This window comes from Sus scrofa, chromosome 2, assembly GCF_000003025.6.
Source record: "Sus scrofa isolate TJ Tabasco breed Duroc chromosome 2, Sscrofa11.1, whole genome shotgun sequence".
NCBI lineage: Eukaryota > Metazoa > Chordata > Mammalia > Artiodactyla > Suidae > Sus > Sus scrofa.
In genome coordinates, this window is record NC_010444.4 from 60,251,504 (window position 1) to 60,303,213 (window position 51,710).

Below are 51,710 nucleotides of genomic sequence, written 5' to 3' on the forward strand. Positions count from 1 at the left end.
GATCTGGCGTAGCTGTGGATGTGGTGTAGGCCGGCAGCTACAGCTCTGATTCCACCCCTAGCCTGGGAACCTCCATATGCCGCAGAAGCGGCCCAAGAAATGGCAAAAAGACAAAAAAAATAATAATAATTCCAAAATCTAAAGAGAGTGCTATAATGAGCACTGTAGTGGCATGGAATTCTCCCTTTATTTGGCTGGTTTAGCCTGTGTTTCCACCTCTACCCCAGAAGGGCTGCCTTTGTCACCACTGGGTCCCCAGAGTCAGGTGTATGTCCCCATCAACGTTTGTGGAATGAATAGATGCCAGTATCTTCAATCTGTATATCCCCAGCACCCAGACAAGAATGGACACTCTGTTCCAAATGAGCTCCAGTTATCCCAATTTGAGACTCTTTCTTACTTGTAAAACATGGAAAAATTCACTCAACTCTTGGTGATGATGAAAAAGTCTGGGTATATTGGACCAAAGCCTGGTGAGTAAATAAGTCAATACACTGGAGTTCCTGCTGAGGCACAGTGGGTTAAGTATCCCACTGCAGTGGTTTGGGTTGCTGTGGAGGCACGGGTTCTATCCCCAGACGTACCTGGCCTGGGAACGTCCTTATGCCACAGGTGAGGCCATTAAAATAATTAATTAAATACATACATACATACATACATAATAAACCCCGTTATAGCTGAGGAAGCCCAGAGAAGTTAAGGGACTTACCCAAAGCCACACAGCAAAGGAGGAAGCCACCAGATGCTGACAGATCACCCCATACTCTCCCCCAGGACCATTTTCCCATTAGGCACTGAGCTGAGGGCTCAGGGCCCAAAAACTCTTTCCAGAAGACCCCAAAATTTTAAGGCCTGAAAGTAAAAATGACTTCCAAAATCAGAAAAAATAGTAAAAACAAAATAAATGGGACCTAATCAAACTTAAAATTTTCTGCACAGCAAAGGAAACCCTACATAAAATGAAAAGACAACTCACAGAATGGAAGAAAAGATTTGCAAATGAACCAACTGACAAGGGATTAATCTCCAAAACTTATAACTACCTTCTGCAGCTCCATACCAAAAAAACAAACAACCCCATCAAAAAATGGGCAGAAGATCTAAACAGACAAATCTCCAGAGAAGACACATGCATGGCCAAAAAACACATGAAAAAGAGCTTCAACATCACTCATTACTAGAGAAATGCAAATCAAAACCACTCTGAGGTACCACCTTACACCAGCCAGAATGGCCATCTTCAAAAAGTCTGCAAACAATAAGTGCTGGAGAGGCTGTGGAGAAAAAGGAACCCTAGTACACTGTTGGTGGGACTGTAAATTGGTGCAACCACTGTGGAAAACAGTATAGAGAGTCCTCAGAAGACTCAAAATTGAACTACCATTTGATCCAGCCGTCCCACTCCTGGGCATCTATCCAGAGAAAACCATGACTCGAAAAGACACCTGTACTCCAGTGTTCATTGCAGCACTATTTGCAATAGCCAAGACATGGAAACAACCTAAATGTCCATCGACAGAGGAGTGGATCCAGAAGATGTGGTACATATACACAATGGAATATTACTCAGCCATTAAAAGGAACGGAATAACAGCATTTTTAGCAACATGGATGGACCTAGAAATTATCATGCTAAGTGAAGTCAGTCAGACAATGAGACACCAACATCAAATGCTATCACTTACATGTGGAATCTGAAAAAAGGACACAATGAACTTCTTTGCAGGACAGATACTGACTCACAGACTTTGAAAAACTTATGGTTTCCAAAGGAGAGCGGTTGGGGGGTGGGAGAATGCTGGGGGTTTGGGACGGAAATGCTATATCATTGTACAACTATAAATGTCATAAATTCACTGAGTCATTTTTAAAAAATCAGAAAAAATATCTGGAAATTCAAAACCAGTGGAATCTATAACGTTTTTGTGAGGACGTATAAAGCAGTAGATGGGAGCGGGCTTCCTCTGCCTGCCCAGGGAGTTACCGGGGAACTTCTGAGCCTCAGTTTCCTCACCTGTAAAGCCTAGGTGATGACTGTGTTGTTTTTGAGACAGGGCGCTGCTTACAGGAGGCCACATCAACCTCATTCACTCTTTTTTTTTTTTTTTTTCTGTTTTTTCTTCTTTCTTTCTGGCTGCACTTGTGGCATATGGAAGTTCCCAGGCAGGGACTGAATCTGAGCCACAGCTATAATCCTTAGCCTTCATTCCTTTTTATGACTGAATAACATTCCACTGTACGGATGGAACCACATTTTGTTTCTCTCTCTGTCTATTGATGGGCATTTTGGTTGTTTCCTCCTTTCGATGATGGTAACCAGTGCTGCTCTGAACACACACATATAAGGATTTGTTTGAGTCCCTGTTTGCATGTCTTTTGGGTCTATACCTAGGAGTAGAAAGAAGGCTAGGGTTGAATCGGAGCCACAGCTTCTGGCCTACACCACAGCCACAGCAGCACCAGATCCAAGCCACAGCTGCAACCTACGCTGCAGTTCTCAGCAACACTGGATCCTTAACCCACTGAGCAAGGCCAGGGGTCAAACCCCCATTCTCATGGACACAGGCAGGTTTTTAACCCACTGAGCCACAATGGAAACATCCCTTGTTCACTGTTATATTCTGGATCTATCAGGAATGTGTTACCTTTGAAACCATTTACAGATTTGTTTCTTCACATAGTATAAGAATTCCAGAGCAGGAGTACAAGCCAATGTGCTCATTCATGTGAACAGCAAGCATTTACTGAGGGCCTACTGTGTGCTGGGTGCACACCCAGACAAAAGGGGACACAGCAGTGGACACTTGAAGACGATGACCTGCAGTCCTGGAGCAGCCCCCTACCTTCACGCGGTGCACAGACCTGGGGAAAGTACATGTGCTGTACTACTGGAGATGCAAAAGGCTACAGGTAAGCAAGAAGACAAACAACCCATTGGAAAATAAGCAAAGGAGGTGAACATACATTTTTCCAAAAAAGGTACACAAATGGCCAACAAATACATGAAAAGACTCTCAACATCTGTGGTTATTATGCAAATGCAAATCAAAACTGCAGTTGAGATGACGCTTCACACTGTGTAGGATGGCTGTAGTCAAAAAACAGAAAGTAGGAGTTCCTGTCACAGCTCAGCAGTAGCGACCCCAGTGTAGGGGTGTGTGTGTGTGTGTGTGTGTGTGTGTGTGTGTGTATGTATGACTGAGTCACTATGTGGTACAGCAGAAATTGGCACAATATTGTAAATCCACTATACTTTCATAAAAAAAAGAAATAAAATAAAATTAAAAAAACAGAAAGTGGAGTTCCTCCCGTCGTGGCACAGCGGAAAGGAATCCAACTAGGAACCACGAGGTTTCAGGTTCAATCCCTGGCCTTGCTCAGTGGGTTAAGGATCCGGTGTTGCCATGAGCTGTGGTATAGGTTGCAGACTCGGCTCTGATCCTGCATTGCTGTGGCTCTGGTGAAGCCCGGTGGCTACAGCTCTGATTAAACCCCTAGCCTGGGAACCTCCATATGCCCCGGGTGCAGCCCTAGAAAAGACCAAAAAAAAAAAAAAGTAAATAATTTTTTAAAAAATAAGGTAAATATAGAGTCACCATATGACCCGGACATCCTACTCCTAGGTATAGACCCAAAAGACATGCAAACAGGGCCTCAAACAAATCCTTATATGTGCTTGTTCAGAGTAGCACTGGTTACCATCATCGAAAGGAGGAAACAACCAAAATGCCCATCGATAGACAGAGAGAGAAACAAAATGTGGTTCCATCCATACAGTGGAATATTATTCAGTCATAAAAAGGAATGAAGCATGGCTACATGATACAACATGGATGAGATTTAAGGATGTGACGCTCAGTGAAAGAAAACAAACATAAGAGGCCACATATTACCTGCTTTCCTGTGTATGAAATGTCTAGAAATTCATAGAGACAGAAAAGGAGGTTAGTGGTTATCAGGGGCAGGAGGAAGGGAATGGGAAGTGACTGCTAATGGTCTGGGGATCTCCTTTGTGGGAGGATGAAAAATTTCTGGAAGTAAATAGAGGCGATGGTTACACACATTGTGTATGTACTAAATGCCATTGAATTGTTCACTTTAAAATCATTAATTTTATGTAGCGTAATTTCACCTTGATTTTTAAAACTTACAAATAAAAATAATACCCCCCCAAAGTGCGTGTGGTTCGAACAAAGTCTAACAGCGAGGACAGGTGTGTGGGTCAGAGAGGGGATCCAGGAGGGCCTGGCAGAATTGGCAACATTTCTGCAAAGCCTTGAAAAGTGAGCCAAAGGGACATCACAGTCAGTTGCCAGGTCTGCAGGTAGAGACCAAATATCAAAGTGAATTATTTTATTTTATTTTATTTTTATTTATTATTATTATTATTATTTGTCTTTTGTCTTTTCGAGGGCGGCACACTCGGCATATAGAGGTTCCCAGGCTAGGGGTCTAATCAGAGCTGTAGCCACGGGCCTAGGCCACAGCCACAGCAACACCAGATCCTTAACCCACTGAGCGAGGGCAGGGATCGAACCCCCAATCTCATGGTTCCTAGTTGGATTCGTTTCCGCTGCGCCACTACGGAAACTTCCAAAGTGAATTATTTTAAAATTCATTCAAATTTCTGTTCTTTTTAAAAAAACACAATAGGGAGTTCCCTAGTGGCCTAGCGGTTAAGGATCCAGCGTTGTCACTGCTGTGGCACGGAGGTGGATCTGCGGCCCAGGAACTTCTGCATCCTGTGGGTGTGGCCCAAAATTTAAAAATAAATAAATAAATAAATTTACAGAACAACAATAAAACAGGTGTTTGGTGCAATGAGAAGGGAAAGGGGGACACTTCAATGAGTTTACTGACCAGCGAGGCTCCCCGGATCCGGCCACCACGCCCTTACTCCCACGTGGGGCCGCCTCCGCCCCTTCTCGGCCACGCCCCCCCGGCCCCGCCTCTCTAGAACCCGGAGGGCGGGAGAGGTGCCCGCAGGGTCTCCAGAGAGAGGAGAAAACACTTTGTTCCAAGTTTTCCCGGAGCTTCCTCGTCCCCACCGCGACTTGCATCCCGAGCCCTCTGCGGCCTCCCAACTTTCAGACGCCCCTCTGCGGCTCTGCTCCCTTTGGTACTCCCGGGGGCCCTCGGACGCCCCCTAACTCCCCATCGCCCCTGTCCTTTAAAATCTCTTTTGATTCCTCAACTATCCCTCAGGTCCGCAGGACTCCTCCATGGCCAGGTCGTACGGCGGCCGGGTGCTGACCGCAATGATCCTGTTGGGCATCCCCGCGGCGGTGCTGGCGGCGCTGGGCGCTCAGCTGCTGTTCCAGCTGCAGGCGGGCCGCGCGGAGCTTCGGGGACCGCGAATCGACGGCCTGGGCCCAGAGCTGGGGACCGGCCCGGGGCTGCCAGAGGACGCAGCCGGAGCGCTGCTGCCGCTAGCCGCCGCGCTCGCCGCGCTCGCCCTGGTTCTAGGTCTCACCTGCCTGCTGCTCGCCGCGCTCTGCGGCCACCTGGGCGCTGAGATGGCGCGGGGACCGGGCCCTGGCAGGTAAGAGGACCTGCCCCCTCTGCCCGGCTCGTGGCTGGGCGAGCCTGGACGAGCAGCTGCCCTTCTATGGGCCTCAGGTTGGGGGAGAGCTTTTCTCTCTCACTCACTTCATCTATCTTTTCCCTTCCTCCTTTCTTCCATCTCTCCCTCCATCCTATATTTGTTGAAAATTTACAGCAGGTGCAATTACTGCTGCCACCCCGTTTTCACAGATGTGGAAACTGAGGCTCAGAGAAGGCCTGGAGTTGCCCCGGTGTTGATAGCATTTGTCCTTTATGGAACCTTAAGCTCTAGGTACCTCCCTCTTCATGTGGATTAGCTCAGAGAAGCCCCCTGGGTGGCTGGGGCTGTTATTATCTCCCTTTTTAACTACTTCTCTCAGTCAAGGGAGGCTGCTTTCCCTAGGCTGCCAGGACTGAAAGAGGGTGGGCTGGATTTGAACTTAAATCTGGTAGAGCCAGGGTCTGTGCTCTGGCCCCAGGTAGGGTTCCTTGTCAGGCACCTGAGCTCAGGGACGTGGGCACTGGAGGGGGAGGGGAGAATGAGTGTAGAATGAGGACTCGTCCTTGAGCCAAGAACGTGGCTGTCCCACATCCAAGTGTTTCCTTCGAGGATGCTGGGGGAGGGGAGCTGGGATCCTGGTCTAGGACTCCATGGATCTAAGCAAATGGGAACGTCCATCATTGGATCCTGATCCAAACTACGCACCTCCGTCTGATAATTCAAGGGTGGTGAAATACATGCATTCTGTCAGTTGATAAATATGTGTTGGGCACCTGCAGGGGGCTGAGCCCAGCACTGGGTACTGGTGAGAAGGCAGGAACCAAGCAGATCTGGACCCACCTTCATGGGGACACAGATAATAAAGAAACAAAGCAGATGGATAAGGTCAAATGGTGATGAAGACTGGAAAGGGATGAAAATGGGGTAATGTGGTGGAGGAGGACAGGATGGGGGGCGATGTGGGACCATCAAAGGTGGCCTGAGCTGAGGCTTGAAGGAGGAAAGAAGGCAGAAAGTTTGGGAGACGGTGATCCAGGCAGAGGGAACAGCATATGCAAAGGCCCTGGGGCAGGAATGAGCTTGGGATGTTGGAGGACAACAGAGGTGATTAGTGTGGCTGGAAGGGAGATGAGGGAGATGACGGCCGGGAAGTGAGCGGTATTAGATTATACAGGGCTTTCTGTGCTGTGAAGACAGGTTCAACTCTGCCTAAGAGAGCTGTGAGCGAGGAGAGACATGATCTGACTTGAGTTTGGAATAACCCACTCTGGACACTCTGCAGAGAGGGGGTCAGGAGGGAGTTCCCTTGTGGTGCAGCAGGTTAAGTATCTGGCATCGTCACTGTTGCTGCTGTGGCTCAGGTTCCATCTCTGGCCCAGGAACTTCCACATGCCGTGGGTGCAACCTAAATAAATAAATAAATATTTTATAAAAGAAAAGGGGTCAAGAGGGGAATTGGCAGAGAGGAGGCCATTTCCATGGTACTGGTGGGAGGTGAGTGATGATGGAAGCGTCTCCATTTCCTGATCTCACAAGACTGGAGAAGGGCAGGCACAAAGCAGAAGCATCTACCATGGGGCCAGGCTCAAAACTCAATCTGTAGTCCGTGTCAGCTCTTGGGGATCTCTGTTTCATCATCACTGATAACAAGTCAGTTTCCTCATCCCTAAATAAGCTTATGGTCTATAAAATAAGTGTCTAGCAAGGGTCCATACATAATAGCTGCTTCATGAGCGCTGCATGTTTGAATGGACTGATGTATACGGGTTATGGGGGAGGGGAGGGGAATGGATGGTGACTGGATGGATGAATGGACAGATGGATGGTCGGTTGGCTCAAGGTATGGTGACTGGGAGAAAGAGAATGGATGGATGGATGAGTAGATGAATGGATGGATGGCAAATGACAATTGGATGAACAGATGATGGTGGCTTTATGGGGACACAGATGAAACAATCAAAGAAGACAACAAAGAAACAAAGCAGATGAGTGGGTGGGTGGATTAATAAAGCATGGTTAAATGGATGCATGACTGTATGGTTGAATAATCAGTGGAGATGGATGGACAGTAAATGATGTCAGACATTTACCTGGAAGGATGAATGAGTTGGGGGATGGATGGAGGGATGGATGCTTGGGTCCTCACATAGACCTCAGTTCCCCAAAGCTGGGCCACTCTCCTTCCCTCTCCTTCCCAACCTTCTTCCACCAGTTCTGTCTCCTGAGCCCATGTTCTTCCTGCCCTCTCCTCCCTCCCAGGTCTGACTGGTTTCTCTATGACTGCCGCCTCCTCAGACACGTAGCCCTTGGTCTCTTCTGTTGTGGGATCTCTGTCTACTTAGCAGGTATGTGCTGGGCTACAAGTTGGAGTGCAGAGCTCTGGGTTGAGGTGGCTAGGGGTAATAGCCCCATAATTGGGGTCAGCTCTGGAGCCAGCTTGCCTGTTTCATTCTCTGACATTTTAGCCCATGGATGACATCTGATCCCAGTGGGGATTCCATAAATGGTGGTTGTCTTCAAAACACTTCTGATTCATCAGTTTTCTGCATTTGGTTTGAACAAAAGTTTCCAAGTCCTTGGGGTTGCTGGAGATAGTGTTTCATAGATTGGCCTTAGCAAAAACTGTTTTGGTCACAAATATCAGAATCTCCAGCTCAAGGACGGCTTATGAAAAAAAAAATGCTTCCTGAACCAGAAATGCAATTTTAAATCCCAAGATATGAAGTAGAGTAAAAACTAACAGGAGTTCCCGTTGTGGTGCAGCGGAAATGAATGCAACTAGGAACCATGAGATTTCAGGTTCCATCCCTGGCCTCGCTCAGCGGGTTAAGGATCTTGCATTGCTGTGAGCTATGGTATAGGTTGCTGACGCAGCTCAGCTCCTCCGTCGCTGTGGCTGTGGTATAGGCCATCAGCTACAGCTCCAGTTGGACTCCTAGCCTAGGAACCTCCATATACTGCGGGTGCGGCCCTAAAAAGCCAAAAAAAAAACTAATAACCTGGGTGCCAGAAGGGCACACCACACGGTCTTTCCTCCCCTGACTTATAATAACTTTTCTTTGATCAACATTCTCTCACCTACACCTGCTGATAATGAAATCAAATCATCATGTTTATTTAAAGGGACTCCCGACATCTTATATTTTGTTTTAATCTTGAAAACTGTGCTTCAGACTCATAACTGAATCATACTTGGATCTCTGGCAGCCCTATAAACAATCTGTCTTACCGGAGGAAAAAATTCAGCTGACTGAAAAACAAGGGATTTGCTACTACTGTTTTTTCCTTAGTACCACAATAGAGAAATAGAAGATATATTTGGGAGTTCCCATTCTGGCACAGCAGTAACAAATTCAATTAGTATCCATGAGGATGCAGATTTGATCCCTGGCCTCACTCAGTGGGTTGGGGATCTGGTGTGGCTGTGGCTGTGGCTGTGGTGTAGGCCAGCAGCTATAGTTCCAATTCAACCCCTAGCCTGGGAACCTCCGTATACCACAGGTGCAGCCCTAAAAAGCAAAAAAAAAAAAAAAAAAAAAAAAAAAAAAAAAAAAAAAAAGAGGGAGAGAGAGAGAGAACTTAAAACACTTATTTATGAGATATGAGCCTAGGATTCACTGTGGGAATTTGTATGTACAGTGCAGAGAACTCTGAATGACTCTTGTTGTTTGACTTAATAAAATGCTCTAGATATGTTTTTTTGTTTTTGTTTTTGTTTTTTTAAGGAGAGTGGATAGAGTGACCTGTGTATCTGAAAAGATCAAGGGTTATTGGCCTCAAGTACGGCTGGATCCAGGCACTCAAATGAGGTTATCCAAAATGCCTCTCCCTTCAACTCTTTACCTGCTGTGCCCTGAGAAAAATGCCTATATTTCTAAGTGCTTTCAACACAATGCTTCTGACCTCAGGCTTTTTCATATGCCAGCAAAAGTGTTGGAGGATTTTCATATGCTGGCAAAAATGTTGGAGAATAAAATTCCTCATTTTAAAATATAGGAAAACTCACAAAGGGAAAAAAAAAAGGTATTTATGTCAGCCTCATTAAGCATTAAATTAAGAATTCGTTCAGCTCCCATTTAGATTCTTTTGAGGCAAGGTGACCTCACTCAGCAAGAATTCCCAAGTACATCCAGCCAGTCTTTCCTTTGTTGTTAACCAAAGCCAAAACAATAATTATAAAGACCTTTCAAAAATGTTTAGAGCAAAAAAAAAAAAAAAGTCCCTGGCCTCCCTTTAATATGTCAGACATGACGCAGTGTGGTATTTTCAAAAGCAAGAGTGCAAAGCTAGAGAAAGCATAAAAACATCTCACAAAATGCCAAGAAGTCCTCTATCAGCTCTGGGCTTCTCTCCTACCAATTCCCTAACTGCCAAATAAGAAAATTCCCTTGTTCTCATAGCCCAAGCAAAAGTCCCAGGGCTGACCCTGATTGGCTCAGCTTGAGTCATGTGAGAGCCATGAACCAATCACTATAACCAGAGGAAGCCGTGCTCTGATTGGCCAAGCCTAGAACCATGCACATCGCTGATACCAGAGAGCTGAGTCAGTCCTCCTATACCAATGACCATGGTAGGGGTAGGGACTGGGCCAGCACTTCTTAGTAGGGGACACCTGACAATATCTGGAGACATTTTGGTTGTCACGACAGGGCAGGGAAAGGTGTTTGGTGGGTAGAAGCTGCTAAATGTCCTACAATGCATGTGACAATCTCCATCAAAAAGAATGGTGTCAACTGAATATTGGACAAGGCAACAGAGAACCGGTACAGGTCCTCAAGGTCAGGTCACCAACCATCTTGTCATTCAGATCAGCAAACTGAGGCCAGAGAGGGACTATGCTTCGCTCAAGGTCAATTTACAGAGATTCAGAAGGCCTGAGATCTGGGGGGGAGGGGTTGTTTTTTTTTGGTTTTGGGGTTTCTTAGTCTCTTTTTTTTTTTAGGGCCACACCCGCGGCATATGGAGGTTCCCAGGCTAGGGGTCCAATCAGAGCTACAGCTGCCAACCTACGCCAGAGCTGCAGCAACATAAGATCTGAGCCGTGTCTGCGACCTATACCACAGCTCACGGCAACGCCGGATCCTTAACCCACTGAGCAAGGCCAGGGATGGAACCCGCAACCTCATGGTTCCTAGTGGGATTCATTTCCGCTGCACCACGATGGGAACTCCATGGATTGTTTTAATTGTGGTAAATTACATAGAACATACAACTTACTGTTTTATAATAAAATAGATGCAATGATGATCAGGTGAAAGGGGTGGAAGAGTTTTGAGTAAATCTATGTGTCTATCATAATGTACAGTTTTCTATAAATACCCTCCATTTGATGGGGCTCTCCTAGGGCTTGGGGAGCAAACATTTGTTGACTGAATAAGAGCCTTTTCCTCCTCCAGCACTGTCCATCTATGCCCTGCTGCTCTTCGAGATTGAGACAGGTGCAGCGGCTGCCTCTGTTCTTGGCTTGGGTGCTCTGATCCTGGTAGCAGTGCTGACCCACACTCTGCTCCGGGCTGCCCGGGCCACCCGCCGTGGCCTCCATGAGCTGTCCCTGCCACAATTTGAAGATGACCCTGTCCGCCCTGCTGAAGTCTCCAAGGCCAGCTCCGGGGCTCAGCCCCAGCAGGGTATCCATCACTGGACCCCCTACTCATCTTGCCCAGAACCTGGGGACTCCCTCAGACCCACAGTCACTGCCACAGCACCTGCAACCATGGGGGGAGGCTGGGAGAGCCGCCTGCCCACATCTCACATACATCGAACACTGTCTGCCAGTGAGGGGCACTGGGAAGAGGTCACACATGAGATGCGCAACATCCTGGGCCACAGGCCAGGAGGATCAGGGAAGGACTCCACCTTGGTGTGAACCCAAAAATCAGAGATAGAGACCCAGTGTCAGGCAGTAGGAAAAGGACACCTGTAGAGAAAGGTCCAGGCAGCCACAGTAGCAGTGCAACTTGATTTCCCTCTCAGTTCACAGCATCTTTGACTTTTGTCCTCAAAGTTGCTTCATGGCACAAAATAGCTGCCAGGGATCCAGCCCTCACTTCCTTACTCAGAGAGAAAGACAGAGGCCAGGACTAGCTCAGAAGCTTTTGGAAGTCTTCCTGAGAGGCCTTGGGACGCTTCTGCTCATAACTCACTGGCCAGAACAAGGGTCATGTAGCCACATTTCACTATAGAGGAGACTAGGAAATGTAGCTGTCCAGAATGAATAAAATTCTCTTATAGGCAGGAGGAGAGGGGAGGGCTTAGGCAACAGTTCTCTAAACAGCTCCATCCATTTTACAGATGAGGAAACCAAGGCCCAGAGAGGGGCAGTGACTCACCAAGGGTCCCATGGCCAGTACTGAGCATCAGAGGCAGGATTCGAACCCAGGTCCTGTGACCCCCATGCTGCTGATAGTGCAAGTCTCAAACTCTGCGACTCCTTCCAGGCTGTGAGTGTTTGAAACCTGTGTGTGCTGAGCTCAGAGCAGCCCCAGGCCATGGACACACCTTGAGGCCTGGACCCAGACTCCTGGCTGTGGGCCTGTGGCTGAGGGCTTCACCACCCTGTGTCTCAGTTTCCTGGTCTGTAAAACGGGAACAGAAGTGGTCCCTCCTCCTAGAGCTCCCATGAGACTCTGCATGAGCTATTTGGGGGCGGGGGGCGGGGGAACCTGTGCATAGCAGATCCTCAATGTGTGTCAACCTGTGCTTCGGTCAGTCGGGGTGCTTCATGGCTTGAAAAGGTGGGTTGATGGCCAGTTTCTGGGACTCTTGGAACTGCCAGGGCTTGGGGTAGATCACTCAGAGCCCCAGGGGTCTCCCAAAAGCCCTGACCACCCCCTCCATCCTGCACAACCTGAAAATAAACTCCATGTCATTATCTCCATGTTGCCTGAGCCACATCTAAACCTGCTGCTTGGCCAAGTCAAGGCCCAGGATGAGGGGTGAAGTGACAGAGGTGGGGGACAGAGGGCAGCAGTAGGGGTACAGAGAGTGTGACCCTTAGTGACCCCAGCCTGGGACCCATGCCCCACAAATCTTCATGCCTGTAAATTTCACTGGGGGATGGCCTGGCCCCTGCCCCACCTCAAATGGACAAATGTCCCCAGATGTCTCCCTGACCATCCCCTCCTGGGCCACACGGGGATTAAGGGGTGGAGGAAGCTCAGCCACATAGTGGCTTGAAGCCACTCTGGGACCCCTTCCAGTGGTGACAGTGCCCAGCAGGGAGGCTGGTTGCCAAGCCTGACCTGGGGTAAAGATTCTGATGTTCAGGTACAGACCTGGGAGCCCACTGGCCTTCCTGAGCCCTGGGAGGCAACACAGATCTCCTCCTCCCATGTGGCACCTGTCAGGGGCATCCCAAGGCTCTTGGTGAGCAGGAAAATATCACTAAAGAAGATAATATAAGAATGAATGGCACGGGAGTTCCCACTGTGGCCCAGAGGGTTAAGAACCAGCCTAGTATCCACGAGGATGCAGATTTAATCCCTGGCCTCACTCAGTGGGTTAAGGATCCAGCATTGCTACAAGCTGCAGCTCAGATATGGCATTGCTGTGGCTGTGGCATAAGCCAGCAGCTGCAGCTCTGATTTGACCCCTCGCTTGGTAACTTCCATATGCCATGGGTGCAGCCCTAAAAAGACAAAAAAAAAAAAAATCTCTTTATCACATACCTGGTACTGCAGGCACATATCAGGCACTTCCTGGCCTTAGTTAATCCTTAAGACAACCTAACTCACAGATGGGGAAACTGTAGCCCAAGAAGCAGGAATCCCATAACCCTGACACATGAGACTCCAGGACAGAGCAGGTGACTAGAAAACACTGGAGACTCTAGTTTCTGAGAACCCTTTGGAATGAGGGTGGCCTTGGGGACTCTGAGGGTGGACAAGAGAGTTGAGGAGGAAAGACCTCTGCTGGCTACGGGTAAGGAGTGCCTCATCTCCACAACTGGTCAGGGGAATTGGAAGATGGACCGTGAGGCCTCATCCCCAAGGCCAGAACTAGGATGGGGGTGCAAAATTTCAGATGGTCCTAAAGCATTGAAAAGCAGTGTTCAAACAAATCCTTGTTCATGTGTGTTCACAGCAGCACTAGTCATAATCATCAAAAGGTGAAAACAACCCAAATGTCCATCAAGAGGTGAATGAATAAGCAAAATGTGGTCCACCCAACAGTGGAATATTACTCAGCCGTAAAAAGGAATGAAGGTGCTCTGCTGTGGCAAAACGGGATCAGCAGTGTCTTGGGAGCACTGGGATGCAGGTTTGATTCCCTGTCCCAACACAGTGGGTTGAGGATTGGGCGTTGCTGCAGCTGAAGCTTAGGTTGCGACTGAGGCTTGGATCTGATCCTTCCATGTGCCACGGGCTGGCCAAAAATGAAGAAATAAAAAGAAAAATGGAGTACTGACACATGCTTCAACACAGATGAAACTCAAAAACATCATAAGTTCCCATTGTGGCTCAGCAGGTTAAGGACACGATGTTGTCTCTGTGAGGATGCAGGTTCCACCCCTGGCCTCCCTCAGTGAGTTAAGGATCTGGTGTTGCCCCAAGATGTAGCATAGGTCACAGATGTGGCTCAGGTTCCATGTTACTGTGGCTGTGGCATATGTGCAGCTGCAGCCCCAATTCCACCCTAGCCTGGAAACTTCCTATGTCACAGGTGCAACCATAGAAAGAAAAAAAAAAAAAAAGATGTTGCCTTGATTTGCGTTCATCAGAACCAAAAGCTGAGATGATTGCCAAGATGTGGTTTATTTATAGGGGAGGTGACCCCAGGAAGCACCGATGCCCTGCAGGGGGAGCCAATGAGCAGACAGCGCTGTGGGCAACTGAGGCTCCATCCCACTGGAGACCTCAGGGAGACTTCATATAGCTCATCTGACATTTGGTCCCACCCCAGGGGCAAGGGAGCTAAACTATTTATCCTCTTATCCCCATCAGGCATTAGCTGAGAGCTGTTCCCAGAGGGACTGACCTTCTCACGCCTCCCTGTGCATCAGCTGGACATGAAAACAGATACAGATTCCCTGTTAATTTTTTTTTTTTTTTGTCTTTTTAGGGCTGCACCACAGCATATGGAGGTTCCCAGACAAGAGGTCAAATCCGAGCTATAGCTGCTGGTCCATGGATTGAACACACCACAGGAGTGACAACACCAGATCCTTAGCCTGCTGAGCAACCAGGGAACTCTGTGGGCCTCTTTATAGGGCAGCGTGCAACACCAAAGCCAGCAATAGAGAGTCCACAGCAAGACAGAAGACACTGTATTTTTTTTTTTGGTCTTTTTGTCTTTTACAGCTGTACCCTCAGCATATGGATGTTCCCAGGCTAGGGGTCTAGTCAGGGCTGTAGCCACTAGCCTATGCCAGGGCCACAGCAATGCGGGATCTGAGCTGCATCTTCTACCTACATCACAGTTCAAGGCAATGCCAGATCCTTAACCCACTGGGTGAGGCCAGGGATCAAACCTTTGTCCTCATGGATGCTAGTAGGATTCATTAACTGCTGAGCCACAACGGGTACTCCTGGAAGTCACTGTATTTTAAAACTGATCACAAAAGTGACATCCCATCACTCTTACTGTATTCCATTGGTTAGAAATAAGTCTACACTAGATCCACCCTCCCCTTGAGGGTTATATTAGTATTCAGGGGTTCAGTCCTGAACACTAGTACACCGAACCAAAGAAGCTTTAATGTCTCATGAATTATCTGCAGGCTCTGCCCAAAGACAAACAAGAAGGGCAGGTGGATAAGGAAGAGGAAAAAAGAGTGTTTTCTGTACAGTATGAGTTGGCTGTTTTCACTTGGGATTTCTAAGCTAGCAAGCGTGTAGAGGATAGCTAAGAAATTCAAACTGGTGAGACAAATGGTTAAAATTAACAAATTGACAATGCCAAGTGAAGATACGGAGCCACTGGAACTCTCATTTGCTGCAAGGGTGGGAATTCAAATTGGTACAACAGCCTTGGGCATCTATTTGGCCGTATCTGCTTAAGCAGAAGATAGGCTTCCTCACCACCTAGAATTCCACTTGGAGTATTTACCCATTAGGAATGAGTGTATTTTCATCAAAAAACATACACAAGAGTGCTCAGAGTGGTTTCACTCAATGGCCAAGAACTAGGGATAATCCAAAAGTTCATCAATAGGTGAACAGACTGTGCCACAACCATGCGATAGAATGCTACTCAGCAATGAACAAGAGGGAATGATTGACACAGGCAACACCCCCGGATGAATGCCACAGACATAATAGTGAATATAATTAGTCAGGCTCAGAAGAGAAGAGGACTTATTGGGGCATTTTTTTTCAAGTTCAAGAACAGGCAGAATGACTGACAGTGTAGAGGTCAGTAGCTTTGAGGCTTTGTCTGGAAGGGGGCCTGAGGGGATGCTCAAGGCTGGCACAGATCAGTGCTCTAATCTGGTGGTGAAGAGGCGGCTGCTGGGGCCACAGCTGAACCCTGCAACATTTGAATACAAGAAGTGTGCCATGGGCCACTAGCAGAGGTCACTAAGACCTGTATCCTCCATCCACTCTGCTCAGACTTTGGGCTGCAGAAACCTTCCAGCTGAGGATTTTCAGAGGTGGGAAGCGTTTTTGCAACAGACGCAAGGGCACCCGAGAGACGCAGCCCCACAAGAGTTCTCCCTCAGAACTACCCTATGAGTTGAGGACTGTTGGGATTCCATTGTAAAGATGGACAAACTGAGGAGTTCCCGTCGTGGCTCAAGAGTTAACAAACCCAACTAGTATCCATGAGGACATGGGTTCGATCCCTGGCCTCGCTCAGTGGGTTGAGGATCCGGCATAGCCATGAGCTGTCGTGTAGGTTGCAGACACGGCTCAGATCTCCCATTGCTGTGGCTGTTATGTACGCCAGCAGCTGTAGCTCTGATTGGACCCCTAACCTGGGAACCTCCATATGCTGCAGATGCAGCCCTAAAAAGACAAAAGACCCCCCCAAAAAAATGGACAAACAGGTACAGAGAGGTTAAGCCACTGCTCGGGGTCACCACAGGATCACCAGCTAGTGAGCACTGGAGCTGAGACCGTATCTCTTTGGAAATATTCCTCTCAGTAACCAGACTCCCTGCTCTGCCCCCTCTCGATGCCTGGTTCTCAGCGCTCCAGAGCAAAAGGCAGAAACATAAGTTTCCTTTTCTTCTCCCTTCCCTGTAGCCCGAGATGATGGAAACTCAGCTGGAGCTGTTGAGATTGATGTGGCTAGGGGTTTCCATTGTGGCTCAATCGGTTAAGAACCCAACACAGTGTCTGTGAGGACACAGGTTCGATCCTTAGCCTCACTCAGGGGGTTAAGGATCCAGTGTTGCCATAAGCTGTGACATAGTTCACAGATGTGGCTTAGATCCAGCATTGCCGTGGTTGAGGCGTAGGCTGCAGTTCCAATTCAGCCCCTAGCCTGGGAACTTACATATGCTGCAAGTGCGGTCTTAAAAAGAAAAAAAAAAGAATTGATGTGGCCTGAGTCAGGAGTTGGGGGCTGGAGGAACAGGCTCCATGGAGATTTCTGGCCCTTTTGTGAGGCTGTCCTCAGTCCTCAGGGGCTGCCCTCTGTGGGGCTCAGGGGATTGGGGTTTTGCAGAGTCAGTGACCCAGCAGTGATGGTTGGTACAGTCAGACCCAAGGCTAGCATGAGTCATGGGGTGGGGGGAGCTGGTCACGTGATGACTGGGAACGTGATCTAGGGCTGGTTTCGGGGTGGCCGAGATCACAACCAGGGAGAACAAACAGCCTTTGCTTCCCAGCTGGATCAGATTCCATGGCCGGCGCCAGAGCAACCTGGGTGGGACCCAGCAGGTGCTGGCTGGACCCAGAGTGGGGAGATTCAGGGAGATATCCTAGCCCCAGAGGCCCAGTTTTTCCCAGGCAGCTGGAGTATGTGTGTGAGGAGGTCTATTCTGCAGTCTCCCCTCACCCATCCTCCAGGATAGTTCACTGTCTCCACCCTTAGACTCCCAGGCGGGACTATACCTCCCCACTCAGGGGGCAGAGCAAGGCTTTGCCTCCTCTCTCAGACCCCAGGGCTGGGGACTCTCTTCCCTCAGATCCCTATGCAGGGCAATGTCTCCCCCTCTCCCTCAGGTCCCCAGGCAGTGTTGTGAGACACAAGTGCCTGGGCAAATGGCACATCCCATCAGGACCGCGTGTGACCCTTTCTAGCCAATGAGCTGTGAGCAGAATTTTGACAAGCCACTGCCAGGCCAGAGCATTTGACCACCTTTCTGAGTCCATCCCTACTGTCTTGGAGAGATGCTGCCCATCCCTTTGGAATCATTTCCATTTGACTAAGACCAGCAGCCTGCTGGCACCCTGCCATGGGCACCTAGCATGGATGAGAAATAAGCCTTAGCCTGCCTATTCTGCAGAGACCTGGGGAATGTTCCTGACTGAAGCAGAACCTGAGCCACTCTAATGATATAGGGATCCGGAGAAGAGAGAGCAGAAAAGGAAGCACACACATGGAGAGATGGTGTGACCTGGCGTGGGTCATTTAACAAATACAGTGGACCCTCACTGTTTTCAGAGTCTATGTTTGCCATTTCTCCTACTGGAGACCCCCAAAATCAACACAGTGCTTTTGCAGTCACTGGTGGACACGCACAGAGCTGGGAAAAATTTGAGTCACCAGAGGTGTGTGTTTCCAGCTGAGGTAAGACAAGGTGACACTTCCTCCACCTCGTCACACTTCTTCCTTGTTCCAGCTCTCAGACTGCAAACAGGAGTCCTTTTGGAGGTCTAGCCAGTGGCACGTTTTTCATTTTTGTGCTTTTTCTTTTTCTTTGTTGATTTTGCTGTTTGAAAAGGCCCCTAGGGGTAGTGCTGAAGAGCCATCTAGTGTCCCCACGAGCAAGAAGGCTGGGATGTGCCTCCCAGAGAAAATATTTTAGAGGAGTTTTGTTCGGCCATGAGTACTAGGTGGTGGCTGTGAGTTCACTGTTAACGAATAGGGAGCATGGATTAAACAAGGTGTTTTTTGGTTTGTTTTTGTTTTGATTTTTTAGGGCCACACCTGCAGCATATGGAGGTTCCCAGGCAAGGGGTCAAATTGGAGTTAGAGCCGCCAGCCTATACCACAGCCACAGCAACACAGGATCCAAGTCGTGTCTGCAACCCATACCACAGCTCATGGCAATGCCGGATCCTTGCCCCACTGAGTGAGGCCAGGGATCGAACCTTCGTCCTCGTGGATACCAGTCGGGTTCATTACTACTGAGCCATGACGGGAATTCCATGGGGTTTTTTGTTTTGTTTTTGGAAGTTCTCAGGCCAGAGATTGAATCTGCACCAAAAAAGTAACCAGAGCCACAGCAGCGAGAATGCTGGATCCTTAACCCACTGAGCCACCAGGGAACTCTTAAGCAAGTTCTGGATCCAGCGCCAGTATTCTTTAAATACGTTTACCTGCGACTTCATAGGAGGTGATACCGTGATTCAACGAGAATCCACCGCTTGTGTCCACAGCAGAGGAAAAGGGATGCACGGAACGGAACAGAACAGAACAGCTTGACAGTTAAGAGAGCAGGCTCTGGGTTCAAATCCTAGCTGGGAATGTAGCCACTTCCTCCCTCAGTCTCCCCATCTGTTTAATGGACACACAGCCAGGGCTTCCCACGAGGCTGGGGGAGGACTAAATGAGATAATGTGCATGGAGTATTGCGGTTGTGCTCGGTGGGTATAAACAACTGCTGTTACTATTATTACTGTTATGTGCAAGGACGGAGAGGCAGACCGGGTCCTCTCTGTGATCCAGAAGGTCGGCTCAGGCCCTCGCTGAGCCTATCTCCCGCTGCTCGGTAGAACAGGAGCAGCAGCCGAGTGCTGCCCCCTCCCCCAGGATTTCACCAGCTGGCTGGTTCGGTGTGCATCCGCCCGGGGATCATGCTGCGTGCGTGCTGAAGCCTACGAGCCGCAGACAACCCGCAGTCACGATGGAGACTAGAGACAGCTTGGACAGGGTGGTGTTTATTACCAGGAGGACGCCCGCGTGACCTCCAGGCACCAGAGTGTTTTGACACAAATGACTTGAAGGCACTGGTTTCGTCCAGCCCCCACCCATGCCCATCAGGGCCCATCACCTAGCAGCCGCGTCCCGCCCCCTCCTCCAAGGCTGCCGCACCGCGGGGTAGCCGAGGATCCAGAATGCCTTGCGCCGCCCAAGGTTCCCAAGATAGAATGAGGCCGGCATCTGCCAGTCCCGGGGTGCGGGTGGGATATTGGCCCGGGACTCTTTCCTGGGACTGATGAGGGGCTAAGAGACGCTAGGCGGAAGGCGGGCAGCCGCTGTCTTCTCCACCACGAAGCCATAGTTGTACTGGGGGTTGGGGGTAGAGCACAGAGTGAGGGATGAGCCACTGGTGTGCCAGAAGAATGGTCGGGGGTCGGGGACCTGGGGGCCGGGGGCCGGGGGTCGGGGTCGGGGTGGGGGTGGGGGGGTGGGGGTGGGGTCGGGGTGGGGTGTGGAGGCACTAGAGGTGGGTTATGGGTAGGAAAGAAGGGGGGGGCCAGTGGAGACCAGGGTGGCTGACACACACCTCCTCCTCAATGTCCGCCAGTGACTTGATGGTCAGATCAGCAAAGGCAGAGAAGGCCTGGCAGGCATGGGCAGGTCAGTCTTGACCCTCCCTCCCAACCTGGAACCCCCGTTCCCTCACCTTCATGGAGGATCCCCCCCTCAGTATTTCCCAGACATCCCCTCCCCCTTTCTGCCACAACCTCTAGCTACCAGTATCCAGATGCCCCTCTGGACTCCTCCATTCCAGAAGGGGACCCTCCAGCCCCCACCCTTTGGCCTCCAGCCTCCTCCAACCCAGAACTCCCCTCCCAGCTGAGGTGCTGGATACAGATGATGCTCCCTGCATCCTGGTGCCTAGAAGCAACAAGGAGGGGCAGACCCAGACTTGCCAGGAACCCAACTCACCAGGGGGCCACAGCTCTTGCCCTCAAATCGGGGGTGCAGAGTGAAGGGAACCCCATCCATGGCTGAGGAAAGCAGATGGGGGGATGGAGCTGAGGCTTCTGAGACTCCATGCCTGCCTACTGCCCACCCCTTCCCAGGTCTCAGCTCTTCCTGTCTTTCTTTTTTTTTTTTTTGGCCACCCCATGGCTTTCAGAAGTTCCCAGGCTAGAGAGCAAACCTGAGCCACAGCAGTAACCAGAGCCACAGCAGCAACAACGCCTGATCCTTAACCTGCTGAGCTAGCAGGGAACTCCTCTTCCCAGTCTTGGCAGAATCTGGGAAGCCCAGGCCTGGTCCAACCCAGCCCCTGCCCTGTGCTAGCTATACCACCTTGGGTGGTCTCGCCCCAACCTCACCCCACCCCCAGAGCTTCAGTTTTCCCACTGTGCACTCACCTGAGATGCCATAAAGGTTGGAAGCCTCGTAGATGGAGTCGTTCCTCCGTAGGGTAGATGCCGAGAGCCCAGCCTTGAGAGTGTCCGCTCTGGAAAGCCGCCCTTGCTGGTGGAGAGGGGATAGCCCAGCTCAGGCCTGAAGCTGCCCCCCCACCCACTTGGCTGCTCCCATCTCTGAACCTGAGGACTCACCTGGGCTGGCTGGGCTGGTCCAGGGAGAGGTCCCTCATGTCTCGGCTGAGAGCTCGGGGCTTGGGCACTGGCCGCGGGGCTTTGGCTTTCTTGCACCAGATGGCAAAGCCACCCATGTCCCTAGAGGAGGAGGAAAGGGAGGCAGGGCTCTAGCCCAGTGTGCAGCCAGGCTGAGAATAGCTACCAGGGTCAATGGGGACAGGCTGTATATATAGCACAAGGAACGCTACTCGATATTCTATGATAACCTATATGGGAAGAGACTCTGAAAAAAGAATGGATATACGTATATGTATAACTGAATCATTTTGTGGTACAGCAGAAATTATCACAACATTGTAAATCAACTATATTTCAACAAAACTTGAAAAAATAGAATGGGGAGGGGGATAAGTGTGGGATGGACCAGAAGGGTAGTAGACACACACCGTTACATTTAGAACAGATAAGCAATGAGGTCCTACTGTATAGCATGGGGAACTATATCCAATCACTTGTATTTTGGAGGATTTTTTGTTGTTGTTTGCTTTTTGTTTTCTTCTTTTTAGGACCTGCAGTATATGGAAGTTCCCAGGTTAGGGATCGAATTGGAGCTGTAGTTGCTGGCTTGCACCACAGCAACATGGGATCCAAGCCACATCTGCGACCTACACCACAGCTCACGACAAGACTGGATCCTTAACACACTAAGCAAGGCCAGGGATCAAACCTGCATCCTCATGGATATGAGTCAGGTTCTTAACCCACTGAGCCACAACAGGAACTCCTCTCCAATCGCTTGTGATAGAACATGATGGAAAATAATATGAGAAAAAGAATGTATATATACGTAGGATGGGTCACTTTGCTGTACTGTGAAGTTGACACAACACTATAAGTCAACTACACTTTAATAAAAATTAAAAAAAAAAAAAAAAAAAAGCTGCCAGAGGAGGGCAGGCCTCTGGGTGACCTCACATCTCAGTTCACACCCTCAGCAACATGCTAACTAGTGTTGCTGGGTTCAATCACTGTTCTAGGCGCTTTAGACACACCAACTCATTTTTACTCCTCGTGGCCACCCCATAAGATTGGTACAACTGTCCCGATCTTAACGTGTGGAAACTGAGCCACAGAGAGTTGGCAGAAGGAACGGGAGAACCCATGGGAGTCCTTGAGGGCCAGAGGGGTAGATGTGGGAGTTGGGAGGTCAAGGAGGGAGTGCTGAGGGGCAGCCCTACCCGACTCGAAGGTATCCAGGCACTGTCTTGGTTTTCCCACTCAGCCGGACGTCAAATACAGCCGTGTCTGCGACCCCCAAGGGTACCAGCTTAACACACATGCGTTTCTTCTTGGATACAGAGCCTCTGGGAATGGGGGGCAGAGGAGTGACAAGAGGGAAGAAGCAGGGAAGGGGTCCATAGGGCTCCAGGATGACACTGGCCAGGGTGCTGCTATTTAAGACAGCCATCTGGTTAAACCATGAATGGCAAAGCCATAGGAGGGAACTCCATGCAGCTTTGAGGACCCATTGGGACAGGGTCGTCTTTAGTGACATAGAGAGGCACTTGTAGGGTAGCTGTGGGATAAGACAGAACTCACTTTCCCCCAGCCCTCTAATCCAGAGGTCAGCAAACTAGCCTAAGAGCCAAATCTGGCCCAAAGTCTGTTTCTGTATGGCTCACCAGCTACGCATGGCTTTTACTTCTTTTTTTTTTTTTTCTTTTTAGGGCTACACCTGCGGCATATGGAGGTTCCCAGGCTAGGGGTCCAATCGGAGCTATAGCCGCCAGCCTACGCCAGAGCCACAGCAATGCAGGATCTGAGCCGCGTCTGCAACTTACACCACAGCTCACGGCAATGCCGGATCCTTAACCCACTGAGCAAGGCCAGGGATTGAACCCGCAACCTCATGGCTCCTAGACGGATTCGTTAACCACTGCACCATGACGGGAACTCCACGGCTTTTACATTTTTAAAGGGATATATATGCAACAGACACCATCTAATTTAATATATCTACTTTCTGCCCTTTTACAGACAAAGTCTGCCAAGTCCTGCACCAACAGATATATATGCTGAGAGTCAAATATAAAAGACAATACATGGAAAAGGCACAGGAGGCAGGGAGAGCCTGATGGTTAGAAAACAGAGTGGTCAGCATTGTCAGGAAAGCACCAGGGCAACTGGAGCCTGTGTGTAAGAACCTGGAAATGTAAAACAGAACTGCGCAAGATTCAGCCTGGCTACAACCTAAGAAGAAGGTGTATTAGTAACATTAAATAAAACAGGTCGCAATGACCGAACACTTACTCTAGAACAGAGGCTTCCAATCGAACATTTTTACGCAGGGCGGGGCACATTTTCCCCGTACAGGATCAGAACTCTAAGTCCTCAGCCAACACTGTCATTACCAAGTGCTGTCGAGGGGGTGGCCAAGGCTCAAAACTCACGCGCCTATGGTCTCTCCATTCCCTCCCCGCTCTTTCCCGCAGAGACTCGAATGTGCCCTTCACCTCCAACCCCGCCCCACCCCACCCCCGCCTTCGACAGGACTCACTGGAGTCTACGGGGTCGCAGACAGGGGAGAATCCCGGCGGGAGAGGGCTCTTGTCCACCAGGATCTGGATATCGACCACCACGTTCTCCTGTGGATTCTGGGATGGGATGGGGTGGGGGGACGCGGTGGGGAACACAGCAAGAGTGACCGGCACGCCTCGGGCAGCACCCCGCGAATGGACAGGGGGAGTGGAAGGACCCCAGGGATTCCGAAGGTGGGCGCCCCTTACCTCTAGGCTGCCCAAAGGATTGAGACATAGGAAGTAGCCGGATTTCTGCGCGAAGGTCTTGCCGAAGCTGGCGGGAGCTCCCTCCACGGTGCAGGAGATCTATGGCACGGACGCGGGTCAGCGCCAGCCAGGCTCTTACCTGGCCGCAGCCACCTCTGCCCCCATTCAACCCCTCGCCCCTAGTGCCACCGCCTCTCCCTACACTTCCCCGGTTCCCCGACGTCGCTTACCGCACTGAATCCCCTTGGCGGAGGCGCCGAGGCCGACGACCAGGCCAGGCCAGCCAACGGGGCCGCGTCGGTCCCGGGCCCCGGATCCATCCTCCGAACCAAGATCCAAAGGCGATGGACCGCCTTGGACCTCCCAGCCGCGGCCGGACGGCGGAGTTTGGCCACGAAACTGAACTACAACTCCCAGATAGCCTTGCGAGGTCGGGAGTCCAGGAGGCGTCGTTTGCGCGTTCCGGGAAAGCTGTCGGCCAACTGCGTGCGTCCCCCAGGTGTGCCAGTGAGCGACGTTTGCGGAAAATTGTCTCCTTTTTTTTCCCCCTCACGCCCATCAACTTCCGCCGGAAATGTCTCGCTAGCAGCAAACCGGAACTACGTTCCCCAGAATCCTTTGCAGTGTCAACCTCTCTTCCAAAGTTGACGTCAGTATTCCCCAGAATTTGAGAGTGAGCTGTGAAAAACTCACAATTCCAGAAGTCACCCCAAAGAAGACTTTCATGAGTTATGCAACGGTTAGTTTAAATAAAAATACCGACCAACTTGAGCCTTGAAATCTTGGTGTAACTTGAGAACTTGTTCACATACACATTTTTTAAAATGAGACAAGAAAGTGCTCAGTATGGAGACAAACTTTTACACCCCTCAGAAGTAAAATATGGAAAATTAGGGAACAGAAGGTTTACTCCTGTGTAGTTTCCAGTTTTCTGCAATGTCATAGGTTAGCCCACTGCCTGTTTTTTGTACCACCTGTTAGCAAGGAATGGTGGGGGTTTTTTGTGTGTGTGGTGCTTTTAGGGCCGCACCCAAGGCATATGGAGGTTCCCAGGCTAGGGGTCAAACCTGAGCTGTAGCCGCTGGCCTACACCACAGCTACAGCCACGACATATCCAAGCCGGGTCTGTCGCCTATACCACAGCTCACGGCAATGGCGGTATCCTTAACCCACTGAGCGAGGCCAAGGATGGAACCTGCGTCCTCATGGATACTAGTCAGAGTATCTGCTGAGCCACAAGGGGAACCACTGAGTGAGGCCAGGGATCAAACCCACAACCTCATGGTTCCTAGTCGGATTCGTTAACCACTGAGCCACAACGAGAACTCCATTTTTTTTTTTTTTTTTCTTTTAGGGTTAGACTTTATTTTGTTACCAATATTCTGTTTTTATTTCTGGGGATTTTTTTTTTTTTAAGGATCTACCATTGCGGTGAGCTGTGGTGTAGGTCGCAGATGCGGCTCGGATCCCATGTTGCTGTGGCTCTGGCATAGGCCAGCAGCTACAGCTTCGATTCGACCCCCAGCCTGGGAACCTCCATATGCCGTGGGAGCAGCCCAAGAAATGGCAAAAAGACAAAAAAAAAAAAAAAAAAGAAGAAGAAGAAGATAAGAATACTTTTGCACCAAGTGCCCTGTGATCTGAAGCACTGATTTATTGAGTCCCTGAGGCTAGGAATCAATCAGGGCATTCCTTTGTGTCCGAATGTGCTTTAATAAAGATATTATAGGGGAGTTCCTGCTGTGGTGCAAAGAGATCAGGGGCATCTCTGGAGCCCTGTGCCCAGCGGGTTGAGGATCCAGCATTCCCCCAGTTGCGACTTAAGTTACAACTGTGGCTTGGATGTGATCCCTGGCCCCAGGAATGCCATATGCTGTGGGGTGGCCAAAAAAGAAAAGAAAAAGAAAAAAGATGCTACATGAGAGCTCCCTGGTGGTTCAGTGGGTTAAGGATCCAGTTTTGTCACTGCTGTGGCACAGGTTCAATCCCTGGCCCGAAAAGTTCCACATGCCATGGGAGCAGCCAAAAAAAAAAAGATGCTACATCCCCAGTCTGATCAGATATGAACATACAACTTTCCATTCCACTTGGATAATTAGTCATGTCCAAGGCCATCCTATTTTGGAGGACATCTTTTCACGTTACAGACGTTTCAGTATTCAGTAAGGGCAGACTTTGTCAGCTCTCATTTAAGTCTTGCTGGGTTAATTGAATAAGAGCTTCTATGTGTCCTATAATGTCCTCCAGGCCAATAGAGGGGACAAGACAGTGGCCGAATGATCATAGCAGTGGAAAACAGAACATGCCCATCCAGCCTTGAGGAGAGGGTGTTGGCAACTCTCCCCACACCCAGGGTGCATCAGCCCGACCATCAAAGTGGAAGCCATGGCCTGAGATTTTTGCCACATATCCATTGGGTCCCATTTAGAGTTACTCAAGAAATACATGGGCAGCGTGACCAGTCAGTACCAAACCATTTGCTATCCTTTAATATGACAGAATGACTGGAGCACAGTGGGGCTCAGTCACATATCTGCAGTGCAGGGACATAGGTTCTATCCTTGGCCCAGCACAGTGGGTTAAGAATCTGGTGTCACTGCAGCTGTGGTGTAAGTTGCAGACGCGGCTCAGATCTGATCCCTGGCCTGGGAACTCCATGGCAGCCAAAACAAAACAAAACAGGAGTTCCCGTCGTGGCACAGTGGTTAATGAATCCGACTAGGAACCATGAGGTTGCGGGTTTGATCCCTCCCCTTGCTCAGTGGGTTAACAATCCGGTATTGCCGTGAGCTGTGGTGTAGGTTGCAGACCTGGCTCGGATCCCACGTTGGTGTGGCTCTGGCTACAGCTCCAATTGGACCCCTAGCCTGGGAACCTCCATTTGCTGCGGGAGCGGCCCTAGAAAAGGCAAAAAGACAAAAAATGAAACAAAACAAAACAAAACAAAACAAAACAGAATTACTGCACTGTTCTAACAATACCCTTCCCGTAGTCCTAGTAAGATTGGGTTGGTTCTATTTAGTGTGTTTTTTCTGTTCCCAACATAGGGGTGCCTGTGTGGTCAAATATCCCTAACCTAGGGGAAGCCACCTGAATCCATCCCAGATCAAGCATAGCTACCCACAGCTCTGATGGTCGCATTTAATTTTTTTTGGGGGGGGCTTTTTAGGGCTCCACTGGCAGCATATGGAGGTTCCCAGGGTAGGGGTTCAATTGGATCTTCAGCCGCTGGCCTATGCCACAGTCACAGCAATACAGGATCTGAGCCGAGTCTGCAACCTACGCAACAGCTCATGGCTATGCCGGATCCTTAACCCACTGAGTGAGGCCAGGGATTGAATCTGTGTCCTCATGGACACTAGTCAGATTCTCTTCCGCTGAGCCACGATGGGGACTCCCTGATGGTGGCATTTTTAACACACGTCTCATCAGCAGTTTGCTGGGCCATCTGTGTTGATCGATTGACATAAAAAGAATACTCCTGTCCAGTTTCTCCAAGGAAGTCATGCAAATGGCCAACAGGCATATAAAAGATACTCGACATCACTAATTATTAAAGAAATGCAAGTCAAAACCATAAGGAGGTACCACCTCACATCTGTCAGAATGGCCATCATTTAAAAATCTACAAATAGGGAGTTCCTGCTGTGGCATGGTGGCTTAAGGATTTGGCTTTGCTGCAGCTGTGGCATAGGTTGCAGCTGTAGCTTGAACTCAATCCCTGGCCTAGGAACTTCCATATGCCACAGGTATATGGCAAAAAAAAACTACCAATAACAAATGCTGGCGAGAGTGTGGAGAAAAGGGAACCCTCTTGCATTATTGATGGGAATGTAAATTGATGCAGCCACTACGGAAAACAGTATGGAATTTCCTAAAAAACTAAAAATAGAGTTATCATACAGTCCCGCAATACCTGGACTTATATCCGGACAAATTCATAATTCAATCAGATAGGAGTCCCTGTCGTGGCTTTAGTGGTTGAGAACCCAGTGTTGTCTCTGTGATGATGTAGGCTTGATCCCTGGATTTGCTCAGTGACATTGCTGTAAGCTGTGGCATAGGTCACAGATTTGGCTTGGCTCCAGTGTTGCCATGGTCGTGGCTGCAGCTACAACTTGACCCCTGGCCCATGAGCTTTGATATGACACAGGTACGGCCATTTAAAAAAAAAAAAAAAAGGAGTTCCCATCTTGGCGCAGCAGAAATGAATCGGACTAAGAACCATGAGGTTTCGGGTTCGATCCCTGGCCTCTATCAGTGGGTTAAGGATCCGGCATTGCCGTGAGCTGTGGTGTAGTTTGCAGACTCAGACTGGATCTGCTGTTGCTGTGCCTCTGGCATAGGTTGGCAGGAACAGCCCCGATTAGACCCCTAACCTGGGAACGGCCCTAAAAAGACAAAAGACAAAAAAAAAAAAAAAAAAGAAAAGAAAAGAAAAGAAAAGAAAAAAGATACATGTACCCCTATGTTCACAGCAGCGCAATAGTCAAGACATGGAAACAACCTAAATGGCCATTAACAGATGAATGGATAAAGAAGATGTGTATATATGCATATGCACACACACACACATTTACCCACTATAGAATACTACTAAGCCATAAAAAAAGAATGAAAAGTTATTTTCAGCAATATGGATGGACCTAGAGATTATCATACTAAGTGAAGTAGTCACACAGAGAAAGACAGATACAACATGATATCGCTTATATGTGGAAACTAAAATAAGACACAAATGGAGTTCCCATCCTGGCTCAGTGGTAATGAACCCGACTAGTATCCACGAAGACTCAGATTCGCTCCCCGGCCTCGCTCATTGGGTTAAGGATCTGGTGTTGCATGAACTGCAGTGTAGATCGAAGAGGCGGCTCAGATCTCGTGTTGCTATGGTTGTGGCATAGGCCAGCAGCTATAGCTCTGATTCGACCCCTAGCCTGGGAACTTCCATATGCTGCTGGTGTGGCCCTAAAAAGATAGATAGATAGATAAATAAATAAATAAATAAATAAATAAATAAATAAAATATGACACAAATGAACTTATCTATGAAACAGAAACAGAGTCACAGACGGAGAGAATAGACTTGTGGATGCCAAGAGGAAGGGGATAGGAGAGTTGGGGATTAGCAGATGCGAACTATTATATATCTATATAATATGGATAAACAAAGAGGTCCTACTGTACAGCACAAGAAGCTATATTCGATAACCTATGATAAACCATGATGGAAAAGAATACGAAAAAGAATATATATGTGATCATTATACAACTACAGATGTGATAAATTCATTGAATAATAAAAAATAAAATAACGAATATATATGTGTATAACTGAATCACTGTTGTACAGCAGAAATTAACACAACGTTGTAAATCAACTATATGTCAATAAAATAAATTTTTTGGAGTTCTCTTGTGGTGCAGTGGCTTAAGGATTCAGTGTTGTCAGTGCTTGGGTCACTGCTGTGGTGCGAGTTCAACTCCTGGCCTGGGAATTTTCATCTACTGCGGGCACAGCCAAAAAAAATAAATTAAATAAATCAAATTTTAAAAAGTTTTTTAAAAATAAAATATATTTCCGCCATGGTGCAACTGAATCGGTGTTGTCTCTGTAGTGCCGGGATGCAGGTTCGACCCTTACCCCTGCACAGGGCGTTAAGGAGCCCACGTTGCCACATTTGCGGTGTCGGTAGCAACTTCCTCAGATCTGACCCCTGGCCCAGGAACTTCACATACTGTGGGGTGGTCAAAAAAAAAAAAGGAAAGGAAAAAAAAAGTTGAAAAATGAAATGTATTACTAAGCCATTAAGAAGGAGTTCCCGTTGTGGCACAGAGAAAATGAATCCAACTAGTATCCATGAGGATGCAGGTTCCATCCCTAGCCTCACTCAGTGGGTTGGGATCCGGCGGTACCATGAGCTGTGGTATAGGTTGCAGACTCGGCTGGGATCCCACTTTGCTGTGGCTGTGGTATAGGCTGCCAGCTGCAGCTCCAATTCAACCCCAGCCCGGAAATTTCCATATGCTTCAGGTACCTCCATTAAAAAAAAAAAAAAGCGAGAAAGAAAAAATACTTAAGATGCTTAGTAGGAACCTGTATGGGGAGGTAGTCCCTTCTAGAAGAATTACACTTGTGACCTGATCCTAGGACCCTAAAGTGACTACAGCTTTAGGAACGTGACCCGGTTGTACACATCACATATGTCAGCAGAATCAGGTGTGAAGAGATGGATTGGGGCGGGGGTTGTGCCAGACCAGGACCCCACCTTCTCCTCCCTTTCAGTGATACATGGTCCACTCCAGGTACAGTATATTTCCCTAGGCACAGCTTGTAGCCAAACAGGATCGCTTTGGAGATTAAGTAGCTCCCGCTCTCCCAGGGATGCGAAGTAATTCACATATCCCAGTGGGACATCATATTGAAAAGCCCAGCAGATAACACTTGGCCCAGGTGTGACAGGGCTTGGGGTTCTCAGCAGCACAGCACCCTGGTCGACTGTGAGAGCTGAGGCAGTGTCTGTCTCCCACCCTTCTGTACCTTTACAGCGTTGGGTGTCTCAGCAGGGCTCCCTAGCCTGGCAATATGGGGCAACAGACCCTTCTGGCTGATCACTTAAATGTATTAAAGCCTGGGATAGGGAGTTCCTGTGTGGTGCAGCAGAAATGAATCCATGAGGTTGCAGGTTCAATCCCTGGCTTTGTTCAGTGGGTTAAGGATCTGGCGTTGCGTGAGCTGTGGTGTAGATCGAAGACTCGGCTCAGATTCTGCATTGCTGTGGCTCTGACATAGGCCGGCGGCTACAGCTCCGATTCAACCTCCAGCCTGGGAACCTCCATATGCTGCGTATGTGGCCCTAGAAAAGATAAAAATACAAAAAAAAAAAAAAAAAAACAAAAAAAAACTGTGACTCTGGGAGCTATCTATTCAAAGAAGGAATTTGTACTGTTTCTCTAATTCCCTAATCGTGGCGGCCTGGTCCAGGCAGTGACAGGGGAAAGCTTGGGTTAGGCTAGATGTGGTATCCACGCAAACCAAGATATTTAGAACCCACACTTGGAGGGAGAGGGCCATTATAATCAATTTGGCAGGAGTTCCCTTTGCACCTCAGCGGGTTAAGACCCCAGCTAGTATCCATGAGGATAAGGGTTCTATCCCTGGCCTCACTCAGTGGGTTAAGGATCCGGCATTGCCACAAGCTACAGAGTAGGTTACAGATGCAGCTCAGATTCTGAGTTGCTGTGGTTGTGGCTGTTGCGTAGGCCAGCAGCTGTAGCTCTGATTCAGCCTCTAGCCAGAGAACTGTTCAACTGATTCAACCCCTAGCCTGAGAACTCCATACGCCACAGGTGCAGCCCTAAAAGAAGAAAAAAAATCAATTTTCCAGGACTTCACTGTTTGGGAACTCCAGTGGATGGCTTGAGACTCCTCTGGCAGTTGCCTGGGGTGTTGTTTAGACCACATAGGACATGCTGTTACTGCATTAACCAAGTCACAGAATTTCAAGAGCAATCCAGCATCTTGACAATAGAGCTTCCCACCCAGGTGCCACAGTGGTTGCTTTTCCATGTGCCCAATCTTCTGTATCTACTGGGGGTCTACTGGGGTTCATACTGGGCTATAGCATCCACTTTCATGGATTGCCAGGGATGTGGAAAACGGTGAGGGCTGCCCCAGTCTCTTGGGGGTGAATCCAGATGTCTCTCCATATATTCTGACCCCGCAAAGGCTTATTTGCGGTCATCCACTCCTTGGCTTCCATTGTCCAACCCACTGGGTTAATCCCTTCAGAACAGCCCAACTATAAGCACAAAGGTTTGCAAACAGCCAGAGCGCCTGAGTGATCATCAGCCAAACCGCTCTGAGTTCCGCCCACTGGCTGCTGCAGTTCCTCTGCAGTCCAGATGATGTCAGTGTTGGGCTGAATAGCCGCTCCAGTCCAGCGGCCAGTTGCTGGACTGGACCCACCTGCATGGCAGGCATCAGCAGGAATTTCTGCCCCTTCATCTCTGCAGGCTGCAGGGGCTACCTCGGGAATAGAAGCAGGGGTGTTTGGAGGATCTACATACTCTAGGAAGCGTGGTAACACTCACATTTCTAGAGACAATTGGCTGGCCGCATGGGTGCTCTTCCTCTGTACATAGAAACATCACTCAGTCAATATGGAAGTTTGAGCCGTAGCAGAGGTGGGTCCGTGGTGGGTCCATGGTGGGTTCTTTTTTTTTTTTTTTTTTTTTGTCTTTTTGTCTTTTTGCCATTTCTTGGGCTGCTCCTGCGGCATATGGAGGTTCCCAGGCTACTAGTGGTCGAATTAGAGCTGTAGCCACTGGCCTACGCCAGAGCCACAGCAACGCAGGCTCCAAGCTGCATCTGTGACCTACACCACAGTTCACGGCAACACCGGATCCTTAACTCACTGAGCAAGGCCAGGGATCGAACCTGCAACCCCATGCTTCCTAGTCGGATTCATTAACCACTGAGCCACAATGGGAACTCCCATGGTGGGTCCTTGATAGGAAGGGATGTTCTTACTGATCTCGGAGAGACAGCAGTGAGTTGTGAGAATATAAGAGGCCGAAGACCAAGGAACGTGAGCTCTCAAGCCAGTTTACTGACCAGCAGAGTAGCCAGAAGCAGAGTCAAGAGGACACTCAGGCTCCCCTCGGTACAGGCAAGGGACTTCTTATATATGTAAGGAGGAGGGTCTTAGTCACGTACTGGTATGGAAGTAGGGTATGGAATGGGGAAACCAGGAAAAGGAAAGTGTAGGTCATATTGTTAAAATTTAACAGTTCCTACATCTATGTTTATCTGGAGGCTTCGAGGTTCATGAGGTTATCTTTGTTCCAGGGCCGTCAACCATAACCATGGTCTGGAGAACATCTAATTATAAATGCCTCCTGCGTCAGCCAGTCTGGATTTGCTGCATTAGAGTTCCTGTCCATTTTACAGTTACCTAACATGAGTGATGCCTTGAAGTGAGATTTCATTTCTCTGCTCTGGAACTGAACCTGGGCAGCCCAGATGAATAGCAGGAATCCTAACCATTAGACTAGCTAGAGGCTCAAAGAAGAATTGCCCTGATCCTTCCCCCCTTCTGCAAGCAAGAATGTTTCAAGGAGGCAAAGACTGTGAAAACAAAGTTGATTGTTAGAGACACAGCCAACATGTGGGAGCGCACACAGAGAGGTAGTCTACCTAAGGGAGAAGCAAAGCAGTAATACACACCCAAAGGAGGAGTCACAGATACATCTAACTCAAACAGTAGCCCCGCTTGGGAGATGCCTAGAGCTTTAATTTGCTTCCTTACTATTTTTGTCTTCTCAAAGGTGGCTTGTTGCTCTAATCCCTGATCCCACATGTTCCCTTTCTTTACTTTAAAAGTGGTATAGGGAGTTCCCGTCATGGCTCAGCAAAAACAAATCTGACTAGCATCCATGAGGATGCAGGTTTGATCCCTGGTCTCCATCAGTGGGTTAAGGATCCGGCATTGCCAAGAGCTGTGGTGTAGGTCGCAGATGCAGCTCTGATCCCATGTTGCTGTGGCGTAGGCTGACGGCTACAGCTCTGTTTCGACGCCTAGCTTGGGAATTTCCATATGCCACAGGTGCAGCCCTAAAAAGCAAAAATTAAATTAATTAATTAAATTAAAGTTGTATAGGAATTCTGACTGTGGCACAGTGGGTTAAGAATCTGCTACATCGGAGTTCCCGTGGTGGCGCAGTGGTTAACGAATCTGACTAGGAACCATAAGGTTGCAGGTTCGGTCCCTGCCCTTGCTCAGTGGGTTAACGATCCGGCGTTGCCGTGAGCTGTGGTGTAGGTTGCAGATGCGGCTTGGATCCTGTGTTGCTGTGGCTCTGGTGTAGGCCGGTGGCTACAGCTCCAATTAGACCCCTAACCTGGGAATCTCCATATGCCACGGGAGCAGCCCAAGAAATAGCAAAAAGACAAAAACAAATAAAATAAAATAAAATAAAATGCTTTCCTATATCCAAATATAAGCATTCTAAAAAAAAAAAAAAAAAAAAAGAATCTGCTACATCATCTCAGGTCACTGGGGAGGTGCAAATTCGATCTCCTGCCTGGCGCAGTGGGTTAAAGTATTCAGCATGGGTTGCAGCTGCAGCTCAGATTGAATTCCTGGCCCAGGAAATTCCATACACAGCAGGTGCAGCCATGTGATTGAAAAGGAAAAAAGATGGGATATGGAGTTCCCATTGTGGCTCAGCAGTAATGAACCTGACTAGTATCCATGAAGACAAGGGTTCAATCCCTGGCCTTCCTCAGTGGGTTAAGGATCTGGCACTGCCGTGAGCTATGGTGTAGGTCACAGATTCCACTTGGATCTGGCATTGCTCTGGCTGTGGTATAGGCCCACGCTATAGCTCCAATTCAACCTCTGGTCTGGGAGCCTCTATATGCTGCAGGTTGGGCCCTAAAAAGGAAAAAAAAAAGTAGGATAAAGGATGGAGGCATTATGCCAAGTGGGGGATGAAAATCTTCCAAATCCTACAAAAGTTTTCAGTTCTTTCCCGTTCTTAGGGGTTGGATAGGCTTGGCCCTAATCAGTCACAGCTTCCAGGGAAACGTGCCTCTTACCCACCATCCAACTCCTGGAAGCTTTACAGCGATGAGTGAGACTTGAATTCCCTGTGGGTTCAACCACACTGTCGTCTCCCTCACAGGTGTTCCAGCTAAGTCTGCAGAGTATACTGCTGCAGAAGCAAGTCTCCACATGTCAGCATTATATTCGCAATGCAACAGGCCCATTTTAGTGATGTGCGGAAGGAGAACAGAGACAGGTCTGGGGCTCCCATCCTATGACATCCAGTAGGACTGCACAGGTGGCCCTGGGGACGTTCTTGAAAGGTCCATTGTTGCCCCTCCCAACTGAAGGCAAATTGATCTTGGGGCTCAGTGGCCATGGGGAGATTGAAAGAAGCATTTGCTAAGTTCAGCACAGCATGGTACACTCTCAGGACTGTGGCCACATTATCCTAGATGGTGTCAATTTGGGGCCCAACCGCATGGATTGGGGGACACCACCTTGTTCAATTCTTGGTTGTCCATGGTCACTCGCTCTTAGCTGTCTGGCTTTCTCACCAGCCACACCAGGCTGTTGGAAGCACTCTGGGTAGGGTGGATAATACCAACTCGGTGCAGTTCGGGAATAGTTTCTCTAATTTCTTTTTTTTTTTTTTTCTTTTCTTTCTTTTCTTTTTTTTTTTTTTTTTTTTTCCTGTGAGGAAGGAAAGCATAGTGTTTATTGCAGGAGCCACACAAGGGGTCCAGACAGCTGGTGCTCCAGGCCTGACACCCTGATGGGTTACAGCAAAGCATTGCTAAAGGCCAAGATGGGAGTGGAGTGTCACAGGGCATGTGATCAGGTTGTGCACAGTTCTCTCATTGGTTGATGGTGAGGCAGCAGGGTGGGGTCACAGGGGTTGACATCATCAATCCTCAAGCACCATTAGGTCTGGGGTGCTCTGGTCATCAAGTAGTTAACATCTTCCATTTCATGGGGGTTTCTGCATCCGGTGTCTGGATTTACTGAGGTTCAAGTTCTTCAAGCCTCCGCACAGAAGGCATTCAGTAAGAGACACAGCGACAGGCAAGAAATTGATTTATTAAGATAGGATGCTTGGAGTTCCCGTCGTGGCTCAGTGGTTAACGAATCTGACTAGGAACCATGAGGTTGCGGGTTCGATCCCTGGCCTTGCTCAGTGGATTAAGGATCCGGCATGGCCGTGAGCTGTGGTGTCGGTCGCAGACACAGCTTGGATCCCGCATTGCTGTGGCTCTGGTGTAGGCCAGCGGCTACAGCTCCAATTCAACCCCTAGCCTGGGAACCTCCATATGCCGTGGGAGCAGCCCAAAAAAAAAAAAAAATTGCAAAAAGACATAAAAAAAAAAAAGATAGGATGCTTGCGAGAGATGCAAGTGGGGCAGGCACGGAGGCTCTGCCAGTTTCTCTAATTTATGTATGTCTTCTAGGCAATTTACATTATTTTACAATTTCCACTCTTTGAGGGGGCGGATAGACTTACTGGTTCCCAGGTGGCACTTCCCCTCAGCACTGGTTTGATTACTCTAACCCCAAAGTGGAATTCACTGCCAGAGGTCTATAGACTTTGACCTTGTAGGATGTCAATACCCAGAACGTCCTCTGGTGTTGGAGGGTTAAAGAGCTCATGTTCTCAGTGGGGAGAACACCCAACTTACAGTGTCAAAGAAACTCCTCTGACCAGAAGCCATTGCCCTTCCTAACCATTAATGGCATCGAGGAGACGAGAGAATTTCTGAGCGTGACTAGGTATTGGAGTATATTCAGCTTCCGTGTCAACCAGAGCTGTCATCTTTTATTTATTTCAAGGGGACCAGTGAAAAGTGAGTTCAGTTTGGGGCCTCTGATCGCTTCTAGTAGTCCTCACTTGGAGGTGAGCTTGGCCTCCATCCTAAACCTAGGCCACGGGAGACACCCATCCTGAATAGGACTGTACTGCTGAGGCTTCTGTGGAAGCTGGCAGGGCAGGTCTGAACTGTTGTTCAGGTTTTAAGGCTTTCCACAGGCTAACACAGCATTCAGTTGCTAGTCTATCTTTTCGGGTGAGGTCCTGAAAAGCAAGGAGGTCAAACCACATTTGCTTCTGGATTACTTTTATCAGATACTTTACAGCCCCTGGGATACCATCTCGAGTTCGCTCTCTGCCACAGGTCTTTCCCACAGCCTGTACCCATTCCTATGACTTAGCTCAGCATAGCTATCAGCATCCAGTACCAGATGCTGGGGTGAACTGGAGTACCTTGGCTTTCATTTCTGCAGTGAACGTAGCCCGATTAGGACCCTCAAAGACAAGCGCATAAATCTCACCCCGGACATACATCTAGACAAAACTTTCATTCAAAAAGATGCAAACACTCCTATGTTCATTTCAGCACTGTTCACAATAGCCAAGACATGGTAACAACCTAGATGTCCATTGACACATGAATGGATTGAGAAGATGTGGTACATATACACAATGGAATACTACTAGGCCAAAAAAAGGACAAACTAGTGCCATTTGCAGCAACATGGATGGAACTAGAGATTCTCATACTAAGTGAAGTAAGTCAGAAAGAGAAAGACAAATACCATATGATATAACCTATATGTGGAATCTAAAATGTGGCACAAATGAACCTATCTACAGAAGAGAAATAGACTCATGTACAAAGAGAATAGACTCGTGGTTGCCAAAGGGGAGGGGGAAGGAGTGAGATGGGATGGGAGTTTAGGGTTAGTGGATGCCAACTATTACATTTAGAATGGATAGGCAATGATATCCCACTTTCTTACACAGGGAACTATATCCAATCACTTGTGATAGAACACGATAGAAGATAATAGAAAAAGAATGTGTGTGTGTGTGTCTGTGTGAATATATATATATGTATAACTGGGTCACTTTGCTGAACAACAGAAATTGACAGAACATTGCAAATCGATTATAATAAAAAAAATAAAATAAGGCTGAAAAAAAGACAAGGACATAGAAGGCCTGCCTCATTCCCAGCTTTCTAAGCATTTGTTGTACTTCCTTCTATATATTTCCAGGATCCCATGTGCCCAGGGAGAGTCCCCTCTTTGCACCAAGCCTCCCTGCAGGCTGGAATAATCCAATCTATAAAGGAGTGAACCGCCTTGAACCTCCGGAGTGCCACACAGATGTTGCCTCCTGCCCAGTCAGAGAAATGCCATTGCCCCCTGTAGCCCATAGCTGCCCTTAACACACCTGGATACTTTTCTTCGCCTCTTGCTGGAACTTGGCTAAACAGTGAAATAGCCAGTTATTTTACCAATGAAATGTGCTTATTTGGGAACAGCAAAAAATTGCCATTCAGGAGTTCCTGTCGTGGCTCAGTGGAAACGAATCTGACTAGCATCCATGAGGATGCAGTTTCCATCCCTGGCCTCGCTCAGTGGATTAAGGATCCGGCATTGCCATGAGCTGTGGTGTAGGTCACAGACGAGGCTTGGATCTGCCATTGCTGTGGCTGTGGCATAGGCCAGCAGCTGTAGCTCCAAATTTGACCCCTAGCCTGGGAACCTCCATGTGCTGTGGGAGTGGCCCTAAAAAGACAAAAAAATAATAAATTGCCTTTCAAGATGTGCAATGTGTGGTGAACCATAGGCAAGTCCAGAAAACAAAGGAGAAGATTGTTCTTTCATAGAGCAGAGGGAGTTGGGAAGGTCTGTTATAAACTTCCCTTCCTTTCTATTAGAGGAAACTGGGAGTTTGAATTTGTAGTGGCTTTTCATTGGCTGGGTTGTAACAGTTTCTCATTGACCAGGTTGTTTGGAGGCAAGGAGAAATTCTTTCTTCTTCCTGCTGGGTAGCAAAGTAGTAACTTTCTTCCTGTTGCAGATGCAAAGATGTTGTCTCTTCCTGTTGGGTTTGCAATTGCCGTGGAGTAGTTGGACATGAAAGCTCCCTATTCTGGCCTCTTGATTCCTTTTTTTTTTTTTTTTTCCGGCTTTTGTCTTTTTAGGGCCACACCCGAGGCATATGGAGGTTCCCAGGACAGGGGTCTAATCGGAGCTGTACCTGCTGGCCTGCACCACAGCCACAGCAACCCCAGATCAGAGCCGCATCTGCAACCTACACCACAGCTCACAGAAACGCTGGATCCTTAACCCACTGAGCAAGGCCAGGGATCAAACCCACAACTTCATGGTTACTAGCTGGAGTCATTTCCACTGCTTCACAATGGGAACTCCTAAAGACTTATTTTAAAAAGTATCATGAGGAGTGCCTGCTGTGGCACAGCAAGTTAAGGATCTATTGTTGTCTCTGCAGCAGTTCAGATCAATGCTGAGGTGTGGATTTGATCTTTGGCCCAGCACAGTGGGTTAAGGGTCTTGTGTTGCTTCAGCTGTGGTGTAGGTCACAGCTGTGGCTCTGATTCAGTCCCTGGCCCTGGAAACTTCCATATACCATGGGAGTGGGCAAAATAATAATAATAATAATAATGTAGGTATCTCAAAAGAACTGTTGGAACTGTTGCTGAAATACTGGCTGCCTCTGTACACCGACGCCAAATAGAAACTATGAGCCAGAGTTGGAGGAAACAGAAAAAGAAGCTTTGGTTGCCAGGCAAAGAGGGGAACACAGCAGTCTAATGCCTGAGGACTGTGCCCGCCCCCCTTAGAGGGGGTAGTGAGGGGTCTTATAGTGTTTGGGGAGGGGGGCGTGGTCAGCTCATGGACATTTTCCTGATGGGTGGGTGGTGAGGTGCTTGAGAGTCAGTGTCATCAACCTTCTGGCTCCAATTGGTCTGGGGTCTACAGTGCTGGTGGATGCCATAGAGGTGACCTCTTCCACCTGGTGGGGGCTTCAGTACCTGCAAAACAGCTTCAAGGACATGGCTCAGTACTATCTACAGTCTTTGCGGAACTGCAGGTCCTTGAATTTGTTGAATGGCTGAATTATTATTGCTGTTTTCTTTTTTCTCTGTATTTTTTTTCACTTCCCTGGTTAAATTGGTTCTTGGACTAAAGTTTTTCTATAGATAAAAAGGCAAATGGTGGCTATGAGTGTGGGGGGGTGTCTGCACTCTGGGAAGCCCTCATAGGGTCCTGCTCGATTATAAAACCAAATGTTTTATCAACGATCCAGCCTGTGTTTCCCTTTTATTTATTTTTTTTAAATTAGGGCCGCACCCACGGCATATGGAGGTTCCCAGGCTAGGGGTGCAATCGGAGCTATAACCGCCAGCCTTCGCCACAGCCATAGCAACACCAGATCCGAGCAGTGTCTGGGACCTACACCACAGCTCACAGCAACGCCGATCCTTAACCCACTGAGCAAGGCCAGGGATTGAACCTGCAGCCTCATGGATGCTAGTCAGATTAGTTTCCTCTATGGCACAATGGGAACTCCAACAATCCAGCCTGTGGTATGCAAATTCAAAGACCGAGGATTTGGATAAAAATCCAGAATCAGTTAACAGTCCAAGTGAAAGAGAGAGATTTCTTTGAATTGTAAAACTTTGCACCTGGATATCTTGGGGTTTTTTTTTTTTTTTGCTTGTTTATTTTTATTTACTTATTTATTTATTTTGCTGCCCTATGGCATATGGAATTCCTGGCCAGGAAGGGATCAGATCTGAAATGAGCCGCAGTTGTAATCTAAGCCACAGCTGCAGCAGCACAGGATTCCCAACCCACCATGCTGGGCTGGGGATTGAAACTGTGTCCCAGCGCTCCCAAGATGCCACTGATCCCATTGCACCCCAGTGGGAACTCCTGGATATCTTGGGAAAGATGTCTCACTAGATGTCATCTGCTTCAATTCTGGGATATTTTTACCTTCAGATCACCAGTGTCAGGGTTTGGTGTTTTCTTAAATGTGTCAGATGAATCCAAGAGTCTATTCCCTGGAGTGTGGTGGCACAAGGGTTGGTTAGCCGTCCATGATAAGGGCCTTTCCAGCAAGGCTGAAGAGAATCCTTCGGAAGGTGACTTTTCCAAAAGATGAATTCTCCAGGTTGCAAGGTCTAATGCCTAAAGTCTTCCTGTCCTTGGAGCGCACTGTGAAAAGATTGTTCTACCAGAGCATGGTTATTTTTAATAGAAGCAATCAGGCCTTTACAATATTGAAATGTATTTACTTTTTTTTTTTTTTTTTTTTGTCTTTTTGCCTTTTCTAGGGCTGCTCCCGCAGCATATGGAGGTTCCCAGGTTAGGGGTCCAATCAGGAGCTGTAGCCGCCGGCCTATGCCATAGCCACAACACCACCAGATCCGAGCCGCTTCTGCAACCTACACCACAGCTCACGGCAACACCAGATCCTTAACCCACTGAGCAAGGCCAGGGTCGAACCTGCAACCTCATGGTTCCTAGTCGGATTCGTTAACCACTGCACCACATGGGAACTCCTGAAGTGTAAGTACTTTTATCAACCACATATCAAAAGAGATGGGGGCCATTGAGTGTCCTGTGGTATCTCAAAGGGTGGGAGTTTATGAACTCCAAAGAGGGTGTATCTGAGGGGTTGTTTTTTTTTTTTTTCATTTCTAGGGTCGCACCCGCGGCATATGGAGGTTCCCGGGTAGGGTCAAATCTGAGCTGCAGCTGCCAGCCTACACACAACCACAGCAATGCCAAATCCTTAACCCATTAAGCTAACCAGGGATCAAACCCATGTCCTTATGGATCCTAATCAGGTTCATTACCACTAAGCCATGACGGGAACTCCCATGTATCTGAGATTTTTTTTTTTTTTTTTTTTTTTTTGCTTTTTAGGGCTGCACTTGCAGCATAGGGAAGTTCCAAGGCTAGGGGTCAAATCCAAGCTATGGTGATAGGCCTACACCACAGCCACAGCAACACAGGGTCCAAGCCATGTCTGCAACCTACACAACTCAGAGCAACGCCGGATCCCCAACCCACTGAGCGAGGCCAGGGATCAAACCCACATCCTCACAGATAATGTCAAATTAGTTTCCACTGCACCACAATGGGAACTTCATATCTGAGATTTAGAAGGACCAACAGCAATGCTTTTGGTCAAGACATTTGGAGGGGATCCACAAATTTTGAATCTTTATGGTGCTGGTAGTACGCTTAACTAACTCCGATGAAATGAGGATTGAGCACAGCCAAAGTGTTGTAAACTGGCTAAACAATACAGATTTGAAAAACTTATGGTCTCCAAAGGAGACAGTTTGGGGGGTGGGGGGATGTGCTTGGGTTGTGGGATGGAAATCCTATAAAATTGGATTGTGATGATCATTGTACAACTACAAATGTAATAAATTCATTGAGTAATAAAAAAATAAAATAAAAGAGATTTGAGGGATATAGTCAAAAAACAGAAACAAACAAACAAACAAAAATACAGCTTTGTCAAAAAACCTGACCTGTAAAATGAGTTCCTCTATCATATAAAGTTCAGGAAGGGCTCGCCAGGCAGGAATAATCTTTTCCAACAAAATTTTAGCCACAGAGGCTGTGGCCAGTCTACAAGGGAAAGCTTCAGTTCAGTGAGAAAACATACAGACCATGACTAAAATATATTTATATCCATGAGATGGCAGCAGCTGCATGAAATCCATTTCCCAAACCTCCAGTGGGCCGTTAGGCAATTCAAAATGTCCAGGAGCAGCATGAACAGTTTCCTTGGATTGTAGCTTGGACAAATGAGACAGGAGAAGTAAGCATCTTTTACAGCCTTAGTCATCTTTCCCCACTAATATTGGTTCATGTGTATTATTTTGTCAGTGGGTCAATGGTTTAATACATTGATTTAATGTAAGAAGTAGGGATTGTGTATCATATGAATTTAATATAGTCTAGTGTATTAAATACTAATATAATATACTGTTTATATATTATATATTTATATATTATATATAATATATAACATATTATTTATATATAATTTATATGTTTTTTTCACTCCTTTATTATATATAAAAGGAGTGGTAATCCTCTCTGGAAGGATTTATTTGTTATTTGACCCAAATCAGAGTTCTTTCTTTTTATCAAACCAACAGTTACTAGATTTTCAACATTGCCTTTCCTTTTCTGGGGCCAATTGTTGGGCATATCTAGTCTATTTTTTGGATTGTTACCTTAGGAAGCACCCCTTTGGGCTATGACAGAGGTTTGACCATTGGTTCCTTTGAGAGCAACATCTTTGGCAGAAATGTCAGTGAGCTGGTTTCCTTTTGCCTCTAGGGAGTCAAGCTTGAACTACCCAAGGATCTTAATGGTAGCCAATGCAGCTGGTAAAAGTATGGCATCTAATGTGTTTGGGATATAAGAGCCATTTTATTATTATTATTATTTCGTCTTTTGTCTTTTTAGGGCCACACCTGCGGCATTTGGGGGTTCCCAGGCTAGCTGTCCAATTGGAACTATAGCTGCTGGCCTACACCACAGCCACAGCCACAGCCCACGTGGGATCTGAGCCGTGTCTGCAACCTATACCACAGATACGGCAATGCCGGATCCTTAACCCACAGAGCAAGGCCAGGGATCACACCCGCATCCACATGGATACTAGTCAGGTTTGTTAACCACTTGACCCACGACGGGAACTCCATAAGAGCCATTTTAAACATTTTCCCCACTAGAGGTAAGGAAACCTCACTGTTTCCATAGTATCTCAAAATCATGGGCTACCCCAAAGGCATATTGGATATATGTATAAATGTTTGCAGTTTTGCCTTTGGCTAAAGTACAAGCCTGAGCGAGAGTGTATAATTCAGCCTGTTGGGTCAAAGTGGCCAAAGGTAAATGTGCTGCCAAAACAACTTTAAGAGGGGTAATGGCACATCCAGCTCCATGTTTACCATCATCATCCTTCAATTAGGAACCATTAGTGGTTAGAGGAGTCTCTTGGAAAGTATTACAGGGAGTCCGAAGGTAATCGGTCGGTGTTAAAGTGTCATGAGCGGATGTGTCAGTGACGGACAGGAGAGAAATAGCAGGGTTGAGGTGGTTACAATTTGAAAGAGTTATGGGGAAAGCAGTTAGCAAAATGACTTCATAGCAGGTGAGGCGATTGAAAAGTATTGAGTGTGATGGGAATTGAGGAGGGCTTCCACTGCCAGGTACAAAGGGTAGTCAAAGACAATCCCATGATTATTTCTTTGGTGACCTTAATCAGAAGAGGAATGGAAGGAGCGGACCTGAGACGAGGAGTAATCTTGTGTCACAAGGGTCCAGATCTTGGCTATAATACCCTCTGGGTCAATGACAGGCCCTGTGTTTTGGGGTACGTCCTCCAAAGGACATTCCCTTCCTTCTCAAATACAGAGAGGAAAAAAGGAAGCTGATAATTAGGATGTCCAAGGGCAGGTGGCCTAATTGTGTTTTTCTTTTTTTTGTCTTTTTGCCTTTTCTAGGGCCGCTTCCTGCAACATATGGAGGTTCCCAGGCTAGGGGTCTAATCGGAGCTGTAGACACCAGCCTACGCCACAGCCACAGTGACCCCAGATCTGTACCACGTCTGCGACCTACACCACAGCTCACGGCAATGCCGAGTCTTTAACCCACTGAGCAAGGCCAGGGATCGAACCCAAAACCTCATGGTTCCTAGTCGGATTTGTTAACCCCTGTGCCACGACAGGAACTCCTAATTGCGCTTTTCTTTAAGTCTCCAAGAACGAGGTCATCTTGACCTCCCCAAATAACGGAGTCAAGTTTGCTGTGGTTTTTGTTTTTGTTTTTGCTTTTTAGGGCCCTGCAGCATATGGATTTCCCAGGTTAGGGGTCGAATTGGAGCTGTAGCTGCCAGCCTACACCACAGCCACAGCAACACAGGATCCGAGCTGCATCTGTGACCTACACCACAGCTCACAGCAGTGCTGGATCCTGAACCCACTGATCAAGGCCAGGGATTGAACATGTGTCCTCATGGATACTAGTCAGATTCGTTAACCATGATGGGAACTCCAGGTGTGCTGTTTTTGAATGAAGCATATATGAGCTGGACCATAAGAGAGAAATTTGGAATTCAATTTCAACAGTAGCCAGCTGACCTGAGAAAAACCTCAGAATTGGTGCTTAGTTTGAGGTTTGGAGAAGTTCAAGGTGCCATGAAACCTACCAGGATCCAAGTGTAGTCCTGTTCAGAGATCGGGTACCTTAAATATTAAACCTGAGAAGTTCCCTTGTGGCTCAGTGGGTTAAGGATCCAGCATTGTCACTTCTGTGGCTGAGATCACTGCTGTGGCATGGGTTCGATCCCTGGCCCAGGAACTTCTGCATGCCACAAGTGTTGCACCCCCCCCCCCGCCCAAAAAAAAGTAGTAATCTCCTTCCTGTTGGTCATGCAAAAGTATCATCTCTTTCTCTGTTAGAACTGATTTTGAGGGGTAGGGCATAAGAGCTCACCATTCTGACCTCTCTATTCCACTTTATTTATTATTTATTTATTTATTTATTTATTTATTTATTTATTTTTGTCATTTTGTCTTTTCGAGCCGCACTGGCAGCATATGGAGGTTCCCAGGCTAGGGGACGAACAAGAGCTGTAGCTGCCAGCCTACGCCACAGCTACAGCAACTCGTGATCTGAGCTGCATCTGTGACCTACACCACAGCTCACGGCAATGCCGGATCCTTAACCCACTGAGCGAGGCCAGGGATCAACCCAAGTTGTTATGGATGTTAACCACTGAGCCATGACAGGAAATCTATTCCATTTTAGATAAGGTTCTGTTTATTAATTTTCCCAGCCACAACATCATTAAGCTTAGCAGGCATGTATTGTCTCATGATGCAGAGAAATATATGTGCGGTTTAATGAAAAAAAATTAAAAAAATAAAAATTGAATGAAGGAAGCAGGGTTACCGATGACCCTTTTCTTCTTCACAAAATGTGTTTTGTTAATGTCTCTTACATTATCCTCTTTAACATTAACCATGAAAAGAAAAATCTCCCATGTGGGTGCTCCCTTCTCCTAAAACCATGTCTCTTCCCTACCTGCCCCTGGGTGTGAGGACAGCCTTCTCCTAACTGAGCCCCTTATAAGCCCCTGGTTTCTGCTTGCCTACAGGGAATGTTCCAGAATGTTCTTGTGGAACTAAGTTTGTCAAAAGTAACAAGTTACCAAAGTTGGAACCATTCAAATGACACAATAACGGAAAGTATAAAAAAAAATCCGTGAGTTGACAGGGATATAAAGAAATGATTCAAGAATGTATACATGGGAGTTCCTGTCGTGGTGCAGTGGTTAACGAATCCAACTAGGAACCATGAGGTTGTGGGTTTGGTCCCTGGCCTTGCTCAGTGGGTTAAGGATCCGGCGTTGCTGTGAGCTGTGGTGTAGGTTGCAGACGCGGCTCAGATCCCGAGTTGCTCTGACTGTGGCGTAGGCCGGCAGCTATAGCTCTGATTAGACCCTTAGCTGGGAACCTCCATATGCCTCGAGAATGACCCTAGAAAAAGGGAAAAAGACAAAAAAAAGACTGATTTAAAAAAAAAAAAAGAATGTATACATGATTGGTTGTGATATACTATTATATTAGCTGTATTGTATTAATTGTCATAGTGTACTATTGTATTAGCAGTAAAAAAAAAAAAAGAGGAGTTCCCGTCGTGGCACAGTGGTTAATGAATCCGACTAGGAACCATGAGGTTCGGGTTCGGTCCCTGCCCTTGCTCAGTGGGTTGACGATCCGGCGTTGCCATGAGCTGTGGTGTAGGTTGCAGACGCGGCTCGGATCCCTCGTTGCTGTGGCTCTGGCGTAGGCCGGTGGCTGCAGCTCCGATTCGGCCCCTAGCTGGGGAACCTCCATATGCCGCAGGAGCAGCCCAATAAATAGCAAAAAAAAAAAAAAGAATGTATACATGTATGTGTAACTGGGTCACCTTGCTGTGCAGTAGAAAATTGACGGAACACTTATACCAGCTATAATGGAAAAAATAAAAAATCATTATAAGTAAACAAATGATTCAATAAATAAATCAATGAGAAGAGACAAATCTCCCAGGCAGAAGAATCCCAAATGATTTACACAGATGCTCTGCCCTCAAGGAGATGAAACGTGACTTCTGATTCTTAGGCATAGCCTGTAAATAGCGACTTCTTTCTGAAGGGCACAGCACAGAAAGGGGGGGGAGCTTTACATCTGACAGACACAACCTCAGCCAGGCAATCAAGGTCAACATCACAGTGATAAGCTTACCTTGACGGCATGAGCCCTGGACCTGGTGTGATGAGAAGGGGCTTTGCCTCTGTGGTCCTCCCCAAGCCCCTCACCCTGGTCCAATCATGAGAAAAACACCAGACATATCCCAGCTGAGGGTCATCCTGTAAAACACCTGATCAGTTCTCTTCAAAACTGTCCAGGTCATCAAAACCTAGAAAGCCTGGAGATCCTGTTGTGGCTCAGTGGGTTAAGAACCCGACTAGTATCCCTGAGGATGTGGGTTCGATCCCTGGCCTCACTCAGTGGGTTAAGGATCCAGCATTGCCATGAGCTGCAGTGTAGGTCACAGACGCAGCTGGGATTTGTTGTTGCTGTGGCTGTGGTGTAGGCTGACAGCTGTAGCTCTGATTCAACCCCTAGCCTGGGATCTTCCATATGCCTCAGGCACAGCCCTAAAATGCAAAAAAAAAAAAAGAAAAAAGAAAAAAAAAAAAAAGAAAAGAAAAGAAAGCAAAACAACCAAGAAAACCTAAGAAACTGTCTCAGCCTAGAGGAGCCTACAGACAGAGACATGACAACTAAATGTAACAATGGGATCCTGGGACAGCAAAAAGGACATTAAAGAAAAACTGAGGAGATCTGAATAATGCATGTGCTAGGGGACCATTGACCAAAACTGTCCATCTTGGCCAAGTACAACAACAGCACATTTGCAGGAGATGTCTCACAGCAGGAGGCCCCGAAAAGGCACATGGTGCGGCCCTGAAGACTAACCAAGATGATGTGGGCAAGGCCAGTGGAAGGGAGGAGACAACAAACCTCCCAGGATCCTTGGCACTGGAATCCATCTTGGCTGAGAGATGCGCACCACCAAGAAGGACCCTGAGCCAGACCAAGTACGGCCAAGCAAGACAACTGGCCAGAGACAACCTGGAAACAAACCCCATTCCATAAAACCTGAGGCTGCAAGCCACATGGCACAGCAGTTCCCCTGGATGCCCTTACCCTGCTGTTCTCCGGCTGGGTGCCCCTTCCCGATAAAGTCTTTTGCTTTGTCAGCACCTGTGTCTCCTGGGACCATTCATTTCTTTTTTCTTTTTTTTTTTTTAAGAAGTTTATTTATTTTATTTTTGTCTTTTTGCCTTTTCTAGGGCCGCTCCCGTGGCACATGGAGGTTACCAGGCTAGGGGTCCAATTGGAGCTGCAGCCACTGGCCTACACCACAGCCACAGCAACATGGGATCCGAGCCACGTCTGCAACCTACACCACAGCTCACGGCAACGCCAGATCCTTAACCCACTGAGCAAGGCCAGGAATCGAACCCACAACCTCATTGTTCTTAGTCGGATTCGTTAACCACTGCGCCACGACGGGAACTCCACCATTCCTTTCTAAGTGTTAGACTAGAGACCATTCTCAGGCCCTGGAAGGGCTCCCCCTTCTTGCAACACATGGACTTCTGTTCAAAATGTTATCAGTCAGTAATGCTTCGTTAATTGTAACAAATGTACCATACAGATGTATGATGGTAAAACTAGGGGAAATGGGATCTACGGAATATAGAATATTTCTGTAATATCTTTGCTAATTTTCTGCAAATCTAAAACTATTCCAAAATAAAATGTAAAAAAAAATAGTAAAGCTAAAATCAGAAGGATGGAAGACTATACTTTCAGGGATCATTTCTATAGTTTGTGACTCGAGAAATTTCTCTGAATGTGTAGAGCACCCAGCCACATGTAAAAGAATGAAATTAGAACACTCCCTAACACCATACACAAAAATAAACTCCAAATGGATTAAAGACCTAGATATAAGACCAGACGCTATAAAACTCTTAGAGGAAAACATAGGCCAAACACTCTCTGACATAAATGACAGCAACATCTTCTCAGATCCACCTCTTAGAGTAATGACAGTAAAAACAGAAATAAACAAATGGGACCTAATCAAACTTAAAATTTTCTGCACAGCAAAGGAAACCCTACACAAAATGAAAAACAACTCACAGAATGGAAGAAAAGATTTGCAAATGAACCAACTGACAAGGGATTAATCTCCAAAACTTATAACTACCTTCTGCAGCTCCATACCAAAAAAACAAACAACCCCATCAAAAAATGGGCAGAAGATCTAAACAGACAAATCTCCAGAGAAGACACATGCATGGCCAAAAAACACATGAAAAAGAGCTTCAACATCACTCATTACTAGAGAAATGCAAATCAAAACCACTCTGAGGTACCACCTTACACCAGCCAGAATGGCCATCTTCAAAAAGTCTGCAAACAATAAGTGCTGGAGAGGCTGTGGAGAAAAAGGAACCCTAGTACACTGTTGGTGGGACTGTAAATTGGTGCAACCACTGTGGAAAACAGTATAGAGAGTCCTCAGAAGACTCAAAATTGAACTACCATTTGATCCAGCCGTCCCACTCCTGGGCATCTATCCAGAGAAAACCATGACTCGAAAAGACACCTGTACTCCAGTGTTCATTGCAGCACTATTTGCAATAGCCAAGACATGGAAACAACCTAAATGTCCATCGACAGAGGAGTGGATCCAGAAGATGTGGTACATATACACAATGGATATTACTCAGCCATTAAAAGGAACGGAATAACAGCATTTTTAGCAACATGGATGGACCTAGAAATTATCATGCTAAGTGAAGTCAGTCAGACAATGAGACACCAACATCAAATGCTATCACTTACATGTGGAATCTGAAAAAAGGACACAATGAACTTCTTTGCAGGACAGATACTGACTCACAGACTTTGAAAAACTTATGGTTTCCAAAGGAGAGAGGTTGGGGGGTGGGGGGATTCACTGAGGGATGATAATGCTATAAAATTGGGTTGTGATGATTGTTGTACACCATAAATGTAATAAAATTCATTAAGTAAAAATAAATAAATAAATAAAATCTTCTTTTTCAGAGTGCCCGTCATGGCTCAGCGGAAACAAATCCAGCTAGCATCGGTGAGGGTGTGGGTTCAATCCCTGCCTCACTCAATGGGTTAAAGGATCCAGCATTTCCCTGAGCTGTGATGCAGGTCAAAGACTCAGCTCGGATCCCAAGTTGCTACAGCTGTGGTGTAGGCCATCAGCTACAGCTCTGATTCCACCCCTAGCCTGGGAACCTCCACATTCAGCAGGTGCAACCCTAAAAGGAAAAAAAAATATCTTCTTTCTCTTCAGGGTTGGCTCTCCCTGATTATCAGGAAGTCGGCCCGATGTGTTAATAGAGTGTCTTGCCTCAATAAACTTGTCTTTTCTTCACTTTTCTTTGAATCTGGAAATTTCTTCTTTGCAACCCGCACGCATAGTGCACAATGGAGGGGAGCCCCTGCTCATGGAAAGCAGAGGCTCTCCTGGGGTCTCCTTAGCAAGATCATCCTAGAAACATTGTCATTTGGCTGCTGAGTGGCTTAATAATGGGGGAGGGGCTTCTAGGCAGAGGGATGTCCAACTGGGGCCCTGGGGCCCTGGCTTCGGCCCTGCCAACCGTTTGACCCCCAAACTCAAATGGCTGACTCAACAGAATCTGAGCTGTGGCCAGACTGTGGCTAAAGAAGCCACAGGAAAGAGCACAACGCTGCCTTCCAGAGGTCTCAGTAGGCAACCGGAAGCCTGTAATCAGGCTGTTTTCTAGCAGGAAGCTCTGGGTTCCCTTGGTCCCTTGGAGGGGAGGGGAGTGCAGCCTGAGTCTTCTGAGCCTCCCTCCAGGGTGCAACCCCCTTTGGGGACCTCTCCCTGATCTCAGAGAGACAGCAGTGAGTGATGGCTTGAAGCCAGATCATAATTCTCTGCTCAGGAATTGAGGCTGGGGAGCCAGAGTGAAAACCAGAAATCCTAACCCCAGACCAGCTAAAAGCTAGAAGAATTGCCCTGATTCTTGCTCCCATTGAAAGCAAGAATGTTTCAAGGAGTCAAAGATTGTATAAATTGGTATGAAGTTTATTATTTTAGACACAGTACAACGTATGGGAAAACACACAGAGAAGTAGTTTATTTAAGACAGAAGCAAGATAGTAGTACACACCCAAAAGAGGAGGGTGGGTGCAGGCCTCTTCCTTCATGAGGCGAGCACCCAGGAGGTGATTTAAATCACTTATGTAGGGAGTTCCCGTCGTGGCGCAGTGGTTAACGAATCCGACTGGAAACCATGAGGTTGCGGGTTCGGTCCCTGCCCTTGCTCAGTGGGTTAACGATCCGGCGTTGCCGTGAGCTGTGGTGTAGGTTGCAGACGCGGCTCGGATTCTGCGTTGCTGTGGCTCTGGCATAGGCCAGTGGCTACAGCTCCGATTCGACCCCTAGCCTGGGAACCTCCATATGCCGCGGGAGCGGCCCAAAGAAATAGAAAAAAAAAAAAAAGACAAAATAAATCACTTATGTTGGACAGTTCTTCCCAGGCTTTGTTTTCCTTTGGCCAGTCATCTTGTTTTATCTCTCACCCTGAATGGGCCCAGGGCCATCCCTGATATACGTGCTCATCTTTTGGCAAAGTTGGATTCCAGAGCAAGGGGTTCTGGGATGGTAGCAGGACTTATGATGGTCTGGCACCCCTCCCTTTTTGACCCCTAGGAGTCTTTCTGCACATGTGTAATTGGGGAGCTCTCCTTGACCCCAGGAGTGATTGAAGTGGTCCTCTTATCTTTCTACTCCAGCAGAGCTCAGCTTTATCCTTGAAATGTCAAAGAGAAGCAAGGCCCAATTTACTCTGCCTAACACGTCCCAGCTATTCTCAGCCCAGGGGCCAAGCTACCTCCTACCTCATCCCCAGAGGCTCCCCAAGCCCTTTGGGTTCAGTGTCTCCCAAATGGACCAGATTAGGAGTCCCTGTCATGGCTCAGCAGAAATGAATCTTACTAGCATCTATGATGATACAGGTTCAATCCCTGGCCTTGCTCTGTAGGTTAAGGATCTGATGTTGCCATGGGCTGTGGAGTAGGTCACAGACCTGGCTTGGATCCCACATTGCTGTGACTGTGATGCAGGCTGGCTGCTACAGCTCCAATTCTACCCCTAGCTTGGGAACTTCCATATGCCACAGGTGCAGCCCTTAAAAAAAAAAAAAAGAAAGAAAGAAAGAAAGACAAATGGATCAGATTGTACTCCCTCAAAACATGCTCCTCATTCTGAAGCCATGTTTCCACATTATCCACCT

At 47.7% G+C, this 51,710-nt stretch overlaps 2 protein-coding genes across 3 annotated transcripts; one reads left to right on the forward strand and one right to left on the reverse strand.

Moving 5' to 3' along the window:
* TMEM221 (transmembrane protein 221) lies at positions 4,974 to 12,523 on the forward strand. 2 transcript variants are annotated; one of them, XM_003123492.5, is made up of 5 exons: positions 4,974 to 5,119; positions 5,206 to 5,542; positions 7,805 to 7,890; positions 10,942 to 11,172; positions 11,837 to 12,416. In XM_003123492.5, the coding sequence occupies exons 2-5, from the start codon at positions 5,223 to 5,225 to the stop codon at positions 11,896 to 11,898; spliced, it is 699 nt and encodes a 232-aa protein (XP_003123540.2). In that variant the 5' UTR covers positions 4,974 to 5,119; positions 5,206 to 5,222; the 3' UTR covers positions 11,899 to 12,416. The 2 variants fall into 2 exon arrangements, with proteins under 2 accessions (XP_003123540.2, XP_003354183.1); XM_003354135.4 differs by having other exon boundaries at positions 10,942 to 12,523.
* On the reverse strand, positions 19,517 to 24,469 carry MVB12A (multivesicular body subunit 12A). The gene is given in 10 exon segments (XM_021083558.1): positions 19,517 to 19,885; positions 20,106 to 20,162; positions 20,492 to 20,553; positions 20,926 to 20,985; positions 20,988 to 21,031; positions 21,118 to 21,237; positions 22,338 to 22,463; positions 23,657 to 23,753; positions 23,886 to 23,984; positions 24,116 to 24,469. Coding segments are annotated over 9 exon segments (657 nt in total). The 5' UTR covers positions 23,914 to 23,984; positions 24,116 to 24,469; the 3' UTR covers positions 19,517 to 19,822.

Coding starts and splice junctions, on each gene's coding strand:
- TMEM221 (XM_003354135.4), top strand. CDS start 5,223: ATGGCCAGGTCGTACGGCGGCCGGGTGCTGACCGCAATGATCCTGTTG. Junction 5,543..7,804: donor CGGGGACCGGGCCCTGGCAG/GTAAGAGGACCT, acceptor CCTCCCTCCCAG/GTCTGACTGGTTTCTCTATG. Junction 7,891..10,941: donor GATCTCTGTCTACTTAGCAG/GTATGTGCTGGG, acceptor TTCCTCCTCCAG/CACTGTCCATCTATGCCCTG.